Below are 72,089 nucleotides of genomic sequence, written 5' to 3'. Positions count from 1 at the left end.
ATGCATTTAATCCCAAACTTGGACAGTTGGACATGCTAAAACCTTTAGATTTGTTGGTTGGGGACTAAATGCGTTACAAAGTGCAAACCACAGGGACCATCCATGTACTTTTGGAAAGCTAGAGACCAAATCTTAATTTTTAGTAAACCACAAGGACCATCGATGTACTTTACTCTATGTTATATGTTGCGAACTGCGATAACCACATAATGCATTTGTACCTGTTGCTTTGAATGTGATACACGAGACTTTTATGTAACCGCCTTCACACTACCTCTGAATTCTGATTATCTTTTATGCAATACGTACAAGTGCATTATGCGGTTCCCGCAGTCATTAACATATTATTGGTTCTATGGCAATCTGATTCACTAAGGGTACTTTAGACATTTGACCTACTTTAAGTGCTATGACTTATGAGACTATGGTGGCTAACTACTAATTTGTTGAAACTTCTCTTTCACATGTTTAATCATCCGATATCTATTATATTTGTTATTATTATTTTCTAATTTTTTTTTTATTTGTGTGGCAGGCAGCTTCCAAGGTTGTTTAACAGATTTGAAAACGCAGAAGGGTTTTTGTTTTTACAGGATAATACAATATTAAATTATTGGAACCTGGTCCAAGCCGATAAGACTAAGCTTTGGATAACCGACAAGGTTAGACTTTACTTGTACTTTTGACTGTAAGTCAAATGTCTAAAATACCCTTACGTATGTCGAGAAGTACGAATACGTGAGTTTAGCTTATGGTTTTCCGAGTTAGAACATGTTATATAAGTGATCATTTTGTACTCTATTCCCAACGAAGATTTCTTTTTGCATAATGACTAAAACCATTCACTTTTCTCTCCTTCTATACTTATTAACTCTTATAGATTGTCGAGAAATATCGGTTTGAACAATTTACCCCTCATTTTTGGGCCTTCTTACATTCACTTATCCTATACCTTTTTGTGTCTTCTTGCCCTATTTATGGGTAGGGGGTAAACAAGACGAGGCGCTCGTTAGCCACTCGAGTTCAGCTCGCTAAAAGCTTGAATCGAGTTGAGCTTAAACAAGCTCAAGCCTATGTTGGAGCTCATTTAATAAACGAGTTCAAGCATCAGCCTCAGAATATGAGCTTGGACAGGCCCGCGAGCCTAGACGAGCCCATCATTAAAATATTATTTGTTATTTAGTTAAATATAGTTAGATAATAATTTATTATTATATATATTATTATGTTATATATAAAAAGTATACAAATTATATGTATGAACAAAATAATTAATAAAAGTCTTGAGACTATGCTTTATACAATATACATAGACCTTGAAACGGGCCGAGCTTGAACTTAGGTTGTGCTCGGGTCGGGTCGTTTACTCTGTACGGGCAAAGAAAGAAAGTGACTTGACCAATTATGCATGATTATGAACTTAAAATCTTTCTGTGTGCAGGTATCAAGATCTTGGAGTACTGTTCCATACGACGGCAATAAAGATTGGTACGGAAAACAAGCAGAAATGGTCAAAAAAGTCGTAAAGTCAATGCCAGCTCATTTACAGGTCAACTACAAAGATCATACAAATAACCATGATTCATCCCTCACAATCTGCACTTCAGATGTGTTCTATATCCCTCAAAGGCTCGTGGTTGACTTTATCGACTTGGTGAACCTTGTAGAAGATCTCGAAATCCACCAGAAAGTTGCTATTCCCATGTTCTTTTTAGCTATGGATTCCCCTCAGAATTTCGATTCGGTTTTTAGCAAAATGGTTTATAAACGAAAACCTCCTTTGAATATTACCACGAGTTTTTATTCTCCTGAAGTAAGCGCGGTTCACCCGTTGCGTGTTTCGAATGAGCAAGAGTTTATAGAGCTTATTAGAGTAATGGCAGCAGGTGATCCTCTGTTACTGGATTTGGTTTGAAAGGTAGGATTGCCTCAGATGTTGTAATGTTTGCTTCATTTGTTGTACCATTCTTTTTATAGGTGGTTGTGATTCCTTTTTTATAGAATTTTTCTGGGTAAAATCTGTAATCTCTAGTTTATAGTGAAATCCATAAATGGTCCCTTGAATATTGTTAACATTTAGGTTTAGTCCAGTCATTTTAAAGATAGTCACGTTTTAATTTGATCCAAAAAAACCAAAAGACAATGGCAGAGCTAGCCGAAAAGTTTAGGGGTATCCTATTTATTTTTATTAGGGGTATCATTTATATAAAAAGATAAAAAAAAATTACACTACGTAGACAGAGTTGAATGGTACTTTTACACTACGAATACGGAGTTGAGAGGTAGCCCAGGCTACCCTTCCTTATACATTGCCTCCGGCCCTCCGCCACTGAGAAGACACAAAACAGAGCCACTAACACAGGTATCAAGCCAACCTAAATGATTAACCTTTTACAAACCTAGGGTTGGCGAGTCACACGAGTGTAAATTTCTAATACAAAAAGATTAATACGATGCTAACCTGATACAAAATTTACATTTTTTGGTTTAATCTGATTGAGTTCAGTTTAGTTTGAGGTCAAACCTAGAATACATATAGGAAACAGATCTTGTTCAGTTCAATCGAACTTCAGTTTAGTCTGAGGTCAAACCTGAAACTCGTTTAGGAAAACAGATCATGTTCAGTTCGATCTAACAGGTTCACTTGTTGGCGGTTTAACACGATTACTTTTATAAACTTAAAAATAAAATGTTTTTTTCAGAATTTAAGATAGTTGTGTATAATGAATGGTTTTAAACATGATTATTCAACATAAATAATATTCTTGGTTGTAAATTTGTAATGTTAATGAGAAAATTCATGTTAGGGCTGTTTGGCAACATCTGAATGGTTAAGTGCTGAACTAGTAAGAGGTATGAATCATCAAGTGTTGAACCAGTAAGAGGTCTAAACCATTAAGAGACTGTATAATGCTTAACCGTTCAGAGACAAATATCTGACAAATTCAGATTAAATGTCTTAACCATTCAGACTCTGTATAACTCTTAACCATAGAACATTGCTCTGGATTCAGTACTTGACGCTCTGGGAAAAAGAAAAGGTTAACCACAAAAGTAAACCACATTCCAAGATTTAAAGGCTGTCCGTTTACAGAGCTAAGAGAAAATCCTGAAACCTAGCTTAGCAATGAACAATCTTCCTTGCATGACGTACAAGTCATCATAGAACATCGCTCTGGATTCAGTACTTGACGCTCTGGGAAAAAAAGAAGCTAAAATGAAGAACAAATAATATGCTGAAGCTAATCAACTTCCATATCACAAATGGCTTCATTCAGGATTGTCTGAAGCTCTCCTACTCTTTGTCTTGACAATGCAATACAATCCTGCACGAGTAACCGTATCAGAAATACATACTAGAGTTGACTAGTTGAGAAGTCAACAGAGGTGTCACTTTCGACCCGTTTGTATGTAAATCAGGTAATTTGGTTTGTATTTTATTGATAACCGGTCAAAGTAGAATACATAAAGAAACGGGTTCACGTTGTATTCGGATGCCTACAATCTACTAAATTGTTTTATTTAGATAAGTTATATTATTATTTTAATCACAAGGGGCCTTTTGACCCGTTTAGATATAAATGGATCATTTTGGGTTGTTCGTGTCTCAAACATGTCGATTAGAAAAATAGCTAAAACGAAACATGTCAGACGACTGGAAACCGTCCACAGTATCACTAATGCATAAAATCTGTAATCGGAAACTGAAAAAAGTAGAGCCATTTTCGTCCTTGAAGTTTGGTCAATTTTTTTGACTTTCGTCCAAGGGTTTGTTTTTTCGCATCTGAATCCAAAAGTTTTGAAATCTTGCCATTTTCATCCAGCCCGTTAACTCCATCCATTTTTCTTCGTTAAGAATGTATTTTCGTCTTTATTGAATACTTGTACATTATGCTAAATGCTTGTACATAAAGTGAAAACACCAAATCTCCCTTTAAGTTAACAAAAAAGACAAAAAATACCCCTGATTTAACGGAGAAAAATGGATGGAGTTAATGAGCTGGATGAAAATGACAAGATTTTAAACCTTTTGGATCCAGATGCGAAAAAACAAACCTTTGAACGAAAGTCGCAAAACTGGCCAACCCTCCGGGACGAAAATGGCATTTTACTCAAACTGAAATTTGAAAAACCTCAAAAACAATGATTCGAAAACCGAAGGTGTAAACTGACCTGGATTATGGACTCATAGGCAACAGCAGGACCACCTGGTTTGTAAAGAGAGACCAATTGATACGAAGAATCCAATACAATGGTTATTAGTGTTTCCATGATGGATTCTTCCTCAGCTATTGGATCAGCTAGAATATAATTCTTGTGAATTATACAAGTTAACCCGAACGGAATACTCCTTAATTTAAGCTTTCTTTTCTCCTCGTTTACTGGTTTGTTCTTCAATTTCTCTCCCTCGTTTTGTTTTGAAAAAACAACGATTCTTCCTTCTTCGTTCAACGACACCACAGGAATTTGCACTGAGCACATCATTAAATTATATAACTCGGAACTCGGTAAATTGTAGATTAAAAATTAACACTACAAGAGCGTATGCAAACAAATATGTCAAACAACTTACAATGGGAGAAAGCGGCAACAGCGGCAAGTAAGGCAGCATCGAAAAGCGCACCATCAGCATCCAAACAATATATATCCTTGAAAATTAGCCTCATTTAGTAAATTAAGAATGAAAAAAATCATATCTTGCAACTAGGGGTGTGCATGGTTTGGTTCGGTTTTCGGTTTCAACAATGGTTCAGTTCGGTTTTTGGAACAAATTATGCAAGATTCAAAAATATATATAGAGAGAGTCTTAGGATCCTGTAAAAAGGACACTTTTCGAAGACATAAGAATTGACATGTAGGCATCATGTTTTGGACTTGGGCATAATGTTTTGGGTTGTTTGGCAAGAAAAACACCAAACATAACAATTTAAGACACAATGCAATGAATTATAGGCTTAAAACTTAAAACACCATACCAAGAACGTTAAGTAGTGTGTTTTAAGTGTTAAGCAGTGTGTTTTTGTTGTGTTTTAAATTTCATGTCATTTTTTATGCTGAGGGTTGGCTTTATGATTTAAAGCAGTGCGGAGTATTATACGAGGACTAGGCTATTGCTCCCGCAAAATCAGAAGTCCTGGTATAATACCCCAGATATCATCACGCATAAAGACGTAGTATGTCAGAAATAGAAAGTCTTTTAAACAAGATTTCGGGGGTTACCCATATATCCGAGAGATGTTCCCCATGAGATAAGTAGGCTGATATTATGTTTAGCTTTATATCTCAAAAAACAATCTACTGAATGTGTAAAAATCTACTGGCACATCGTCAGTGAGACCGTTTATCACATTTGACATTCCATTTCTTTAGCGTGCTGTGATAGTCCACTGATGTACTATCATTTCCTCTTTTCACAACAAAACTCATTTTGAATTTTTCAATGTTTTTGGTTTTTTCAAATTTTCAAAATTTCTAAATTTTTTACTCCCCTTAAAATCAAAAATATGTTTCAATTTTTTATTTTCAGGGAAAATTTGAAAATAAAAGCAGTAAACTGTACAAATAAAGTGACAAACTGATATGAGTTGCTTCAATTCTCCATTCACTTGTGTTTTAAATTGTTATGTTTGGTGTTTTTCTTGCCAAAACAACCCAAAGCATCATGCCTAAGTCCATAACATGATGCTTACATGTCAATTTCTATGCTTTCTCACTTCTCTCACGAAAAAGGTCCTTTTTATTTAAGAATCTTTCTTATATGTTTACATTTAAGTTAATATATTTAACCTTTTTAAATAATATGTTAACATAAACCTAACCTTTTCTTTTATGATACTTTAAAATTCATTTAATTTTCATGTTAATTTGTTATTTCTTGTAGGGATTAGATAAATCATTTCAAATATAAATAAACATGTTAATGTTTTTATTATAAATAATTAACAATCAAGAATAAGACTAATAATTCCTATATCAATATATAACAAAAATTTTAAATAAATGATAAATCGTAACTGAACCGCAAATTTCGGTTTGTTTTTTTTTTTTCGATCTCTTGTGCGGTTCGGTTAAATCGGTTTTTTCGGTTCTCTGCTCGGAGTTAAAATGGGATAGCATGAGTGAAATGAAATTGTTAAAGAAACGGTACCAGATATGCCATCCAAGCAGCTTTGCCACTGACCAACGACAACTCTTTGAGATCAACCATCCCGGAACTGTAATAAACACATGACATGTAAATCGATAATAATATACGTCTTTAACCTGTAACTGTTTCATCTATTGTGACTTTATGAGTTCGTGAATGTGGAAAATAAGATTAAAGAACACTTACCTTATGATGGTATCGGATAGCTGCTTAGAGACAACGGGTGCAGCCTCAGCAGGCCTGCCGGGCCTAACAATAGGAGAACAAATTGCAGGCATGTGGAAATCTATGGCTGGTATAAAATGATAGAAAATAATCAGATACAAGAGATATGATATGATCAGAAAAAAAAAACAGACATAATGATAAACATAAATTGTACTGCGATCTAACCTATGCAGCCTTCATCTGGTGTTTCCTTTGCGGGCGTCATGACTTCCATTTTAATGGCAGCTAACATCGTCTAGACAAACAACCATGTCAAACGAGGGTTATCTGGATTTGAGTTTTGAAACCAATTATCTTATTATTTCAGTAATCAGTTTGTAAACATTAGATAAACATATTCTGTTTCGGATAATTTACAGGCCACATAGTTGGTTTTAGATAATCAGTTTAATACTGGCTGCAACAAAAACGGTATCCCATGTCATATTATAACCTCCGTATTTCACAAACAAACAAGTGAACAACTGATTATCTTTACTATGGCATCAAACAGCAAAAGCACAAACCATTTTATCACAACTGATAAGCTAATATGTATTATAATTACTCAAACTATCATCAACACTCCCAAAATGCACATCCAAACACCCTCCAAATCAGTAAAGCCTCATCTTTCAAAATTAATTTCTATGTACACAAAAAAAAACCATAAGAAACGGTCATTTAATAAGTAAAAGAAATAGAACTTACAGTGCAGCCTATCTTTGCTAGTGCTGATCCATCTGCAGATGCCACTGCCCCTAATTCACACCAACAAATTCAAAAAATTAGTACATAAAGTATACAACAACAACCATAGGGATAGAGAGACTGCTTCCAGATAGACCCCCAGCTCAAAATAGAGTAAGAGACATAAAGTATAAAAAATCTAAAGTAAAAAATATCCTCAGGAAAGGATAATGGTACACCGCTGGCCGTGACGGATCGTTTAATACACTGGCAAGTATACGAATCTCATATATCCTCTTTTAACATAAACTATACGACTCGTATACAACTATACAAGTCATATATCCTTTTTTTATATGAACTATACCACTCGTATACAAATATACGAGACGTATAGAGATACATCACCCAACAAAACATATATGACTCGTACACACATATACAAGTTTTATATCCTTTTTTTACATGAACTATAGGATTCGTGTACAAAGATAAGAGTCGTATAGAGATAACTCACCCAACAAAACGTATACAACATATATACAGGTCGTATATCCTTTTTTACATGAACCATACGACTCGTACACAAATATACAAGTACAACTCATATAGAGACACCTCACCCAACAAAACATATACAGGAAAAAAAAAATATGAAAATCAGGCATTGTCGACTAACCTAGAGCCAATGAAGTTTCTCTAGCTTTACCAAGTGGTCTGGCATCGGGACGTACGGACTCCAACAAATGACGTTCGTGAAATCGCAAGGGGAACAGTCTTCTGAAAGCATCTACCTCCATCTCTGAAGACAAATCAGCCGCACCGTTTGTAGATTCCACCATTTTTGTTTCTGAAGAATGAACAGATTACGTATGTAAACCCTAGATATCAGATTAGAAGCAGTTTTACAAAATTGAATGCGAAAACGAATGGATTATGTTATGTGAATTTTATAGGTTTAATTACAAGAAAAGAGGTGAAAAAATTAAACCTAGAACGATCAAGATGTGTAAACAGAGGTTGAAGCTCCACCACAGTCGTACGCCGAGAAGAAGAAGAAGAAGATCGAAAAAGTGTGTTTAAAACAGAGGCCCAATTAGTATGTCGGGTCGGGTAAGGGTTAGTAGTGTAGCCATTTGTTTATTATTTTAGTAGGTTGGAAATGGAAACTAAAGTCCTGTTTCTTTACCGTCTCTGTTTATATTTTTTACTGGTTTATCATTTAATAGTCTAGATTGTTTGTTTCACGAGTAGATGTATAAATGGTTCAGACATTTGCCTATGAATGATTTAACATTATACAGAGTCTGAATGGTTAAGAGCTCTAATCTGAATTGGTCAGACATTTGCCTCTGAACGATTAAGCATTATACAGACTCTTAATAGTTCAGATCTTTTACTGGTTCAACACTTAATGGTTCAGACCTCTTACTGGTTCAGCACTTAACTATTCAGATGTTGCCAAACAGTCCCTAAGGCTATAGGGTGACTATCATGACCCTCTACGTTAGTGTCAGACTATCCACATTCACAAACCAACTCAACCCAACCTTTAATAAAAAAAGAACTAATTCCTCTCTCTTCCACATACACAACCCAACCTAACTCAATTTTTAACACACATTCACAACTCAACCCAACCTAAATTTTTATTAAATAAATGTAAATAATAATTGAAACAATTATTTTTAAAAACAAATAAAAGTTACTTATTTGTAATATAAAAAGTAAAAAGTTAAACAATCAATTCATTTACTTGAAAATATTTTTTTTTAAACGAACTCCGTTTTTTAATAAAATTTATATCGTAATGTTCAGAAATTTATTTCAGGAAATACGGTGTATTTAGTTTTGTTATTCAGTTTAAATATTAAAAATTATTTGAGTAATAAAATTATTGGGGGAATTGGTAGTTAGAAAATAAAATACAAAAAGAAAATTAGGTGATGAAACCAATCCAATTTTGACAAGTGGCAAAAGAGTATGTGCAACATCTTGCAACCTTGGGTTGCTTGGGCAACCGGGTTGTGGAGAAAAATAGAATTTTTCTTTTTCTTTAATTTATTTGGGCAACCTATGTTGGGAGAAAGTCACCAACGGTGATAGTCTCATGTCACTCACCTCTAATCCATCATTCAAAACCAATACTCTAATGCTCTGTTCTTGAGTTAACTTAACGAAGGAAAAAAAGAGAGTAAAAATGATAAAGGAAAGGATGAGAAAGGAAAAAAAAAGATGTCTTTCCCCATTTCCTTCCAAATCGAAAGGAAAGAAAAACTAAAGAATTTAGCTTAGTTTTTCTTTCATTTCCTTCCTTAAATGAAACTCGGGAACACGACATGTTTTATTTTCCTTTCTTTTCATTCCTTAAATGAAACTCTCGAACACAAAATATTTTTACTTTCTTTTTGTTTCTTTTTATTTCCTTCCATTAGTAAACTATGAAACACAATGTAAGGTCAAGGTTGGAGAACTCGCCAGTCGCTAGTCGGTCAGTGAGGTAGGGACTACCGACTACTCGGGATTAATTGGATCTGGTTTTTATATGTAATTTTCAATTTTATGTATACATATACACCTTTTTTTAGGTAAAAAATTTAAGTAGCTAGGTTTTAACTTTTACTCAACTCATTTTTTAAGTATACAAGATTAATTGTTGGAATTTACATGAATTGGTTGGAAACTGGCCGGAATTTAGAGATTTTGGCCGGAATATACGTTTTTTTTTTTGCCGGAATCTGGCCGGAATCGTGATTTTTGGCTGGCCGACTAGGTCCGACTAGCAATTAATGGACTGATTAACGAAAAATTACCCAATTACTGGCCGACTAGCGATTAATCGCCGACTAGTCGCGATTTTTACAACACTGCTTAAGGGTGTGGTCATGATTCAAACCACTATCCCCTTATTTATTTTAATTTATCTTTGTCTTAAGAAAAAGGAAATGATTTCTTGAAAATGGAAAGGAGGACAATGGTTGCCATGGTTTACTCCATGCAAACCATGATGGATCATGCAAGGGGGTGATGTAGCCTTCCATTCATGTTCCTACGTGGTGAATCATGTTCCGACTATGACCTCCACACTTTTTAGTTACATAGTTAGTAATGAAGATTTATAAATTAAAAGGGGATATTTTAAGATAAGATATGTTTACAAAATAAGAGATTCAACAGGATTAAGTGAAAATATAAGCAGGAAAATAAATCTTGGGTAAAAAAAAAGGGGTGATGCTAAATGCACCTCCTTGGTTGGAAAGTTAAGCGTATTAACAATAACATGCTTGTGTTTAGAGAAAGTTAAGTGTATTAGGGGAGGAGGGGTGGTTCACTAGTGATAGTTTCTATCATTCCCACTATCCAATCAAATCATGCCATGTCATCACCCAATATTCTATCACTAGTGATAGAAATGTAGTGGGGGTGGTATCACTAATGATGGGATTCCAATGTACAAGTATCAATGCACAATGTACAAGATACACATTCATCACCAAAGTTTTTCAACGCGTTATATATATAACGAGTGATACTCTATCGCTCGTTATGGAATTGGGCGGGGCGGTGTTCAACGAGTGATAGAAATTTATCACGGTAAATAACGATGCCACCCCGTGTACCCTTTAACAATAACATGTGTGTCTTAGTGGTATTAAAGGTGCGCCTGTATGTATATCAAGGTGGAAAAATCCACTCACTTAGGGTTTTCAGGATATGCTTCAGTCTTCACGTATATGTTATGTGAGAATGTTAAACTCATTTGGTTTGGATCCATCTCGGTGGTAGTGTAGCCCCGTTTTATCTCTCCACAAGCCAAAGTAGGAACTATAAGGCCGGTGGGTGTGGCATGGTGCCACCCCGCCACATCACCCTCCATAATGCCTCGGGGCGCCATCCTCCACACCTCTTTTCAACCAATATTTTTTTTTATGGCTTTATACCATACCATGCAAGTTAAAGGGAGGGGCTTTAAAACCCCTCATATGACGTGGCGTCTAGGTGGATCTGACGTGGCGTGATAAAGCCCCTAGGGGCTTTATACCACACCCTCCAGCCTAATTATAGGATAATCGTTATAGGATCCACGGTGTAGAGACCATAATTTACAAGCAGTCTTGGTATAAGTATGGAGACGGGTTAGTTACACATAGTGTCGTAGGGGAGAGATTGAATGATGGATGGTCTCTCAGTATGAGTGAGTTAACGACTTTAAGGTGAGTGAAAATGATATTTGACCATCCCACATAAGTTTGATTGGTGCGGGTTTGAATCCATTGGATAGCGAAATTAATCTTTCTCTTAAAACATCTCACATACTTTCTAATTTTATTACTAAACTACATTTTTACGGTTACCACAGAGATTGAATCCTCACGACTATGAAATGCAAAGGTTTATCTAACATCTTGTTACCACTAGTCTAAACCCTCTATATAGGAGTATGCAAGTTTCTATCATTTAAAAGACTTATTTCACAAATCATTAGTTATATAGTGCTAATAAGAAATAGAAACCAACAAGTTTAAAATAAAACTGGTCTTTATGCACATCACCATTAGACTAATAAGGAGTGAGAGAGAATGAAAAGGGGGGCGTGAAACATCATGTGACAGCCACGTTTGTAAGGGGGCGTGGTAAGATCCTACCGCCCTCACCACAACGCCAGCCATCACGCTGTAGTCGAGGTGGTGTGCGAGCGTGGTTGAGGCCTCCACGCCAAAAACCACGCTCCACTCCGTGTGGTCTAGCAATTAATCGAAGGGTGGCATTAGTCAGTTTGGTTCATATATGGGTCACATCCGACCCCTTCACCGATGTTTCCGTTTTAGTTTAATACAAGTATTAAAATATTACCAATCCTTATATTATAACACATAATTTGTAAAAATGTTATTTCTTTTAAAAAAATCTACTTATAAACTATTAGACGCTAATAGCAAAAGCATTGCTTGGTTTGTGGAATTTTGATAATTTAAAACATGTTTGGTTAACTGAAATTGAAATTACGTTAACAAAATTAGTTTTACATAACCCTCATAAACCTGAGTTATATAATCATATATTAGAAAACATAGGTACGTGAGTAATATTCTGTTCAATTTATTTAAAATTATTTTTTATATTATAATTATTTTTAAGCATATTTTATTTTTCACTTCTTGTAAGAAACAATTTGTATAAAACTTTATGTGTTGCCCTGTATTTATTTTTATCCATGTCCGGATATAAATCTACTCAAACCAAGTTGTGAAATGTACAAGCGATAGAAGTACTGATATGCATGTCATCAAATTTGTCTTTATGGCTTAGATTTTCTATATAAAAGAGATGTTTACCGTTTTCATTATTTAAATAATATAATATAATTTTATAAAATTTCAAATACAACCGTATGCTTGTCATCAAATTTGTCTTTGTTGTTTAGACTTTCTATATATAAAATGAAAATGTTTACTGTTTTCGTTATTTTAATAATATAATATGACGTTTTATAAGATTTCAAATATACCGTTGTAACGTGCTTATTTTTATCTATGATTCAATAAAAGTTTTATTCGAACAGATCATATATAATTGAATTTTGTTTTTAACCATGAAAAACTGAACCAATACCGTCCGAACAACATCCGTACTGGGTTTCTCGATATGACGGTATAAAATTCGTTAAAAACACAGTTGGAGTATTTTTTTATACCATAAGCTATAGCGAGTACCGGTAAGCGAACCAATACCGGCCGAACAACATCGATATCGGTGATCATATTTGTTTTATGGTTATCAATCAACAACGTAAAACAAGTGTCGATATCCTGATATCCTTTTGAGCATATCTATATCGGTTGCTACACCAAGTGCTACTATCATATATCAGAACCGTAATGAACCGAACCAATACCACTAGTTAATTTTCAATTAAGGAAAAATCATTTTGTTAATGATAAGCTAAAAACATCATCTATCATCCAAAACTTGATTAAAGTTATTTTAAGAAAAACAAAAAAATGAAGGAAGACCATTTCCTCCTTTGCAAACCAATCGGTTAATAAAAAAATCAGGTGTCAACAAATGGCAAATGCAGAGAATAATGGAACCAAAAACAGAGGAAATTCAAAACGAAAAGAGAGCAGGACCATTCAATTCCATTCTAAAACTAATTACCCTTCTTCAGATCATCAATTTCTTTCTGCTTTCAATTTCAATTTCAATTTCATTTACATTCTCTTTTCTTTTCAATCCAACAGGTATTTTGCATTTTCATTCCATCATGTGATCGTAACTTGCATTGAGAATCTTTGTAGTAATTATTAGGTTGTTGTTGTTGTTGTTGTTAGTTTATGTTGTTTTATGGGTGTACATACATATATGAAAGGGTTGGACAATATTTTACCTCTATAAATGCACCAACACTAAGTGTTATGAAGGGGCTCCATTGGGGATAGACGTATACACTAAGGCTGTTGGGCATGGTGACGGAGGTGAAGAAGGCGACGGGACGAAGATGGAGGGGGCGGGATGGGGTGCCGGAGAGAGAAGAAGGGGGCCCACCATTTGGATCGTCCTCAACGTCGATATTCCGACGTTGAAGACGGGGACGGAGCTGAGTCGGAGACGGGGTGGACGACACCACCATACCGAGCAGCCTAACGTGTATAAATATATAAAAAAAGTGGACATGTTTATGGTTTTATTTTTGTAATATAATCATAATGACAAATCTTAGACAAGTTTACGAGGATTAACAAAAACTTATGTTTTGAATACTAGATGATGTTACCAACGTTGTAATGTAAAGGTGGATGTGAATATGATTTTTGCTTAGATCTTGGATTTGAAATTTAACATTGATGTACATGTTAAATCGCCTTCATATTCACCACTAAGGCTATGGGGTATGGGATAAATCCCCTAGGCGCTTTATCAGGACACGTCAGCGCCACCTAGGATCCACATCAGCCAAGAGGGCTTTATCACGCCTTCTCTTAACTTGCAGGGTGTGAGATAACGCCCCCTAGTAAAAAAATTAAAAAAAAAATTGTTATTGGATGAAATGATGTGGGCCCCACCTGCCCCCTCCCTTCTTCCTCGTTACCATGGTAAAGCCCGCGCCCTGGTTTAACTAGCAAGGTGTGGGTGGTGGTGCCGAGGGGGGCGGTGATGTGGCATGGTGGCGCCCTCCTGCCTAAAGCAACTAGTTGTTATCTGATTTGTTTAAGTTGTAACAACTATTTTGAAAACGTTCATCCAAACACCCTCTCGCTTTCTTTTACACTTTGCAGTGCAGGGATTACATAGCGGGAAATTTTGGATGTATTTCTTTATCTTAATCTAAAGAAACTAAAAGCCCATATTCAACATCATGGCTACTGCAAAAGCTCTTGAACCTGCATTCCAGGGAGTTGGTTCTAGACCGTATCCTTACATATACATATACATATACATATACATATACATATATTGCTATGTTTGTTCTTAACAATTTTTATAGAGGGCTTGAAATATGGAGAATTGAAAACTTTAAACCCGTCCCTTTGCCAAAATCTGATTATGGTACATTCTACGCTGGGGATTCATATGTTGTCTTGCAGGTGCTGCTTTATGATGTTTCAAACTCTTCTTTTTTGTTGTTTAACATAATAATCTTAATAATATAATTTAATACTTAAAAACGGTTCGAATATTTGCAGACTTCTGCTGGTAGGGGAGGTGCAGGTGTATTCGCGCATGACGTACACTACTGGTTAGGAAAAGATACTAGCCAGGTATGCTAAAAATACAAAATAGTTTTTTGAGTGGTGAAAAATGTTTAATATGTGCATACATTTATGTACCGGTATTAATCAATGATAATTAGGATGAAGCTGGAACAGCGGCAATAAAAGCAGTGGAACTCGATGCGATTCTCGGTGGGCGCGCAGTGCAACATAGAGAAGTCCAGAATTATGAATCTGATAAATTTATATCGTATTTCAAACCGTGTATTGCACCACGAGAAGGTGGCGTTAAATCTGGATTTAAAAAACCCGAAGAAGAAGAGTTTGAAACACGATTATATACATGCCGAGGAAAACGAGTTGTTCATTTGAAACAGGTCCACCGACATGTTTGAATACAATTATTATTTATATATGTTTGCATAAAAGCATTGATTTTTATATTTATATTTTTATTTTTACAAGGTCCCGTTTTCTCGATCTGTGTTGAATCATGACGATGTGTTTGTCTTGGACACTAAAGAGAAGATCTTTCAATTTAACGGAGCAAATTCAAATATTCAAGAAAGGGCTAAGGCTTTGGAGGTTATACAGTTCTTGAAGGATAAATATCATGAGGGGACATGCAATGTTGCAATTGTCGGTACGGCTTTTTGCTACTGATACTGATATATGCGTCGTGGTTTTTATTTCTTTTTCTAGTGTTAATTGTTATTTATATGTTATTTAGACGATGGAAAACTACAAGCCGAGGGAGATTCAGGTGAATTTTGGGTTATTTTTGGCGGGTTTGCTCCTATTGGTAAAAAGGTTCTAAGTGATGATGATGTCATCCCCGAAAGGACGCCTGGCAAACTTTACAGGTATGAATATATTTTTGTTAGTTCAAGATTATATTTATTTTCATGTGTTTGTACACAAAATAATTTGTATATATATTTGCATCTATATTTGCAGCATTGATGGAGGGAAGGTTGGGGATCAAATCGAGGAATATTCAAAATCAACATTCGAAACCGACAAATGCTATCTAATGGATTGTGGTTTCGAGGTGTTTGTTTGGGTTGGTCGAGCAACGCAGGTGGATGATAGAAAAGCTGCCACACAGGCTGCCGAGGTAAAATATAAAAATACCAAAAATAAATTTGTTTTGTACATTTTTCTTTTTTCATCGGTTACTTACTGATCTTCATCATTAACCATTTATAGGAGTTTCTCACCAGTAATAATCGGCCGAAAGCCACCCTTATAACCCGACTAATTCAAGGTTATGAGACTCACGCATTCAAGTCAAACTTTGACTCTTGGCCATCGTCAACCGCACCTTCTGCTGAAAACCGAGGAAAAGTGGCTGAAAATAGAGGAAAAGTTTCAGGTAATATCCAATTTGTTATATTATTAATGTAAAATGTAAAATGGCAAAATACTAAAATATGTTATAATTTATTTAAGCTCTACTGAAGCAACAAGGTGGTGGGCCGAAAGGAAAAGAAAAAAACGCTCCGGTTGTTGAGGAAGTTGTTCCTCCTTTGCTTGATGCAAATGGAAAACTCGAGGTTTAATCTCATATCTATTTCTGTAACCATCGGTTAATTACTTTATTTGTTTATTATTTACATTTATAAATATTTTGGTATTTAGGTATGGTCTATTGACGGCGGTGCTAAAAACCCCGTAGCCAGTGAGGACGTCGGTAAATTCTACAGTGGGGATTGCTACATTGTTCTTTACAGTTACCATTCTCGAGAGAAAAAAGATGATTTTTATCTTTGTTACTGGATTGGAAAGGATAGTACTGAGGTAAAACAATAATAACATAATTTTTTTAATTATTATGTGATCTAAAAAAGATTAAATAATTGCATTTTTAATTTTAATCCATTGGTTTTAACAGGAGGACCAAAATACAGCTGCTAAGTTGACTACATCAATGTTCAATTCGCTCAAGGGGAGGCCAGTTCAGGTACAATATTTTAATTTCTTTATTACATAATCAGCCAGTCAAATATAATTACATAATTTTTATTATATTAATAATGAGTAAAATGACATTTTCGTCCCTGGTTTGGCCAGTTTGGCGACTTTCGTCTAAATGTTTGTTTTTCCGCATCTGGATCCAAAAGGATTGAAATCTTGCCAAGTTCATCCGGCTCGTTAACTCCATCCATTTTTCTCTGTTAAGTCATGGGTATTTCCGTCTTTTTTGTTAACTTAAAGGGCAATTTGGTGTTTTTCACTTTATGTACAAGCATTTAGCATAATGTACAAGTATTCAAAAGACCGAATTGCTCTTTAAGTTAACAAAAAAAGACAAAAATACCCCTGACTTAACGGAGATAAATTGATGGAGTTAATGAGCTGGATTAAAATGGCAAAATTTCAAACCGTTTGGATCCAGATGTGGAAAAACAAACCTTTGGACGAAAGACGCAAAACTGGCCAAACCTTAGGGACGAAAATGCCATTTTACTCTATTAATAAAAGATCTACTTTTGAACAAAATGAATGAAAAGATTTGGCGCAAAATTAAAAACAGACTTTGGTTGATTTTCGATCTGTTGACCCGTTTCCTTTTAAGCTAATATCTTTGTTTGACCTATTTCATCTGTTAGATCAAAACATAACTTGATTTGACCCAGTAAGCGGGTCAACATTTCTAATTCTAACCTTTAATCCTTTTCTATAGGGCCGTATATATCAAGAGAAAGAACCGCCACAATTCATTGCTATTTTTCAACCTATGGTTCTTTTGAAGGTAACCGTTATATAACTTTAAATCGCCATTTTGACTTTCGACCGCTGTTAATAAATTTAAAGTGATGATATGGTTTTTTCTGTAAATAGGGTGGATTAAGCTCCAGTTATAAAAGCTACATTGCGGAAAAAGGATTAACCGACGAAACTTACAGTCCAGATAACCCTTCAATTATTAGGATATCGGGAACTGCAGTGCATAATAATAAAACTGTTCATCTAGATCCGGTAAGTATTGCTTTTTTATTTATCAAATTTTAAATTTAATATTCGATAACACCGTATTATTTATACACTAAGATATAATTATGTGTACACTTATGTATTTTAGGTGCCAGCATCTTTGAATTCGCATGAAGTCTTCGTCGTACATGCCGGGTCCCACCTATACATCTGGCAAGGAACCCAAAGTACTTATGAACAGCAGCAATGGGCAGCTAAAATTGCTGAATTTTTAAAAGTATGCATTTCAATATTTCATAATCTTATTTAGCTTCTGATATTAAAGCTTTAATACATAAGAAGTTTACGGTTAATTTTTTTATGATCATTTTTTATTTATTTCAGCCTGGAGTAACCGCAAAGTATCAGAAAGAGGGAACCGAAAGCGCAACTTTTTGGCTCGGGCTTGGAGGGAAAGAAGATGTTTCCACTAACAAAGTATCATTTGATACTATTCGAGATCCTCATTTGTTTGGATTTTCACTTTCTAAAGGTTAGAATTACTTTTTACATTTTATTATTTGGATTTAACATTTTAATTTTTAACCCTTCTAACTTTTTTTTTTTTTTTGTTATCGTTTGTGCTGGTTTGTGGATTTTCAGGAAAATTTGAGGTGGGTTTGGAGTTGGTAAAATTACAATTGCTTGTTTTTATTAAATTATTTGTGTGACGAATGTCTAAATCATATTTCTTTTTAATTATTAAAGGTCGAAGAAGTTTACAACTTTGATCAAGATGACTTGTTGCCGGAGGATATTTTAATATTAGACACACATGCTGAGGTTTTTGTTTGGATTGGTCAAGCGGTTGACCCGAAGGAGAAGAAAAACGCTCTTGACTATGGGCAGGTATTCATTTAGTGATCGAAATGGGCGGGCTGGCTGGCTAACGTGTCCTTAAATGAGTCAAAATCATCATACATAACATTTTTTGCTTAAGAAATTTACCTTTTTCTTTTACGAAATTGATTACAGAAATACATAGAATGGGCTGAAAATCTGGACGGATTAAACCCGCGTGTGCCGTTATACAGAGTTCCAGAAGGAAATGAACCGAACTTCTTCACAACATATTTCTCTTGGGAACCTTTAAAAACCCAAGTATGTGCAATTGTTACATATTACTATTACTATTACTCATCAACCCGTTTAAAATATTTGGATAATGATATGCTTTTGTTTTATTTCTTTATTTATTTTTCTCAATGCAATTAGATTCATGGAAACTCTTTCCAAAAGAAGATTACTATACTGTTTGGAGCAGGTAGTGCTGAGGTAAATTCCTTCCTAAACTCGTTAACGAAACCGGAATGACACGTGTAAACGTACGGAATGTTTTCGGCCCGGTGGGTTAAACCGGGCCTAGTTAGTTTGGAACCTAGAGATTTGGGAGTGTTTTAAATTTACCCGATTGGACCTCAATCTGTTTGACGTTGACCCAAAAACCAGAATGACACGTGGACTTTTGGTGTTAACACAGGGTGCTGGGAATCAAGGTGGCGGTAACACTCAAAGAGCTGCAGCGATGGCTGCGTTGAACTCAACTTTTGGCTCGTCTGGTGGTGGAGGTGGCGGCGGTAAAGCACCCGGTGCAACAAAAAATGCCGGTTCACAGAGACGTGCCGCAGTCGCTGCATTATCCGGGGTTATTCCTGATGCCAAAATCGATGAACCTGAGTCACCTGGTATTCTTATTGGGCCGAGCCCGGTTGGCCCGGCCCACAAACACTACATAATAACTCCCCTTTTGATTTATATAAATAGTTAATTAATGGATTATGAATAATAGTATATAAATAGTTGCATACTATTTGAACATGCAGAGAAGCCTGAAGAAGCACCTGAAGAACCTATAGAACCATCTGAACCCATTCCCGACGACAACGATTCAGAACCAAAAGTGGCGATTGAGGAGGACGAAAACGGAATTTTGTCAAGTCAATCCACTTTCAGCTATGAACAAGTTAGGGTTAAGTCAGAGAACCCTGCACCTGATATTGATCTTAAGAGGAGAGAGGTTAGTTTTCTAAAAAAATTCTTCAAGTTATATAGTTGTAACGGTCCGGGTCAAAACAAGTAACCAGTTTTCGAAAATTGGTACACTTATCTTTTTGCATTGGTTCACAATGTCAATGTTTATTTTGGTAAAAATGTTGGTCAACATGTCTATTTTGAATAATTAATTGCTTAATTATGTTTTTTTGTTTGTTTTAGGCTTATCTTTCTGTTGAAGAATTTGAGTCTGTGCTTGGGATGACAAGAGAGGAGTTTTATAAGTTGCCAAAATGGAAGCAAGATTTGACCAAGAAAAAGGTTGACCTCTTCTAAAAATCAAACTCCTTAAAGCACACCAAGTAATAAGCATCAAACACTACCATTATCTGCATATTAATAATTATATTGTGGTTTTGACCCAATTAATCTGCCTAATTATATGGGCATATTCTTGATTGTGGTATGGTATGATTATTGTATTTAGTATCTTTTTTTTTTTTTGTTATTTCATGTTGGAGTTAAAAAGTCATTCTTTTGCCTCCTTCAAGATTTCAAGACTTCAAAGAATATAGCAAAATAAAATCTTTTATTTTTTTTGTTATTTTCTGTTGTCTTTTGCATTTAAGAAGGTAGTGCAAGTTGTATTCGAATTCTATTACATAATGGATAAAGATTCATTGTTCTTTATGATATTATGTTATGTGTAGTGGTAATGCCTTTACCCTTAGTCGTTTTGCGCCATGTGGCAGCGCAATCAGCAATGAGGCAGTATGGGGCGTTTTTTTCTAAAATGAGTGTAGTGGGGATGTGGGCATTATGTTAAAAAGGGGCGTAAATAAAATTAAATAAAAAAACATCAAAAATACTTTATTAGACAAACCCATAAAACCTGCATGTGGTTGGCCAAATCCATTCCCTCTCGGCGTTGATTTTACACTCTGTTCCCGAGACTCATTTAACAGGGGGAGGGGAGGGAAAAGAGATGAAAATATGAAAAACCATGTTCCCGAGTTTCATTTAACAGGGGGAGGGGAGGGAAAAGGAAAGAAAATATGACCATATATTCATCCTCCCAAATTGGAGAGATTCTCCCCTCCCCTCACCTCCCCTTGTTAAATGACTCGGGAACATAGTGTTAAAACGCTCCAGCCCTTTTTTTTGTTAAACAACACCCACGGGGGCGGAGAACACGGCGTTGTAGGGCGTTTTTAAACCAAAAAACACCCAAAAAGTTCACCACTACGGGTGGTCTAATAGGAAGTTGGTTTTACAAAGAAAGGTTAAGAAGATATGATAGTCATTTGGTTAGGTTAGAATATTAAATAATTTATGGTTAAAATTAAAAAGGTAGAATTTATCAATTGCAAAAGAGGCACATGAGTTTTTAAGGGTATAATGGTTCATCCAAGACAATAGTTTATCTCTGCTACACTTCTTTTTTTCTTTAAATATTAATAATTCTTTCATACACGGCGTTTTTTTAAACTATACCATAAAAACGAGTGTTTTTTTATCTTTAAAATGAATATACTATTGCTATACTTTTGAAAAAAAAAATCGAAAATCCAAATGCATAAAACACAATGGACGTCTCAACATACTATAACACGTTCAAATTAAAAAATGTAATGGATTAGAAACAAAAAAAAATGTTTTTTTATTGTTTTATAAAACATAATGTGCTAAAAACACAAAATATGTGTTTTTCATTATGTTTTAAAACGCAGTGGACTAAAAACACAAAAAATGTGTTTTTTCATTGTGTTATAAAATACAATAGACTAAAAACACAAAAAAATGTCTTTTGTTTGTGTTATAAAACGCAATGGACTCAAAACAAAGAATGTGTTTTTCATTGTGTTATAAAACGGACTCAAAACACAAAAAATGTGATTTTTCATTGTGTTATAAAATGCAATGAACTAAAACACAAAACATGTGTTTTTTCGTTGTGTTATAAAACGGAATAGACTACAATCACAATAAAATGTGTCTTCATTGTGTTATAAAACGTAATGTAATAAAAACACATAAAATATGTTTTTTTTATTGTATTACAAAAAGCAATGTACTAAAAACACACAAGAAATATGTGTTTCTTCATTGTGTTATAAAACTTAATAAACTAAGGTGCTGTTTGTTTTTTCAGAGGTAAAATGTCTGCAGTCTGCGGACCACATCTGCAGACATCTGTAGCAGAAGAGGTGGACCAAACCTCTGCAGTCTGCAAGAAGAAGACTGTTTGTTTTTTAACTTCTGCAAGAACAATCGATTCACTCAAAACAACAAGAACAATCGATTTTTATAAACAAGACCAATCGATTTGCATACAACAAGAACGATCGATTCACTCAAAACAATATAACAATGAACAAAATCGAATTGGGAGCAATTTCTATAAAAAGAAAAACAAAACAATAACATTAATGTTTTACTGAAATCTTATAACAATTCATTGCTAACAGTTAATAAAATTGATTTAAAAAAAACACTATGACAAAACCTAATTACACAAACATAAAAGTTTTGATCTGACATTCATGTCTACAAATCATATATTATATTATAAGATATTTATAGAAATTGATATTTTGTTAAATCTTGAATTGACGTGATCACGTAAAAATGAAAGAAGTTTGAACAAACGAATTCAAATAACTGTGAATTCGGTGATCAACATTACCTCTCTGTTTAAATCAAATAACTGATTTGATTCCTCTCTTCTCTCTCTCTTTACCGGTGTCATCTTCGGCGATTATGTAACTCATATTCCGGCGAATCTACGGTGGAATCAAGCATTGAACAATCAAAAGTTTCCGATGACTTCGTAAACGTTACGGCGACTGATTTTACCGGTTGATTTCTGATCTGTTTTCCGGCGACGAAGGTGAACCGCAGAAGGTGGTGGTGGAAGGTGGCTGCGGTGGAAGGTGGAGGAGGCGGCGGCGGCGCTAAGGTGAACGGCGGCGGCAACCGGAGTGGTGGAGGAGGGGTGGTGGAGGAGAAGGAGGATGTGTGCTAGGTTTTGTGTTGTGGATCTGTGATTTAGGTAGGTAGAAAGAAAGGGAAGAAGATGTTTGAAGAGGTTACAAGACCCTTTTCCACATCTGCACTAAAAAGAGGTCACACCTTTTTAAATGAAATGTCTTCTGGGAAACAAACAATCTGCAGACTCAAACGTCTGCGCGTGGTCTGCGTGGTGCAGACATAAGAGGAAGAGAAGAGCTTTTCAAGAAAAACAAACACCCCCTAAGGTGCTGTTTGTTTTTTCAGAGGTAAAATGTCTGCAGTCTGCGGACCACATCTGCAGACATCTGTAGCAGAAGAGGTGGACCAAACCTCTGCAGTCTGCAAGAAGAAGACTGTTTGTTTTTTAACTTCTGCAAGAACAATCGATTCACTCAAAACAACAAGAACAATCGATTTTTATAAACAAGACCAATCGATTTGCATACAACAAGAACGATCGATTCACTCAAAACAATATAACAATGAACAAAATCGAATTGGGAGCAATTTCTATAAAAAGAAAAACAAAACAATAACATTAATGTTTTACTGAAATCTTATAACAATTCATTGCTAACAGTTAATAAAATTCTCCTATATATTAAATTTCCAATGTTTTGAACAGTTGATATAAGAAAAATTTATAATAAAATAATATGATTTTTTAATAGTTTTATTATATTCTTTACTTTTTAAATTAGATAAGATTTTGTCAACCGGTACTGGTACTGAAAATATCAGTACGGTTATCGGTACATAAAGGTAAAAACCGACACCAGCCTGGTACAGAAAACACCAAAATTCGGTATCGAATTGATTTTGAAAATCTTTTAGTTTAGGAAATTCGGTACTGCTACCCGGTACCATTTGCTCATCCCTGATCACGGCTGTCGTACGAACAACAACAGTATCGTGCAACTTTTTTTTTTTTTTTTATTTTCTTCAACTTTTAATGATTTCTTTTTTTAGTTTTAGGGGTAGGGATGAGCTCGGCGCCAACCAATTCCAAATCGATAATGGTACCGAAAATACCAATTACGGCACCTGTATATGAAGGTAAAAAAACAGTAGCGAACCGGTACCAGGAATGCCAAACGTCGCACCGAATTGGTACTTAAGATCTTTTGGTTCGGGAAATTCGGTATTGGTACCCAGTATCATTTGCTCATCTCTGACCACAGGTTTCATACGAACAACATTATTACCATACAACTTTTTTGGTTGATTTTGTTTTGGTTATCTTTTAGTGTTTTTTTCTATATTTTCTTTTTATTCTTATCAGCGGTTTCCGTGCGCAACGTACTCATAGTGATTTCAAATCACGTGCAAATACAGACTAAACAATAAAACACGTTCGCCGCAACGCAGCGATAGTAAAAAAACTAGTTGATTTAAAAAAAACACTATGACAAAACCTAATTACACAAACATAAAAGTTTTGATCTGACATTCATGTCTACAAATCATATATTATATTATAAGATATTTATAGAAATTGATATTTTGTTAAATCTTGAATTGACGTGATCACGTAAAAATGAAAGAAGTTTGAACAAACGAATTCAAATAACTGTGAATTCGGTGATCAACATTACCTCTCTGTTTAAATCAAATAACTGATTTGATTCCTCTCTTCTCTCTCTCTTTACCGGTGTCATCTTCGGCGATTATGTAACTCATATTCCGGCGAATCTACGGTGGAATCAAGCATTGAACAATCAAAAGTTTCCGATGACTTCGTAAACGTTACGGCGACTGATTTTACCGGTTGATTTCTGATCTGTTTTCCGGCGACGAAGGTGAACCGCGGAAGGTGGTGGTGGAAGGTGGCTGCGGTGGAAGGTGGAGGAGGCGGCGGCGGCGCTAAGGTGAACGGCGGCGGCAACCGGAGTGGTGGAGGAGGGGTGGTGGAGGAGAAGGAGGATGTGTGCTAGGGTTTGTGTTGTGGATCTGTGATTTAGGTAGGTAGAAAGAAAGGGAAGAAGATGTTTGAAGAGGTTACAAGACCCTTTTCCACATCTGCACTAAAAAGAGGTCAGGCAGACCTTTTTAAATGAAATGTCTTCTGGGAAACAAACAATCTGCAGACTCAAACGTCTGCGCGTGGTCTGCGTGGTGCAGACATAAGAGGAGGAGAAGAGCTTTTCAAGAAAAACAAACACCCCCTAAAACACAATAAAATGTAGGGATGGCAATCAAACCCGAACCCGATGGGTAAACCCGAAACCCGACTCATTTGGGACGGGTTTGGGGTCGGTTAATCGGGTTTGGGAATAGTTTTTATTTTTTTCGTGGGTTTGGGACGGGTTTGGGATTTAGTGATATACCCGTTTACCCGACCCAATTACCCGATAAAGTGTACCCGTTTACCCGATTATATACCCGATATAAGTTCTTTTATATTATTAATATGTATATATATGATACATCCATTTTTTACACATATAGGTATTCTATTCTGTATACATTGTAGTTATTTGATATATATTTTTATAATAACAATACAAAATGTAACCGGTTAGTAGTTACGCGATAGATACCCAATGGGTTTTGAGACGAGTATACCCAACGAGTAATCTTTTTAAATTAACGGGTTTACCCGAAACCCGCGGGTATACCCGATACCCGATGGGTATTTACCCGCTAGAAACCCGACGGGTTTTGGGACGGGTTTGGGACAAGCTTATCTAATCGGGTTTGAGTTTGGGATTACCTAAACCCGTCCCAAACCCGACCCATTGCCATCCCTAATAAAATGTGTGTTTTTTTTCAATGTGTTATAAAACGTAATGAATCAAATAAAATATATTATGTATGTTATATCGAATACTTTAAAGGTAACAAAAAGAAATTTCCGGGTTTATTTTGGATGTGTTTTGGGCCTGCCGCAAGTGTTAGCCCAGCTCCCTATTTATTGGTTTTGTCTCCACGCCAACTGTTTTGCTCTGTCTCTGCGCTGGGCCCCTGCCCCCTTGGGCCTGCTCCAGCTGAAGGCCCAGATTTATGCTGGGTTTTTATGTTGAAGGCCCACCTTTATTGGGTTGTTGTTTTTCTAGTTGTTTTTTAATGTAGTGGGTGTTTTGTTGTAATGTGATTTCTAGTGGAAGATAGCTTTATTTTATCCTACTAGATTATCTATTTTGATAGCTTAGTCGGGTTTTATATAGCTTTGTCGTTTGTGAGGTTCCCAAAACTTGTTTTGGGGTGTCTTTTTTTTGGAGTCTTGGAGGTATGCCCCTCTAAAACCTGTAGCACGCTTCTTTTGGAATATATTTACCGGGCAAATGCTTATTTATTAAAAAAAAATGGGTGAAGTATGTATTTATATCTAAGATATTATATATTTTATATCTAAAAGCAATGCATCAAACAAAAGATACTATGGATCAAAAGACAAAAATCTAATAGATAAAAAGGCAATGGATAAATAATGCATCAATATTATAAAATAATGGATTAATATAAAAAAAGGCAATTGATAAAATAATGGATCAAATTTCATAAAATGTAACCGTTATGACTTAACTTTTTTTATTCAGTATTAAGCAATAGCTTAATTTTTCACAACCTGTTTCTTTTTTTTTTTTTTTTTTTTTTTTTTTTTTTGTGTATGTTGAAATTAATAGGTGACAAAAATGATTGGGTAACAAAGTTGCCCGTGTCCAAATTTCAAATCGCCTTAAAACATCATTTGTGTTTTTATATCTGGAAAGTTTGGTTGGTTTGCAAACATGGAGAGGTGAATTTTTCTTTATAATCAAGTCTTATATAAAGGCAGATACAACATTCCCTATAGCCCTCTCCGAGACCATCCGTAGTGGTGCCATTTTTAGGCGTTTTCTTACAAATAAACGCCCCCAAACACCCTAGATTCCACCCCCATGGGCGTTATTTTGGTGATTTTGGGCTGCAGCGTTTTTAATTCCCCGCCATCGAGCAAAATGGTTTGGCCAATCACCTATTTCCATGCCTTTTTTGTCCAATAACATTTTTATGGTTCTTTTTTATTTAATTCTATTACACCACAATTCCCACATCTCCACTACACCCATTTTAGAAAACGCCCCATAATGCCACATTGCTGACTGGGTTGCCACATGGCGGAAAATGCCCAAAGATAAGGGCATTACCACTACACATGGTCTAACAACAAAACGCAATTCATTCAACGACGTAATCACTTTTTGTGTATTCAAAATTCCACATAGCTCCCGCTAATGGCAAAATACAATTCATTCAACGGCTTCCGTAAAACGCAATCCATTCGTTGATGGCTCCGACCATGGTGCCGGCAGCGATGAACACGACACTGATGCCAATCCATTAGTCTCTTTTGCAGGCGGATGTGTCAAGTTTGAATCGAGATTAAGAGATTTTGGGCAAGGGTTGCATTTGTGATTTGTGGACGGTGACAGAGTGGTGGGGGTGGGATGACGTTTGTGGTAGTGGTGGGCGGTGGTTATGGTGGTGGTGTGAGCATGGTATGGGATGAACCATAAAGATGTGCTTGGTTCCTTTTAGATCTAGGGTTATTTGAGATTAATTTATGGTTGACTAAAATGCTATTATCTTTTTTTTTTTTTTTTTTAATTTGTCACATGTTATAATCTTATTTCTTCCTAGCCTTCTCATTCAAACCAAACTTCCTATTTTATCTTTACCTTATGTTATCTATTACTTATGACTAGTAGCCATCATACAGGTAACCATGTACTCTCCGTAGAATATGGTCCTTATTGTTGGAAGTTTAGTGTGAATGAAAGTCTCAAGTGGGTAATTCACTTTGTCCCACATCGGTGTGGGAGTGAAAAGATAGGCTATATATAAGGAGAAACCTTAATGAAGCCTTTGAAGTCTTATGACATGTTTTACCACAAGTCCTACCCGCGCGCACGCAGGGGGGGTGCAAAAAATGGAACCGGATTTAGTTGAACTCGTGTACGCCCGCACGTCCTGCGGACACGAATGCAGCTCCGAAAACCCGGGCTCGCGGGAGACAGTTTTTGCACTCGAGACTGACTAATTATTTTTATTAATTAGTCTTTAAAACGGTTGGTCTTAATGGGTCTTTAACTGAAATGATTTTCAGTTTTAATGAGAACCATTATACTATTCAGTTTCGAAACCGCTGAGCCATTATGTGAGTTAATTCTCTGCAATGATGAGGCATAAGTTTTGAAACCGACTAGCTTTAATTCTCTGCAATGATGAGGCCAGAATCAGTTATGATCTATGCCTATAAAACCCAATGCAGACCAACACAATTACACACACCGAAATACAATCTCTTCTCTCGATCTCTCTGCAGCATTCTCCGGTTTACTTTTCAGGCAAGTGTTCAAGTCCGGCAGCGCTCGGTGCTGTTTCGAACCGGCGTACCCTGGGAACAGACGGCGAATCTGTTTAAGGGAATTGTGTCAAACACAAGCCCGGTTAAATCGTTTTCTGTTTCTTTTTTTTACTTCTATTTGCAACCTTTTCTAACCGTCGTTCTGATCAGTAGTTCTGTTTCAACTTGCCACTGCTTCAAAACGTCAGTGGTTGATCAGCGGTTAGACTGATCAATGCTTAAACTGATCAGTAGTTAAGTTCATCAGTGGTTAGACAAACTGATCAGTAGTTTATCAAACTAATCAGTGGTTTCTAATCAGTGGTTATTTCAAACAGTGGTTATTTTTATAACAAACTTAAACAGATTTTATTTACTGATTGTTCCTTTTACTTTTCAGAATGGAAACCCCTGTGACCACTGCTGTTTCTACAGTCGTGACTGCTGTCATGACTTCCGCTGTTGCTGTAACAACTGGTCTGGTGACACCACTGCCTAATGCAGTGTCGCATGCTGAGAAACCAGAGAAATTCAGTGGTGTGAATTTCAAACAGTGGCAGCAAAAGATGTTCTTTTATCTGACCACGCTGAATCTGGCAAGGTTCTTGACTGAACCGAAACCCCATGTTGAGGAAGGGGAGATGGATGCTCAATCTGTGAGCGCGATGCATGCTTGGAATCATTCGGATTTCCTGTGCCGCAACTTTATCTTGAATGGTTTGGTGGACACATTGTATAATGTGTATTGCAAAGCCAAGACTGCCAAAGAATTGTGGGAGTCTTTGGATCGCAAATACAAAACAGAAGATGCGGGCACTAAGAAATTCGTGGTGGCTAAGTTCTTGGACTTTAAAATGATAGACTCAAAAACTGTCATGAGCCAAGTCCAAGAATTGCAGGTTATCCTTCATGATATTCATGCGGAAGGAATGATGCCCAGCGAGACATTCCAAGTTGCTGCAATGATCGAAAAACTGCCACCAAGTTGGGTTGATTTCAAGAACTATCTCAAGCATAAGCGAAAGGAGATGACCATTGAAGATCTTGTTGTTCGTCTTCGGATTGAAGAAGATAACAAAGTGGCCCTAAAAAAGGTTGATGGTCCTGAAACTGTGAAGGCCAATCTTGTTGAACATGGGTAATCTTCGAAGGGAAAAAACAGTGGAAAGGGCGGAAAGAAAGATCACAGGAAACGCTCCAACCTTGGTCCTAAGGGGGGAGTTGGAAAAAAGAAGTTCCTTGGAACTTGTTACAATTGTCAAAAGCAAGGCCACAAGGCTAGCGAATGCAAGCTTCCCAAGAAAAAGGAAAATGCTCAACAAGTGAACATGGTAGATGAAGTCGATAAGCTTGTTGCCATGGTCACGGACCTCTCGATCTTGGTCACGGAAGTGAACATAGTTGGGCAAAATAACAAGGATTGGTGGGTCGATACGGGGGCTACTCGACATGTGTGCTTTGACAAAAGCCTTTTCAACACCTTCAAGGAGGTGACTAATGGAGAAAAGGTTTTCATGGGAAATTCTGCCACGGCAGAAATAAAAGGCGAGGGTAACGTGGTTTTGAAGATGACTTCGGGAAAGGAACTCACTTTGTCCAATGTGTTGTATGTTCCCGAAATTCGTAAGAACCTTGTGTCGGGATGGCAGTTGAACAAGTTTGGGTTCAAAATGGTAATTGAGTCAGACAAGGTCGTGTTGACCAAAAATGGTGTTTATGTTGGTAAGGGCTATGCCCTCAATGGAATGTTTAAACTGAATGTAATTGTCGTGAATGCAATGAAAGAAAACGCTACTAGTTCTACTTATTTGATTGAGTCTTCTAATTTATGGCATGGTAGACTAGGTCACGTAAATTATAATTCCATTCGTCGTTTAATCAAACTTGATTGCATACCAACATTCGATATCGACTCAATTAATAAATGTGAAACTTGCGTAGAAGCAAAACAAACGAAATCGTCATTCAAAAAGGTGGAACGATTCACCGAACCCCTCGAGATGATCCACACTGATGTGTGTGATCTAAAAGCAATTCCTACTCGTGGTGGGAACAAGTACTTCATCACGTTCATTGATGATAGTACAAGGTATTGCTATGTGTACTTACTTAAGAGTAAGGACGAGGCTATTGACAAGTTTATCTTGTTTAAAGCCGAAGTTGAGAATCAACTAAATCGGAAAATCAAAATTGTAAGGAGCGACCGAGGAGGTGAATATGTCTCGCCTTTTATTGACGTATGTGCAAAAAGTGGAATCATCCACGAACTCACAGCTCCTTACTCCCCTCAATCAAATGGCATAGCGGAACGGAAAAATCGTACCTTGAAAGAAATGATGAATGCCATGATGATAAGCTCCGGTGTAAACCAAAACATGTGGAGGGAAGCAATCTTATCGGCAAATTATGTGTTGAACATGATACCCAATAAGAAAAAGGATGTAATGCCTTACGAACTATGGACGGGAAAGAAAGCACCATATAAATCCTTGAAAGTGTGGGGGTGTCTAGCTAAGGTGGTGGTCACACCACCTAAGCGGCTACTAATAGGTCCCAAAACGGTGGATTGTGTATTTATAGGATACACCCGTCCTTATGGTCCTTATCGTTTTATTGTGCATGATTCCAAGAACCCTGGAATATGCAAAGGCACCATAATTGAATCTAAGGATGCATCATGGTTTGAACATGTGTTCCCATGCTTAGATAAAAGTGAACCGAGTTCTTCTAGACCGGTTGAGGAAATTGTTCCCGAGGGTGAAGTTGAAAATGATGAACCTCGAGAACAATCTAAGACCGAGGAAGTTGAAATCAGGAAAAGTAAACGACAAAGGACTGAAAAATCCTTTGGACCTGAGTTTCTTACCTATATGGTAGAAGATGAACCTCAAACGTACCAACAAGCGGTACATTCCTCAGAAGGACCTCAGTGGAGGGAAGCAATCAAAAGTGAGATAGACTCTATCTTACAGAACCATACCTGGGAACTAGTGGATCTTCCTCAAGGATGTAAACCACTGGGATATCGATGGATCTTCAAGAAGAAGATGAAACCAGATGGAACCATCGATAAGTACAAAGCAAGGTTGGTGATCAAAGGATATAAACAACGAGAAGGTTTAGATTACTTTGACACATATTCGCCAGTTACACGAATAACATCCATCAGGTTGGTGCTTGCCATTGCCGCCATTAGAAATTTGGAAGTTCACCAAATGGATGTGAAAACAGCTTTCTTGAATGGAATTCTAGAGGAAGAAATCTACATGGAGCAACCCGAAGGCTTCACAGCTATTGGGCAAGAAAAGAAAGTGTGTAAACTTGTGAAATCCTTGTATGGATTGAAACAAGCTCCAAAACAATGGCATCAAAAGTTTGATCATGTCATGCTTGATGCTGGGTTGAAAATCAATGAATGTGACAAGTGTGTGTATGTGAAGGACACATCTGATGGATATGTCATTTTGTGTCTATATGTAGATGATATGCTCATTGCTGGAAGCGATGACAAAATCATAAAATCTACAAAGAACATGCTAAAAGCAAGATTTGACATGAAAGACAGGGGTCTGGCGGATGTGATTTTGGGGGTCAAAATCACGCGAACCCAAAATGGACTTGTTTTAAGTCAATCCCACTATGTGGACAAAATTCTTGAGAAGTTCAATGCAAATGACTCTAATGAAGCTAGAACTCCACTTGACACAAGTCAACATCTAGCCAAGAATAGAGGTGAACCCGTAAACCAGTTGGAATACTCAAGAATTATTGGTAGCTTGATGTATCTTATGAGTTGTACTCGACCAGACATAGCATTTGCTGTGAGCAAGCTAAGTAGATACACAAGCAACCCAAGTTCAATGCATTGGAACTGTATCACTCGGTTGCTTCGTTACTTAAGATACACTCGAGAATATGGGTTGCATTATAACAGATATCCAGCAGTTATAGAAGGACACTGTGATGCAAATTGGATATCTGACACGAATGATTCCAGAGCAACAAGTGGGTATGTATTCACACTTGGAGGTGCAGCGATATCGTGGAAATCATCAAAACAAACGGTTATTGCTAGATCCACGATGGAATCTGAGTTCATCGCTTTAGATAAAGCAGGTGAAGAGGCAGAATGGCTACGTCAATTTGTTGAGGATATACCAAGATGGCCTAAGCCGGCAACGGCCATTTGTATACATTGTGATAGCCAATCGGCACTTGGCAGAGCTCGTAGCACAATGTATAATGGTAGGAACAGACATATCAGACGTAGACATAATACGATACGACAACTAATCTCTACAGGAATTATCACTGTTGACTACGTGAGGTCAAAGGATAATATTGCGGATCCGCTGACAAAAGGCCTAAGTAGAGAGTTAGTACAGAAGTCGTCCATGGGAATGGGACTGAAGCCCTTGGAAAATGAAGTTCATATGATGGAAACCTAACTCAATAGACTGGAGATCCCAAGAATTGAGTTCAATAGGAAAACCTAATTGTATGAATAAGTAAGGTCACTGTGGGGGATAACCCTACGTTTTAATAAGGTAGTTTATTATAAAGATTTATAAACTTCCTAGTCCATTCCTAAAAGTGACAAGTGTGAGGCTAAGCCTATGGCTTTTAATGATTCGACTAAAGTAAACATACATAGTGAATCACCTATGTGAGAGAGAAGTGGGGTCGCTTCGAAGGGTATTGTTGGGGCACAATACCTAATGGCTCTCGCAGAACCAGGCATCATGTTCATGACCATAACGAACATAACTATGAGGACTTGACTTTGTCAGGGAGAGTCTTGTGTGAAGTGCATTGTCGTCCACACAAACGGCAGACGAGTTCAAAGACATCGAGTTCTACTCAGAGCTAGTGGGCTAAGTGCATTTCATGAGCGAAGGTTCAAAGGGTAACACCTACCTATCGTATGCAAAACTCAACTGCTGAAATGTAACAAGGAATTATGTTGTTTCTGAGATCGACCTCCATTCATGTGGGGGATTGTTGGAAGTTTAGTGTGAATGAAAGTCTCAAGTGGGTAATTCACTTTGTCCCACATCGGTGTGGGAGTGAAAAGATAGGCTATATATAAGGAGAAACCTTAATGAAGCCTTTGAAGTCTTATGACATGTTTTACCACAAGTCCTACCCGCGCGCACGCAGGGGGGGGGGGGTGCAAAAAATGGAACCGGATTTAGTTGAACTCGTGTACGCCCGCACGTCCTGCGGACACGAATGCAGCTCCGAAAACCCGGGCTCGCGGGAGACAGTTTTTGCACTCGAGACTGACTAATTATTTTTATTAATTAGTCTTTAAAACGGTTGGTCTTAATGGGTCTTTAACTGAAATGATTTTCAGTTTTAATGAGAACCATTATACTATTCAGTTTCGAAACCGCTGAGCCATTATGTGAGTTAATTCTCTGCAATGATGAGGCATAAGTTTTGAAACCGACTAGCTTTAATTCTCTGCAATGATGAGGCCAGAATCAGTTATGATCTATGCCTATAAAACCCAATGCAGACCAACACAATTACACACACCGAAATACAATCTCTTCTCTCGATCTCTCTGCAGCATTCTCCGGTTTACTTTTCAGGCAAGTGTTCAAGTCCGGCAGCGCTCGGTGCTGTTTCGAACCGGCGTACCCTGGGAACAGACGGCGAATCTGTTTAAGGGAATTGTGTCAAACACAAGCCCGGTTAAATCGTTTTCTGTTTCTTTTTTTTACTTCTATTTGCAACCTTTTCTAACCGTCGTTCTGATCAGTAGTTCTGTTTCAACTTGCCACTGCTTCAAAACGTCAGTGGTTGATCAGCGGTTAGACTGATCAATGCTTAAACTGATCAGTAGTTAAGTTCATCAGTGGTTAGACAAACTGATCAGTAGTTTATCAAACTAATCAGTGGTTTCTAATCAGTGGTTATTTCAAACAGTGGTTATTTTTATAACAAACTTAAACAGATTTTATTTACTGATTGTTCCTTTTACTTTTCAGAATGGAAACCCCTGTGACCACTGCTGTTTCTACAGTCGTGACTGCTGTCATGACTTCCGCTGTTGCTGTAACAACTGGTCTGGTGACACCACTGCCTAATGCAGTGTCGCATGCTGAGAAACCAGAGAAATTCAGTGGTGTGAATTTCAAACAGTGGCAGCAAAAGATGTTCTTTTATCTGACCACGCTGAATCTGGCAAGGTTCTTGACTGAACCGAAACCCCATGTTGAGGAAGGGGAGATGGATGCTCAATCTGTGAGCGCGATGCATGCTTGGAATCATTCGGATTTCCTGTGCCGCAACTTTATCTTGAATGGTTTGGTGGACACATTGTATAATGTGTATTGCAAAGCCAAGACTGCCAAAGAATTGTGGGAGTCTTTGGATCGCAAATACAAAACAGAAGATGCGGGCACTAAGAAATTCGTGGTGGCTAAGTTCTTGGACTTTAAAATGATAGACTCAAAAACTGTCATGAGCCAAGTCCAAGAATTGCAGGTTATCCTTCATGATATTCATGCGGAAGGAATGATGCCCAGCGAGACATTCCAAGTTGCTGCAATGATCGAAAAACTGCCACCAAGTTGGGTTGATTTCAAGAACTATCTCAAGCATAAGCGAAAGGAGATGACCATTGAAGATCTTGTTGTTCGTCTTCGGATTGAAGAAGATAACAAAGTGGCCCTAAAAAAGGTTGATGGTCCTGAAACTGTGAAGGCCAATCTTGTTGAACATGGGTAATCTTCGAAGGGAAAAAACAGTGGAAAGGGCGGAAAGAAAGATCACAGGAAACGCTCCAACCTTGGTCCTAAGGGGGGAGTTGGAAAAAAGAAGTTCCTTGGAACTTGTTACAATTGTCAAAAGCAAGGCCACAAGGCTAGCGAATGCAAGCTTCCCAAGAAAAAGGAAAATGCTCAACAAGTGAACATGGTAGATGAAGTCGATAAGCTTGTTGCCATGGTCACGGACCTCTCGATCTTGGTCACGGAAGTGAACATAGTTGGGCAAAATAACAAGGATTGGTGGGTCGATACGGGGGCTACTCGACATGTGTGCTTTGACAAAAGCCTTTTCAACACCTTCAAGGAGGTGACTAATGGAGAAAAGGTTTTCATGGGAAATTCTGCCACGGCAGAAATAAAAGGCGAGGGTAACGTGGTTTTGAAGATGACTTCGGGAAAGGAACTCACTTTGTCCAATGTGTTGTATGTTCCCGAAATTCGTAAGAACCTTGTGTCGGGATGGCAGTTGAACAAGTTTGGGTTCAAAATGGTAATTGAGTCAGACAAGGTCGTGTTGACCAAAAATGGTGTTTATGTTGGTAAGGGCTATGCCCTCAATGGAATGTTTAAACTGAATGTAATTGTCGTGAATGCAATGAAAGAAAACGCTACTAGTTCTACTTATTTGATTGAGTCTTCTAATTTATGGCATGGTAGACTAGGTCACGTAAATTATAATTCCATTCGTCGTTTAATCAAACTTGATTGCATACCAACATTCGATATCGACTCAATTAATAAATGTGAAACTTGCGTAGAAGCAAAACAAACGAAATCGTCATTCAAAAAGGTGGAACGATTCACCGAACCCCTCGAGATGATCCACACTGATGTGTGTGATCTAAAAGCAATTCCTACTCGTGGTGGGAACAAGTACTTCATCACGTTCATTGATGATAGTACAAGGTATTGCTATGTGTACTTACTTAAGAGTAAGGACGAGGCTATTGACAAGTTTATCTTGTTTAAAGCCGAAGTTGAGAATCAACTAAATCGGAAAATCAAAATTGTAAGGAGCGACCGAGGAGGTGAATATGTCTCGCCTTTTATTGACGTATGTGCAAAAAGTGGAATCATCCACGAACTCACAGCTCCTTACTCCCCTCAATCAAATGGCATAGCGGAACGGAAAAATCGTACCTTGAAAGAAATGATGAATGCCATGATGATAAGCTCCGGTGTAAACCAAAACATGTGGAGGGAAGCAATCTTATCGGCAAATTATGTGTTGAACATGATACCCAATAAGAAAAAGGATGTAATGCCTTACGAACTATGGACGGGAAAGAAAGCACCATATAAATCCTTGAAAGTGTGGGGGTGTCTAGCTAAGGTGGTGGTCACACCACCTAAGCGGCTACTAATAGGTCCCAAAACGGTGGATTGTGTATTTATAGGATACACCCGTCCTTATGGTCCTTATCGTTTTATTGTGCATGATTCCAAGAACCCTGGAATATGCAAAGGCACCATAATTGAATCTAAGGATGCATCATGGTTTGAACATGTGTTCCCATGCTTAGATAAAAGTGAACCGAGTTCTTCTAGACCGGTTGAGGAAATTGTTCCCGAGGGTGAAGTTGAAAATGATGAACCTCGAGAACAATCTAAGACCGAGGAAGTTGAAATCAGGAAAAGTAAACGACAAAGGACTGAAAAATCCTTTGGACCTGAGTTTCTTACCTATATGGTAGAAGATGAACCTCAAACGTACCAACAAGCGGTACATTCCTCAGAAGGACCTCAGTGGAGGGAAGCAATCAAAAGTGAGATAGACTCTATCTTACAGAACCATACCTGGGAACTAGTGGATCTTCCTCAAGGATGTAAACCACTGGGATATCGATGGATCTTCAAGAAGAAGATGAAACCAGATGGAACCATCGATAAGTACAAAGCAAGGTTGGTGATCAAAGGATATAAACAACGAGAAGGTTTAGATTACTTTGACACATATTCGCCAGTTACACGAATAACATCCATCAGGTTGGTGCTTGCCATTGCCGCCATTAGAAATTTGGAAGTTCACCAAATGGATGTGAAAACAGCTTTCTTGAATGGAATTCTAGAGGAAGAAATCTACATGGAGCAACCCGAAGGCTTCACAGCTATTGGGCAAGAAAAGAAAGTGTGTAAACTTGTGAAATCCTTGTATGGATTGAAACAAGCTCCAAAACAATGGCATCAAAAGTTTGATCATGTCATGCTTGATGCTGGGTTGAAAATCAATGAATGTGACAAGTGTGTGTATGTGAAGGACACATCTGATGGATATGTCATTTTGTGTCTATATGTAGATGATATGCTCATTGCTGGAAGCGATGACAAAATCATAAAATCTACAAAGAACATGCTAAAAGCAAGATTTGACATGAAAGACAGGGGTCTGGCGGATGTGATTTTGGGGGTCAAAATCACGCGAACCCAAAATGGACTTGTTTTAAGTCAATCCCACTATGTGGACAAAATTCTTGAGAAGTTCAATGCAAATGACTCTAATGAAGCTAGAACTCCACTTGACACAAGTCAACATCTAGCCAAGAATAGAGGTGAACCCGTAAACCAGTTGGAATACTCAAGAATTATTGGTAGCTTGATGTATCTTATGAGTTGTACTCGACCAGACATAGCATTTGCTGTGAGCAAGCTAAGTAGATACACAAGCAACCCAAGTTCAATGCATTGGAACTGTATCACTCGGTTGCTTCGTTACTTAAGATACACTCGAGAATATGGGTTGCATTATAACAGATATCCAGCAGTTATAGAAGGACACTGTGATGCAAATTGGATATCTGACACGAATGATTCCAGAGCAACAAGTGGGTATGTATTCACACTTGGAGGTGCAGCGATATCGTGGAAATCATCAAAACAAACGGTTATTGCTAGATCCACGATGGAATCTGAGTTCATCGCTTTAGATAAAGCAGGTGAAGAGGCAGAATGGCTACGTCAATTTGTTGAGGATATACCAAGATGGCCTAAGCCGGCAACGGCCATTTGTATACATTGTGATAGCCAATCGGCACTTGGCAGAGCTCGTAGCACAATGTATAATGGTAGGAACAGACATATCAGACGTAGACATAATACGATACGACAACTAATCTCTACAGGAATTATCACTGTTGACTACGTGAGGTCAAAGGATAATATTGCGGATCCGCTGACAAAAGGCCTAAGTAGAGAGTTAGTACAGAAGTCGTCCATGGGAATGGGACTGAAGCCCTTGGAAAATGAAGTTCATATGATGGAAACCTAACTCAATAGACTGGAGATCCCAAGAATTGAGTTCAATAGGAAAACCTAATTGTATGAATAAGTAAGGTCACTGTGGGGGGATAACCCTACGTTTTAATAAGGTAGTTTATTATAAAGATTTATAAACTTCCTAGTCCATTCCTAAAAGTGACAAGTGTGAGGCTAAGCCTATGGCTTTTAATGATTCGACTAAAGTAAACATACATAGTGAATCACCTATGTGAGAGAGAAGTGGGGTCGCTTCGAAGGGTATTGTTGGGGCACAATACCTAATGGCTCTCGCAGAACCAGGCATCATGTTCATGACCATAACGAACATAACTATGAGGACTTGACTTTGTCAGGGAGAGTCTTGTGTGAAGTGCATTGTCGTCCACACAAACGGCAGACGAGTTCAAAGACATCGAGTTCTACTCAGAGCTAGTGGGCTAAGTGCATTTCATGAGCGAAGGTTCAAAGGGTAACACCTACCTATCGTATGCAAAACTCAACTGCTGAAATGTAACAAGGAATTATGTTGTTTCTGAGATCGACCTCCATTCATGTGGGGGATTGTTGGAAGTTTAGTGTGAATGAAAGTCTCAAGTGGGTAATTCACTTTGTCCCACATCGGTGTGGGAGTGAAAAGATAGGCTATATATAAGGAGAAACCTTAATGAAGCCTTTGAAGTCTTATGACATGTTTTACCACAAGTCCTACCCGCGCGCACGCAGGGGGGGGGGGGTGCAAAAAATGGAACCGGATTTAGTTGAACTCGTGTACGCCCGCACGTCCTGCGGACACGAATGCAGCTCCGAAAACCCGGGCTCGCGGGAGACAGTTTTTGCACTCGAGACTGACTAATTATTTTTATTAATTAGTCTTTAAAACGGTTGGTCTTAATGGGTCTTTAACTGAAATGATTTTCAGTTTTAATGAGAACCATTATACTATTCAGTTTCGAAACCGCTGAGCCATTATGTGAGTTAATTCTCTGCAATGATGAGGCATAAGTTTTGAAACCGACTAGCTTTAATTCTCTGCAATGATGAGGCCAGAATCAGTTATGATCTATGCCTATAAAACCCAATGCAGACCAACACAGTTACACACACCGAAATACAATCTCTTCTATCGATCTCTCTGCAACATTCTCCGGTTTACTTTTCAGGCAAGTGTTCAAGTCCGGCAGCGCTCGGTGCTGTTTCGAACCGGCGTACCCTGGGAACAGACGGCGAATCTGTTTAAGGGAATTGTGTCAAACACAAGCCCGGTTAAATCGTTTTCTGTTTCTTTTTTTTACTTCTATTTGCAACCTTTTCTAACCGTCGTTCTGATCACTAGTTCTGTTTCAACTTGCCACTGCTTCAAACCGTCAATGGTTGATCAGCGGTTAGACTGATCAGTGCTTAAACTGATCAATAGTTAAGTTCATCAGTGGTTAGACAAACTGATCAGTAGTTTATCAAACTAATCAGTGGTTTCTAATCAGTGGTTATTTCAAACAGTGGTTATTTTTGTAACACTTATTGCATTGATTAACAAGTAATACAAATTTTTGCATGAGATACAAAGTTGGTTTTGATGAGAAATAAAGTTACATAAATGTATATTTTGAAATCAAGCTTGATATTAGGGATGAGATTGGTATTGGTAGCAAATTGAACTGGTATCGTACCGCATAGTACTAATACTGAAATTTAGCTAAAACCAAAACCGAATAGTGTACCGTATATGTTAGGTCAATACCGGTACGGTAGGGTACCATTAAAAAGTACTAAACCAGCAAAGCATCACATGGTACCGATACTAAAATTGGGCTAAAACCAAATACCATACGTATATGTTTGGTCGGTATCGGTATGATATGGTACAAGTACGGTATCAGTATGAAATGGAACAGAACGTTATTTGGTCCAAAATTTCTCATCCCTACATGATATCAAAACGATCCTAACTACATTTTATTACATTACAATACAGAAATAATATAAATCTTGATCTTCAAGCACTCCTCACTTATTCCCCATACTTCTCAGATTACCTATTACCTGTAAAACAAATAAGACAAACACAAAAAGAAACGACGGCTAGGCAAAAAATTGCTCACCAATCAGTGGAAAGCAAAACATAACGATACTGAGACTGAATTGGACTGACACTGAAACTGTTTTTAATACTAAACAGTAAAAGGCACATCATGATACTGAACTGACACGGGTACTAATACAGATACAAGACTTGAGTTGAACTGACACAAAATACTGAACTCACACAGATACCAAAAAACAATTTCGAACCAAGACTGATACAGAACTAATACGTAACTGATCTGAAAACCAATACGGAACTGATACAGAAACAGAAGTCCAACGGATGCCGGACTGATACCAAACCCAATACAAACTGACCAAGAGACTACTATACCGTTAATAATAATAAACCCGAACAACTACTCTTTTACAAACACTTTATCTTGAACATCATTTAATAATTTCATGATTTTGAAAAAAAAGATTAACTGTCACGTTGATCATGACATCTAAACAAAATTTCCTTTCTAAATAGTTCTATTTTTACACTCCTGTTTGTTACCTAAATATTTTACGGACAAAATCTACCTTGAACCAAACAACACTCCACTGTATTTACCACGACTATAATCTATTTCCAATACTCTAGTAAATCTCTCTTCATATCCGTAAATCTCTACAACATTTTGTCCCTCGAATCCTTTTACTCACAACTTAGGCCAACATACGTATATCTATATATAGTTCTGAATCATGGTTGCAAAAGTTGCTAGGCGCTCCCTAATCGGTTGATCGAGGAGTTGAGAGTACTCGGCCTAGCCACAGAGTACTCGGACATGTTAAATTAAAAAGAAGAGTTAATTGCCAAAATCGTCCCTGAGGTTTGGGCAGGTTTGCCATTTTCATCCAAAATGATACTTTTGTACCAAATTGCCCCCAACGTTTGTAACTTTTTGCCATTTTCATCCAAACCACTAACTTAGTTTATTTTTCTGTTAAGTTGTGGATATTTGGATGAAACTGGCAAATATAAAACCACAAGAACGATTTTGGCAATTTACTCAAACACTTATTTTTTGTATTGGTTCACAATGTCAATGTTTATTTTGGTAAAAATGTTGGTCAACATGTCTATTTTGATGATTTTTTTTTGAATAATTAATTGCTTAATTATGTTTTTTTGTTTGTTTTAGGCTTATCTTTCTGTTGAAGAATTTGAGTCTGTGCTTGGGATGACAAGAGAGGAGTTTTATAAGTTGCCAAAATGGAAGCAAGATTTGACCAAGAAAAAGGTTGACCTCTTCTAAGAATCAAACTCTTTAAAGCACACCAAGTAATAAGCATCAAACACTACCATTATCTGCATATTAATAATTATATTGTGGTTTTGACCCAATTAATCTGCCTAATTATATGGGCATATTCTTGATTGTGGTATGGTATGATTATTGTATTTAGTATCTGTTGTTTTGTTTTTTTTTTGTTTTTGTTTTGTTTTTTTTGTTTTTTTGTTATTTCATGTTGGAGTTAAAGAGTCATTCTTTGCCTCCTTCAAGATTTCAAGACTTCAAGATTATAGCAAAATAAAATCTTTTATTTTTTTGTTATTTTCTGTTGTCTTTTACATTTAAGAAGGTAGTGCAAGTTGTATTCGAATTCTATTACATAATGGATAAAGATTCATTGTTCTTTATGATATTATGTTATGTGGTTAAGGTTAAGAAGATATGATAGTCATTAGGTTAGAATATTAAATAATTTATGGTTAAAATTAAAAAGGTAGAATTTATCAATTGCAAAAGAGGCACATGAGTTTTTAAGGGTATAATGGTTCATCTAAGATAATAGTTTATCTCTTCTTCACTTTTTTTTTTAAATATTAATAATTCTTTCATACACGACTTTTTTTAAACTGCACCATAAAAACTAGTGTTTTTTATCTTTAAAATGAGTATACTATTGCTACACTTTAAAAAGAAAATAAAAAACCCAGATGCGTAAAACACAATGGACGTCACAACATACTATAACACGATCAAATTAAAAAACGTAATGGACTAGAAACAAAAAAAATATGTTTTTATTGTTTTATAAAACACAATGAGCTAAAAAATGTGTTTTTCATTGTGTTATAAAATGCAATAGACTAAAAACACAAAAATGTGTCTTTTTATTGTGTTATAAAGCGCAGTGGACTCAAAACAAAGAATGTGTTTTTTCATTGTGTTATAAAACGAATTCAAAACACAAAAAATGTGTTTTTTTATTGTGTTATAAAATGCAATGAACTAAAAACACAAAACATGTGTTTTTTCATTGTGTTATAAAACAAAATAGATTACAAACACAATAAAATGTGTTTTCATTGTGTTATAAAACGTAATGAACTAAAAACACATAAAAATATGTTTTTTTATTGTAATACAAAATGCAATATACTAAAAACACACAAAAAATATGTGTTTCTTCATTGTGTTATAAAACTTAATAAACTAAAACACAATAAAATGTGTGTTTTTTTTTTTCAGTGTGTTATAAAACGTAATGAATCAAATAAAATATATTATGTATGTTATATCGAATACTTTACATGTAACAAAAAGAAATTTGGTGGTCTCTCCGGTTTTGTGGGGTGGGCGTCCGGGGTTGTGTATTGGTCCTTCCGGGTTTATTTTGGATGTGTTTTGGGCCTGCCGCAAGTGTTAGCCCAGCTCCCTATTTATTGGTTTTTTCTCCAGGCCAACTATTTTGCTCTGTCTCTGCGCTGGGCCCCCGCCCCCTTGGGCCTGCTCCAGCTGAAGGCCCAGATTTATGCTGGGTTTTTTTTTATGTTGAAGGCCCACCTTTACTGGGTTGTTTTTCTAGTTGATTTTTTTTTGTTTTTTAACTAGTAGATGCCCCGCCCGCGTTGCGAGACAATGGCCGAATAATTCTCAATCAATTAAAAAAGACTATTATAATTTTGCTATGAAAAAAACGATGATAAGACCGTAATTTTGGGCTCAGGGCAAAACTGTAAATTTTCAGGACTAATGAGCCAGTGTTAGGCAGCTAGAGTTATGCGCCGCCCGCGTTGCGGGGCGCTAAACCGAGTATTTCTTAGGTTAATAACATGTACGCCTTTATGTCGGTTAGTTATACATGCTACCTATAACACGATATCAAAAAGATACATCAAGTTAACCAATTAAAGAAAAACAGTACCATAGTTATGATAAAAAAATAACTAAAACGATGACAAGCGTGTAATTTAGAGTTGGGCGCAAAACAATAATTTGTCAGGACCAATTAGCGAGTGCTAGACAGCTGTTTGGCATGAATAAAAACAAAATTAAGTCTACAAAGTAAAATAAAACACTACCATGGTTTTGCCAAAGAAAAAAAACGATGGCAAGATTGCAATTTTTAGCGGTGGTAAAATCGTAATTTTAAAATGGAGGTAAAATAATATTTTGAACTGAGGGCAAAACCATTTTTTTTATTTTGAAATGGGGGCAAAATCGTAATATTTTAGCTGCGGGCAAAATCGTAATTTTTAGCTGGGGGCAAAATCGTAGTTTTAAACTGGGAACCAAATCGTAATTTGGCAGGACTCTAGCTGAGGGCAAAACCATAATTTTATTTTTAACTGAGGGCAAAATTGTAATTTTACACCTGGGATAAAATTGTAATTTGGCATCACCTGTAAATAACTAATATATGAAAAAAGAAAAAAAAACAAAAGTCAAAAGTCGCCGCCAAAAGTGGCCAACCACTTAACAAAACTGTTCCCCCATGACGCCATCAACTTGTAAATGTATATGTTGAAAATGTAGTGCGTGTTTTGTTGTAACGTGATTTCTAGTGGAAGATAGCTTTATTTTTGTCACACCCCAACCGATGGCGGAAACACCGGGGCGCGACACTGAGCGAAACAGATTGTCCAGAAGTTTCCATAACAACTATATTTACCAAATATTTAAAGCAACATGTCCCACACCATGTCATATAAGATAATACAATTATTACAGAAAAGATCTAGGCAAATTGTTCTGTTCCGACAACTCAGATTCTTATTAGAGACAATTGTTTATTGTTGACCTAGGTTTTTCCTAGCCTCGATTTCACACCGTGCAAATAAGCATCCAAGCAACTTAAACACCTGTCACATACGTTAAAGTAAAAGTCAATACACATAGTGTAAAGGCGAGCATACAAGTTTGATAATAGCATATAGAGTTCGAAAGCGTTACGCATAACCAGCACGTACACAGAGTGAAATGAGGCATGTTAGTTATCGACATGAACCTATCGATACCAATGATTGCGGGTTGACTGCCCAAGGCAGTTCGTGATACATACTCACCACTGTGAGCCATGCAGGTAATTGTCCTTAACAACCCCCGAGTGAACGGGTGCTGAGTCCAAACTAATAGTACTACCGTTGCTAAGGCAGGTAGACAACATTCCATGTGTAAACATAACAAACAAGCATTCATTTAGTCACGTATACATGCGATAGCGGTTAGCGTTTAAAGTATTGCGTAGTGTGTTCGATGTGATTTTGTATAAGTAACGTGTGTAACACCCAAAAGTGTGTAAAGCAAAAAGGGATCGAGTATACTTACAGCGATGGATGGATTGAAGGGAGCGCTAGAGAGTAGGGTTAGCCTGAACATATTGATAACATAACGATGAGCGACACGTAAAACGATGCAAAGTACAAGTGGGTCGGACAACAGTTCGATCGGATGGTAATCCAATCGGACAGCCCGTCGTGCGAATGGTAGTCCGTTCGGACAGTCGTCCGGTCGGTTGGCTGTTCGAGTGGATTGTTTCTTCCTTTTGGGAAAGATGTGTTTGTGTATGATGGCTTGACTTTTGAAGTTTTTGTTGTAGCATTTTGAAAACATAGAAGTATCTCTACCCTTTCAGGTCGGTCGATCGGACACCCGATTGGTTGGACACTTCAACGAGAACAAGTTCACAGCAGGTTGTCACTCGTTCAAACGATTGTCCGTTCGGGTGGCATCCTTTGTGCATTGAACATGTTGAAAATCGTTTAAATGTCTCATGATTCGAATGACAGTTCGATCAGATGGTAGTCCGATCGGACAACAATTCGTTCAACACTCAGACTTCAAAATATTGGTAAAAGTGATTAAGTGTGGGACCCATGGTGCAAGTCGTCCGGATTGCCCAGTCGTTCGGATTGGCTGTCCGTTCGGACAGCAGTCCGATCGGGCGGCACCCCGTTCTGGTCGTCCTGTTCGTCTTACACTTGGTTATTTTGATTGTTTGTCGTTTTATCGAGACGTTTTGATAACGTGTTAAGCAACAAAAACTTTATCAATATTTGGTACCCCTGATCGGACAGGAATCACCCAAATCCGGTCAGTTAACGGTTCGAGACGGTGTTCCACGTTTAACCCAAAATCGGTAGTCTCGTGGATAGAATCCAGATCTCGTACCAACACAACCACCAGAATGAGTAGTAAGTCGGCACAAGCTCCGATTATATCGGTTTTGAATATATTGAGTGTAAAAGAGTTGAAAGAAAGTTGGAAAACTATCTTTCAATCCTTTTCATTGTGAATATGTTTAGATCTATAAAAGATCTTTGTTTGTTTATGTGGAAATCGGTTAGATCCAAGTTATTCTTGGTGGATTGAGGTCAAAACATGAAGTTCTTCAAGAACACATGATGACGTCATCCTAGAACACCTTGAATCTTAATGATTTCATGGTTAAAAGTTAAGATTCAAAAGATAGGAAGGTGTATGAGTGCGTGTAGATTAAGGAAGTATAAGATTTAGGACAAGATCTTACCGGAATTGCGAGGAATCGGAGAAAAGCAAGGTGAAAGTGCTGGTCGGACGTTAGTTGCCAAAAGTGGAAAGTATGAAACTGACAAGGGGTATTTATAGGGTTACCCAAAGAGTAAAGGGCTGGTCGATCGGTTAGGCAGCTCGATCGGACAGCCTGTTCGATCGGATGGTAGTCCGATCGAACAGCTGGTCGATCGGCTGGTCGCCTGATCGATCAGTCACTTGATTCGAGTGTTCGTTGCGACGAGTTTTGCCGTTTCGATTTCGATTGCGAGCATTGCGATGCGTTAGAATTTTCTAGTCAAATTACTTTTAATCCCAACTACTCATATCTTGCACTATCTCTTCTTCACCAATTATCGTACCATTTCGATTGCGATTGAGTTCGATTGCGTTTCGATTGATTACCACACATAACATAAATTAAACATGCACAAGTAACACATAGAGGCACACACACGTATAACAATATCCAAAATGCGTAATTCGAGTTGCGAGTGCGATTGCGATGGCGATAACATATGCGATAAATAACGATTACCATGCGATTATTAATAGATACTCCACATAATACAACTAAAGCGAAAATAAAATAGACTAATCTACGAGTCAAAGAAGTCAAACTAGGAATTATGCAAGGAGAGACAGATCGCAATTAGCAATCTTTTCTTCCTTTGACTTCAATCTTGACTTTGATTTTGACTTTCGAAACACGGGGTGTTACAGCCTCCCCTAGTTGAGGGAATTTCGTCCCGAAATTAGGCCGAAGCCGTAACAAACAACTGCGGGTACTTCGCCCTCATGTCGCTTTCGAGTTCCCAAGTGAACTCTGCGCCTCGTTTTCCTTCCCATCGGACCTTCACAATAGGAATGCGCGAGCGTCTGAGCTGCTTGGTTTGGCGATCCATGATTTCGACAGGCTTCCCCACGAAGTGTAGTTTTCGTTTATTTGGAGGTCATCGAGAGGTACAATTAAATCATGCTCAGCCAGGCATTTTCGGAGGTTTGACACATGGAAAGTCGGGTGGACATTACTAAGTTCCTCCGATAGTTCGAGTCTGTAGGCGACTTTTCCGATCCTTTCCAGAATCTTAAAAGGTCCAACATATCGAGGCTCTAGTTTCCCTTTCTTACCGAATCTGACCACACCCTTCCAAGGTGATACATGTAGGAGTACGTAGTCGCCAACGTTAAATTCAAGGGGCTTGCGTCGTCTATCAGCGTAACTTTTCTGTCGACTTCGAGCTTTCAACAAGTTGTCTCGAATCTGGAGGACATTGTCAGTCGTTTCTTGCAATAGCTCAGGACCGGTTAATTGCGAGTGACCGATCTCGTGCCATACAATAGGCGATCGACATCTTCTTCCATATAAAGCCTCGAATGGTGCCATTTGAATGCTGGAATGATAACTGTTGTTATACGAGAATTTGACTTACGGCAGGTAAGTGTCCTAATTACCACCGAAATCTATGACACACGAACGGAGCATGTCTTCAAGGGTACGAATCTTTCTTTCCGTCTGACCGTCGGTTTGAGGATGGAATGCGGTACTCAGATTAAGCGTAGTACCGAGAGCTGCTTGAAACGTTTCCTACAGTCGCAAGGTAAACCGAGCGTCACGGTCAGAGATGATGTCGCGAGGCGTCCCATGATTACAAATGATCTCATTGGTGTAGATTCGGGCTAATCGTTCTACCTTGTAGTCTTCTCGTATTGGTAGGAAGTGGGCTGATTTGGTCAAACGGTCAACAACAACCCAGATGCTATCGTGACCTGATGTGTGTGGAAGCTTTGTTATGAAGTCCATAGCTATACTCTCCCATTTCCACATAGGGATTGGGGGTTGTTCGAGTAAGCCAGAGGGTCTTTGGTGTTCAGCCTTGACCTTCGAGCATGTCAGGCACTTTCCAACGTTGAGAGCGATATCCCTTTTCATGCCCGACCACCAGTACTTGTAGCGAAGATCCTGGTACATTTTATCGGCACCGGGATGAATAGAATACCGAGATTTGTGGGCTTCGTCCATCAATATCTGTCGCAAATTGGTCCGTTTAGGGATCCAAATTCGGTCCAGAAAGTGAAATATCCCATTCGACTTATTCACAAGCTAAGCTCCATCGTGATAGATTCTTTCCTTCTTCAGGGTGTGTTCATTAAAACTGGCATGCTGCGCTTCGCGGATGAGGGTTTCGAGATCGTATTGGGCTTGGGTATTAAGAATGCTGAGCAAATAACTCCGTCTGCTGAGAGCGTCGGCAACGACATTTGCTTTGCCTTGGTGATAACGAATCTCACAGTCGTAATCATTGAGAAGTTCCACCCATCAGCGTTGACGCATATTAAGTTCTTTCTGATCAAAGATGTGTTGTAGGCTCCTATGATCCGGTGAAGATCGTACACTTGGTACCATATAGGTAGTGTCGCCAAATCTTTAACGCAAAAACAACCGCGCCTAGCTCGAGACTCATGGGTTGTATAGTTCTTCTCATGGATTTTGAGCTGACGAGATGCGTAAGCTATAACCTTGTCTCGCTGCATAAGAACACAACCAAGACCAAGGTTGGAAGCATCACAATAGACAATGAAATCGTCTTTTCCGTCGGGCAATGTGAGAACCGGAGCATTGCAAAGCATGTGCTTGAGGGTTTGAAAGGCAGACTCTTGTTCAGTTCCCCAAACAAAAGGCTTGTCTTTATGCGTGAGAGCGGTAAGCAGCACAGCGATCTTCGAGAATCCCTCGATAAATCGTCGATAATAGCCCGCTAGTCCGAGAAAAGAACGGACTTTAGACGGGTTCTTAGGTGTAATCCAGCTCTTAACTGCTTCAATCTTCGCGGGATCGACATGAATACCTTGACTATTGACAATGTGACCCAGAAACTGAACCTCCTCCAGCCAGATTTCGCAATTGGAGAACTTGGCATAGAGTCGATTCCCCTGGAGTAGCTCGAGAACCAAACGTAGATGTTGCGCGTGTTCGGCCTTCGACTTGGAATAGATCAAGACATCGTCGATGAACACGATGACGAAACGGTCGAGATAAGGTTTACACACGCGATTCATCAGATCCATGAAAACTGCGGGTGTGTTGGTTAAACCAAAAGGCATAACAACGAACTTATAGTGGCCGTAACGAGTGCGAAAAGCAGTTTTGTGTATATCCTCCTCTTGTATGCGTAGCTGGTGGTAGCCTGAGTGTAGATCGATCTTTGAGAAACATGTAGTACCTTGTAGCTGGTCAAACAAATCATCAATGCGAGGTAGGGGATAACGGTTCTCGATGGTTAACTTATTCAATTTCCGGATAGTCGATGCACATCCTGAACGACCCATCCTTCTTTTTGACGAAAAGGACTGGCGCGCCCCAAGGAGAGGTGCTCGGGCGAATGAAGCCTTTCTCAAGTAATTCCTAAAGCTGACTTCAGAGTTCACGCATTTTGGACGGTGCGAGTCGGTAAGGAGCTTTGGCAACAGGGTTGGCTCCAGGAATGAGGTCGATACGAAAGTCGATATCACGACTTGACGGAAGTCCAGGAAGATCATCAGGGAACACCTGAGGAAATTCGCAGACCACAGGAACGTCTTTCACTTTTGTCTTTCCTTTCTTTTCCTTCTCCGCTACTACAATGTTAGCCAAGAAAGCTCTGTATTCCTTGCGGAGATACTTGCTAGCTTGGACACACGACATGAGTTTGAGACCTTTCGAAGCAGTTTCGCCATAGACGCACAATAAATCACCATTCACGAGCGAGAATCGAATCATCTTATCCACGCACACAACTTCAGCATGGTTTTCGCGAAGAAAGTCCATGCCTACTATGATGTCAAAACTTCCGAGTTGCATTGGAATAAGGTCGATTGGGAAGATATGATTGTTGAGCTCAAGAGTACAATCACGAAGAACAAAATTAACAGCGACAGTTCTTCCGGTGGCGACTTCTACATCGAACGTTGGGGGGAGATGGGAGCGCTTACGACTAAGGAGCTTCTCGAATTCAAACGACACAAAGCAGTTATCGGCTCCAGTATCAAACAAACATGAAGCATAAATACCATTCACAAGGAACGTACCATTGACCACATTGTTGTCAGCCTGGGCTTGGTGCATATTGAGGTTGAAAGTTCTAGCACGTGCGGCTTGTTGCTACTGATGAGGCTGTTGCTGCTGATGTGGCTGCTGCTGCTGGGGCTCTTGTTTCACAACCCTGTTCGGGCACATGTTCGCAAAGTGGTTGGGATCACCACATGCGAAGCAGACTCGGGCGTTGATCGCGGGTGCCTGAGCCGCTTGTTGGCCTTGTGGGGCTGGGAGCAGAGCTTGATGAGCAGTGGCTTGAGATGGGGCTTGACGAGGACCAATACGGCAGTTAGCAGTGAAGTGGCCGTACATATTGCAGTGAGCGCAGAAGCGACAGGCAAGACCCACCGGGTGATGATAAGTGCATGTTGGGCAAGCAGGGTGGGACCTGTGTATGCACGCTTTGCAGGCGGTGCATAGGTAACTGGTGTTGGACGGTGCTGAGACTGCTGCTGAGCTGGTACGGCTTGAAGTGGAGCAGTAGTGGTGGTGGCAGCACAGTTCTTGTTGCTGGAACTGCTGTTGTTGTTCTTCTTCTTGCGGCATGAGTACTTTGACCATTGAGCGGTGGCGGTTTCGGAGGCTGGTGCGGCGGTGACTTGGTGCAGGCTCTTCGAAGTTTTATCCCAAAAACCAGCTTTTACCCGCTTATCGTTGATTTCGGTGGCAAGTAAGTAAGTTTCTTCGATCGTCGCTGTCTTTGCGGCATGCACAAAATCCGCAACACAGTCGGGTAGAGCTCGGATGTACTTCTTAATTGCCATGTCGGGCGTCTTCACTTGATCGGGACAGATGATGCTGAGCTGCTTAAAGCGAGCAGCCAGGGCAGCGTTGTCACCTTCCTTCTGCTTAATGTTCCAGAATTCGTCCACCAGCTTTTGGCGTTCATGGGGAGGGCAGAATTCGTCCACCATGATGGCTTTCAACTCTTCCCATGTCATCTCATTAGCTGCATCATTTCCGCGTTTGTTTCGTTCGGCCGTCCACCAGTCTAATGCGTGGGACTGGAAGACGCCGGTAGCGTTTAGAGTGCGGAAATTTTCCGGACATCCACTCTGGCGCAGAGTGACTTCGATGGAATCGAACCATTGAAACATAGCCGTTGGGCCATCTTCTCTAGTGAATTCCTTTGGACCGCAAGCCTTGAACTGCTTAAAGCTGAAAGCAGTCTTGGTAGCAACTTTAGGAGCTTCGGTTCTGGACTCCTCAGACGATTTGCTAACATTCTCGTAAATTTCACTCACGTTCTGAGGCACAAACTTGGCCACTTGTTTAGCGAGGATGGCAGCAAGGCGTTTGTCCCTCTGTTCTTGGCGAGTGAGTCGTGGGTGACGAGGTCCAGATGATGGTCCAGTCGACATTGTCTGCAATAGACATCGTCATAGGTCTCAGACACGTCATAATCGAATCTCACCTCACCTCACACGTCTAATACTTACTAAAGCTCAGGAACACAGTGAAACATGTATCACATAAACACAGTGAAACATGTATCACATAAACACATAGGCACATAAGCACATATTCATGTAGAGACACATAAGCACATAAACACATAAGCACGTAGGGCACAGAAGCACAAAAGCACATACTCATGTAATCGCAAGATGCAGTCAGAATACAAAAACCTATCATTCAAAGTCCACGTTCATTCGAATATAGCGATCACGTTTAGCATAGCGATTAGTATAGTATAAGCGTATCTTAGGGTCGTCCATAATTTAGAGATTTGTCAGCGTTTTGAGATAGAAGTGCAGTGCGAGTTGTGCGTGTCGATCGGAGTGAAAACAAAAATCGAATAATTCTCCAAAATTTAAACACATAAACAGATAAATACACATAAATACATAAAATTGACGAATCATCAGAGTCAGCAATTGCGGGCTCAGAATCGAAACACATAAAAATCGAGAAATAGATTGTCTGCGGCTATTAGTCATTGACTATCCAAAGTGATTTAACTATTCTCAAGGACTTGTTGTGCACATTTTGACTTTCAGGACCGTGCTTTTGCCTTGACTCTTGGGCGTTCGGCACGCATCCCTTTAGTCATACCATGACTTCAGGTCGTTGGAGTCCGTCGAGACTTTGGTAAGAGTTTTGGAAAACCAAGTAAAAGTCGGAACAAGTCGTCAACGTTAGGGTTTCACCCCTAGCTTAACAACTTCGTTCCTGTTTTGATAAAATAGAGACGAAAATCCGCGCTAAAGTATGGATTTCACTCCTGGTCCAACGCGAATTCTCGCGTTTTATAGATAAATACAGATCAAACAAGAAATTTAATCGAGAGTTTGCGGTTTCCACACCTAATCTCGACTTAATCGCTTATTCACAATTTGAAAATTCGAGTGTAGTGATTGTGTAACGTAGGCAAGAATAGCGAGAAATAGCAAGTAAGCTCCTACATAATCCCTACTGGATATGTACGAGTCGGTCTGTTGGTTCCTAACTATAGACTAGGTCTCTAAGACATCGACCCGGACTAGGTCGAGTCTTGCCTAATTCCCTATTGTTATGGCTCTGATACCAATCTGTCACACCCCAACCGATGGCGGAAAAATCGGGGCGCGGCACTGAGCGAAACAGATTGTCCAGAAGTTTCCATAACAACTATATTTACCAAATATTTAAAGCAACATGTCCCATACCATGTCATATAAGATAATACAATTATTACAGAAAAGATCTAGGCAAATTGTTCTGTTCCGACAACTCAGATTCTTATTACTGACAATTGTTTATTGTTGACCTAGGTCTTTCCTAGCCTCGATTTCACACCGTGCAAATAAGCATCCTAGCAACTTAAACACCTGTCACATACGTTAAAGAAAAAGTCAATACAATAGTGTAAAGGCGAGCATACAAGTTTGATAATAGCATATAGAGTTCGAAAGCGTTACGCATAACCAGCACGTACACAGAGTGAAATGAGGCATGTTAGTTATCGACATGAACCTATCGATACCAATGATTGTGGGTTAACTGCTCAAGGCAGTTCGCGATACATACTCACCACTGTGAGCCATGTAGGTAATTGTCCTTAACAACCCTTGAGTAAACGGGTGCTGAGTCCAAACTAATAGTTGTTGATGTCAAAAACTGTGTAACTGACGCTATCCAAAGACCGAAAGACTGCAAGATGTTTGAAGACAAAGTTACCTATGAAGCTGTTGTCAAGGGGGAGTTTGTTGGTGCATGTTTTTGTGACAACAACTTAATAGTTTGTTTATTTAGTCTTTGGATATTTTGTATTTGGATATTTTGTATTGGGCTTAGCATTATTGGTTAGGGAGTTATTTAGTGTTATGGGCTTGGAGAATGGCCTGGCCCAGACCAAAGCCCAGTATGCAAACCTTGTCCTATATAAACAAGGCTTTGCATTAGGGTTTAGGTTAGACATCTAAGACATTTGGAGACATTTAGAGAAATCTACAGAGAGTGGCTGAGAGATTTCAAGTGAGTCTTGAATTGATTGTAAACATCGTGTTGGATAATCAATAGAAGACCAGATTGAAAGTGTATCGTGTTCTTGATTCTGTTTCTACTCGTTTTCTGTGAAATCTGATCTAGGGGATTCCGCACTCTAGGTTAGATCGACGATTTTGTTACGATCCGTACGGTTACGGGGACCTACAATTGGTATCAGAGCGTTAGGCTCTTGTTTGGCTTGGTTCAGAATCGTTTCTGCAGAAATCTGGGTTTTTGGACGCATTTTTGAGGCTGTTCTTGAGTTCTACTGCTGATTTCGGATAGAATACAAGGATTTCGGATACAAATCTTGCATTTCGGATCCATTTCGGATTGAAACCAAGAATTTCGCATCAGTTTCGGACAAGAAATCAGTCATTTCAGATAAACAACATCAATTTCGGATAAAACAACATCAATTTCGGATCCATTCCTGATCAAACAGTTGCATTTTGGATTGAGGGATTGCATTTCGGATCAGAATTCAACCATTTCGGATCAAACTGTTGAATTTCGGACTTGTTAACTGGCATTTCGGATCAAACAGTAGGATTTCGGACCATTTCTGACTAAAAGGGGTTCATTTCGGATCAAAGGTGTTTGATTTCGGATCTGATAGTATCTATTTCGGACCAGACTAGTTTATTTCGGACTAGGAGGTGTTCATTTTGGATAATCATTGCCATTTCGGACAAATTTCGGACAATTTCAGAAGGGGTGGAATTTTTCTTGGCTTGTGTAAGAAAAATTTCACTGTTTCGTGTTTAGGAAATTATCCGTAACTCATCTTAGTAAACCGTTTGCACCGTTGGAATCCTTGGATTTTTAGGACAAAAAAAAAAAAACTCTAGAAAAACCCAAATAGGTTTTTGACATTATATATCATTGGAATCGTAATTTCGAGACGAGTCTAACGGTATAATTTGGTAAAAACAGTTTTCGGAAAATATTTTGTACGATTTTATCAGTTCGCTTACGGTAAAAGCTTGAAAAGGACCAGTAGAGAAGTTAGATTTGGATTTTGACACAGGTTACCAAAATCCATTTAAACTTTACGCTGCGTGATGGCTAAGATGGAAAATGGCAGTGAAGTTGTTAAGAACTGGCCAAAGCTTAAAAACATCAAAGAATATGCTCACTGGAAGGAGAAGTTTGAGGCATTTGTGAAAAGTGAAGATACGAGAATGTGGAGCTGTATGATAGATGGATATGTTGCTCGTACACGTCATGTTGAAGGAAGGGTTAAAGTTATTCCTTATGACAAGATGGATGAATCTGAGAAACTTGTGTTTGATGCTGAAAAGCGAGCTTTAGCAGTAACAAAGATGTCCTTGCCTGAGGGTGTTAAACATACTTTCAAGACTTATGGGACTTCTAAAGAGTTGTGGGAAGCTTTGGAAAAACGTTATCAGTTTCCTTCAAGATTGAATACATGTGAGCAAACATTGGTAGCTGAGCTTGCAGCTGTGAAGATTGGAGAGGAAGCTGCTGAGGAAGAGGAGAAGAAGGAAGCAGATGAGGAGAATGCTGAAAAGAAGGGTGCAGAAGTTTCAAAGGGCTTGAAGGATGTGAATGGACTTACATCAGAGGTGAAAATATCATCCGAATGTGTAAGTCATACATGTCTTAATTGCACTGAACTACAGGGTAAAGTTAACAAACTATCGGAGCAAAACAAAATTCTGTTAGCTGATTTGGAAAACCGAAAAGAGTTAAATGTTCTTTTGATTAAAAGAGAGTCGAACTGTTTAGATAAACTCAAATCAAATGAACAGGAAATTAGCAGTCTAACAAGCAAAGTCAATGAACTGTTACATGTCATTGATTTGGCTCGTGAAACTGTGAAAGAAAAGACTAACGAGCTTTCAGAAAAGTGCACATAATTGGCTGATGCACAAGCCAAAATTGTAGAACTTCAGGGGAAGTTACACAATTTTGAAAATTCTTCGTTAGTCAGGACTCATATTCAAAAGGGTTTAAAAAGGAGTAATGATAAAACAGGGGTGGGGTATACTAAAGCCTCATCTTCTAAACATCAAGACTACTCGTTTTTACCAACTGAAAATGAGCTAACTGATTTTGTAACCACTGCACAAGTAGTAGTGGATCCGATAGCTGTGGACTTGCCAAATAGTCCAGTTTCTTTGAAAGAATCTGTAGGGTCTAACAGTACACCTCATAAAGTGGATGAGGATACTGAAGACAAAAAGGCCAACACATTTAAAAAGGGATCAAACAAAAAGAAAACTTATAAGAAGAGATCCTGTTTTAAATGTCACAACAAAGGGCATGTGGTGAGTTGTTGTCCTTTGAAGAAAGGTAAACAAAAAGTTGATGAGGTTGAGGATGGGAATCAGGTTGGGTCAAGCAATAGTGTAAAAACAAGTTGTCAGACAAAGAAACCTGAATTTCAATCAAAACCCTCAACTTCAAAAAGATTTGATAGACCAAGACGTATCTCTCCACAATTTAGTTATCATAATGGTAAATCAAATCGGTTTCAAAGTCAAAGTAGAAATTTTGGATCTCAAAATCGGTACCAAACATCTGGTAATCAAAATTTTCAAAGAAGAAATGGACATAGGGGTTTTCGTAACTCAAATGTTCAACAACATCCAAAATTTTTCCAGAAATCATGGTATGATAATGGTAGAAGAAGGTATCAAGATAATAATTTCCAAAGGTCAGAAAGTACGAGAAGTTATTGGAGCTCTCGCAATCAAAGACCTAATGGAAATTATCAATCTTGTTCAACAATGTGTAAGCAATCCAAGACTCCAGTGAGGAGTGATGGATATTGGATGGATGTTCCTGTAATGGATGAATATGGAAAACCCAAGACTATCAGGGCTTGGGTTCTAAATTCTAACTGAGTTGTTAAGTGAATGCAGGATGACCAAGAAGGACTGTTGATGTGTTCAACAGTGGTTACTCCTGTAAAGCATCTGAGGTGAATAGTCGGTTAACATGGGTAACGAACTATTTACTTTTGTGATTGTTTTGACTATTCTAGACTTTAACCGTGAGAAACTTTTGTCAGATTTAAAGTGGGAGTTTGTTTGTGTTTAAATTTGTGTTTTTGAAACTTACTCCAGAAAAACAAAAATTTAGGGGGAGAAATTCCTCTAAGCCAAAAAAGTTTAGATAGTGCGTGTGTTTAGGGGGAGTAAGTTATAAAATTTGGAAAATACAAAAACATTGAAAATTCAAAAACATAAAAAAATAGAAAATCAAAAATGAGTTTTCACTGTGTGAAAAAGAAGAAATGATAGTTCATCAGCAAGTTAGACTGTCACTCTCAAACTGAATTAAATTGCTTAAGTGTGATAGCAGCTTCATCATATGATGTACCAGTAGGCAAAAGCATGAAATAATCAACTTACCAATGTGATATAAACCTAAATACACTGAGTATGAGTGGGGAACACATCAGTGGTGTATGGTTTAATGTCCTTAAATCTTGCGTTGATAGATTGCCAAAATCTGAAGTTTTGGGTCTTTATACTGTTATTTCATCCGGGGATATCAGGGGTGTCCTTCTGCTGCATCCAGATACATGCTGACCTAGACACACCCAGGATATCTTAAAAGAGCTAAAAATGCCAAAACCTCGAAAATGAAGACGCTCTCCTAGAGAGTTATTCAAAAAGTGCAAAATGCATAAATCGTACCAAAAAAATGGTATCTGTCTTAGCCCTCGTTAGATATTTTGGTCTCTTTGCTGTACGGAAGTACTGACCTGATCACCAATTATCTATACGTTGAAATATAAAACGGATGAATTCAGTATACTCACCTACTACGATGAATCTTTGTGCATACCTTGATCGCGGGGGTATATCCTGAAGTGGGACACACTATATATATCAGATATAATATTACCTTAACGTATCATACGGTAATGGTACTTGAAATGTTCATGCATTTTGTTTAAGTGGACAAGTATACTGGTAATCGTCTTGAACTACTTTTCACGAAAATAAATTAAAAGAATTAACAAATGGTGTGAAACAGTTTGATTTTGCTGATATGATCTTCTTACCGGTGATTCTCACAAAAATAGAGTGTTTATTTCTTTTTGTAGATAGTTTACTACTTTCTTAAAAATCAAAAATACCAAAAAGATTTCTTTTTAAAAGATCTCCCATTTTGAACTGACAGGTAGTTGTTTTTGCAATCTAAGATAAAATATTGGTTTATCTTTAAATGTGAAAAAGACTAATGGTTTTTCGAGATACTTGCTTGTGTTACTAAACAGATTGATACAGTTATCAAAATGAAGTGCAGAATACAAGTAAAGTGCAGATTGAGAGTGTAGTGAAGAATGTGTGAAGATGCATAGTAGGATCCTTCTACTACATTGCAGAAAGAGAGAGATTTAGAAGAATTGAAGTTTACTTGCTTAACCAAAGATTGCTAGTTCGCTGATCTACAACGAATGAAAGTTTTGGAGATTGGAAGCATCAGCTAAGGGGGAGTTTGTTGATGTCAGAAACTGTGTAGCTGACGCTATCCAAAGACCGAAAGACTGCAAGATGTTTGAAGACAAAGTTACCTATGAAGCTGTTGTCAAGGGGGAGTTTGTTGGTGCATGTTTTTGTGACAACAACTTAATAGTTTGTTTATTTAGTCTTTGGATATTTTGTATTGGGCTTAGCATTATTGGTTAGGGAGTTATTTAGTGTTATGGGCTTGGAGAATGGCCTGGCCCAGACCAAAGCCCAGTATGCAAACCTTGTCCTATATGAACAAGGCTTTGCATTAGGGTTTAGGTTAGACATCTAAGACATTTGGAGACATTTAGAGAAATCTACAGAGAGTGGCTGAGAGATTTCTAGTGAGTCTTGAATTGATTGTAAACATCGTGTTGGATAATCAATAGAAGACCAGATTGAAAGTGTATCGTGTTCTTGATTCTGTTTCTACTCGTTTTCTGTGAAATCTCATCTAGGGGATTCCGCACTCTAGGTTAGATCGACGATTCTGTTACGATCCGTACGGTTACGGGGACCTACAATTGGTACCAAAATTCCTCTAAGCCAAAAAGAGTTTAGATAGTGCGTGTGTTTAGGGGGAGTAAGTTATAAAATTTGAAAAATACAAAATCATTGAAAAATCAAAAACATAAAAAAATAGAAAATCAAAAATGAGTTTTCACTGTGTGAAAAAGAAGAAATGATAGTTCATCAGCAAGTTAGACTGTCACACTCAAACTGAATTAAATTGCTTAAGTGTGATAGCAGCTTCATCATATGATGTACCAGTAGGCAAAAGCATGAAATAATCAACTTACCAATGTGATATAAACCTAAATACACTGAGTATGAGTGGGGAACACATCAGTGGTGTATGGTTTAATGTCCTTAAATCTTGCGTTGATAGATTGCCAAAATCTGAAGTTTTGGGTCTTTATACTGTTATTTCATCCGTGGATATCAGAGGTGTCCTTCTGCTGCATCCAGATACATGCTGACCTAGACACACCCAGGATATCTTAAAAGAGCTAAAAATGCCAAAACCTTGAAAATGAAGACGCTCTCCTAGAGAGTTATTCAAAAAGTGCAAAATGCATAAATCGTACCAAAAAAATGGTATCTGTCTTAGCCCTCGTTAGATATTTTGGTCTCTTTGCTGTACGGAAGTACTGACCTGATCACCAATTATCTATACGTTGAAATATAAAACGGATGAATTCAGTATACTCACCTACTACGATGAATCTTTGTGCATACCTTGATCGCGGGGGTATATCCTGAAGTGGGACACACTATATATATCAGATATAATATTATCTTAACGTATCATACGGTAATGGTACTTGAAATGTTCATGCATTTTGTTTAAGTGGACAAGTATACTGGTAATCGTCTTGAACTGCTTTTCACGAAAATAAATTAAAAGAATTAACAAATGGTGTGAAACAGTTTGATTTTGCTGATATGATCTTCTTACCAGTGATTCTCACAAAAATAGAGTGTTTATTTCTTTTTGTAGATAGTTTACTACTTTCTTAAAAATAAAAAATACCAAAAAGATTTCTTTTTAAAAGATCTCCCATTTGGAACTGACAGGTAGTTGTTTTTGCAATCTAAGATAAAATATTGGTTTATCTTTAAATGTGAAAAAGGCTAATGGTTTTTTGAGATACTTGCTTGTGTTACTAAACAGATTGATGCAGTTATCAAAATGAAGTGCATAATACAAGTAAAGTGCAGATTGAGAGTGTAGTGAAGAATGTGTGAAGATGCATAGTAGGATCCTTCTACTACATTGCAGAAAGAGAGAGATTTAGAAGAATTGAAGTTTACCTGCTTAACCAAAGATTGCTAGTTCGCTGATCTACAACGAATGAAAGTTTTGGAGATTGGAAGCATCAGCTAAGGGGGAGTTTGTTGATGTCAGAAACTGTGTAGCTGACGTTATCCAAAGACCGAAAGACTGCAAGATGTTTGAAGACAAAGTTACCTATGAAGCTGTTGTCAAGGGGGAGTTTGTTGGTGCATGTTTTTGTGACAACAGCTTAATAGTTTGTTTATTTAGTCTTTGGATATTTTATATTGGGCTTAGCATTATTGGTTAGGGAGTTATTTAGTGTTATGGGCTTGGAGAATGGCCTGGCCCAGACCAAAGCCCAGTATGCAAACCCTGTCCTATATAAACAAGGCTTTGCATTAGAGTTTAGGTTAGACATCTAAGACATTTGGAGACATTTAGAGAAATCTACAGAGAGTGGCTGAGAGATTTCTAGTGAGTCTTGAATTGATTGTAAACATCGTGTTGGATAATCAATAAAAGACCGGATTGAAAGTGTATCGTGTTCTTGATTCTGTTTCTACTCGTTTTCTGTGAAATCTGATCTAGGGATCCGCACTCTAGGTTAGATCGACGATTCTGTTACCATCCATACGGTTACGGGGACCTACAATAGTACTATCGTTTCTAAGGCAGGTAGACAATATTCCATGTGTAAACATAACAAACAAGCATTCATTTAGTCACGTATACATGCGATAGCGGTTAGCGTTTAAAGTATTGCGTAGTGTGTTCGATGTGATTTTGTATAAGTAACGTATGTAACACCCAAAAGTGCGTAAAGCAAAAAGGGATCGAGTATACTTACAACGATGGATGGATTGAAGGGAGCGCTAGAGAGTAAGGTTAGCCTGAACAGGTTGATAGCATAACGATGAGCGACACGTAAAACGATGAAAGGTACAAGTGGGTCGGACAACAGTTCGATCGGATGGTAATCCGATCGGACAGCCAGTCGTGCGAATGGTAGTCCGTTCGGACAGTCGTCCGGTCGGATGTCTGTTCGAGTGGATTGTTTCTTCCTTTTGGGAAAGATGTGTTTGTGTATGATGGCTTGACTTTTGTAGTTTTTGTTGTAGCATTTTGAAAACATAGAAGTATCTCTACCCCTTTCAGGTTGGCCGATTGGACGGTCGTTCATTCGGACGACAACCCGATTGGTTGGACACTTCAACGAGAACAAGTTCACAGCAGGTTGTCACTCGTTCGAACAGTTGTCCGTTCGGGTGGCATCCTTTGTGCATCGAACATGTTGAAAATCGTTTAAGTGTGGAAGTTTAAATGTCTCATGATTCGACTGGCAGTTCGATCGGATGGTAGTCCGATCGGACAATAATTCGTTCAACACTCAGACTTCAAAATATTGGTAAAAGTGATTAAGTGTGGGACCCATGTTGCAAGTCGTCCAGATTGCCCAGTCGTTCGGATTGGCTGTCCGTTCGGACAGCAGTCCGATCGGACGGCACCCCGTTCTGGTTGTCCTGTTCGTCTTACACTTGGTTGTTTTGATTGTTTGTCGTTTTATCGAGAGGTTTTGATAACGTGTTAAGCAACAGAAACTTTGTCAATACTTGGTACCCCTAATCGGACAGGAATCATCCAAATCCGGTCAGTTAACGGTTCAAGACGGTGTTCCACGTTTAACCTGAAATCGGTAGTCTCGTGGATAGAATCCAGATCTCATACCAACACAACCACCAGAATGAGTAGTAAGTCGGCACAAGCTCTGATTCTATCGGTTTTGAATGTATTGAGTGTAAAAGAGTTGAAAGAAAGTTGGAAACCATCTTTCAATCCTTTTCATTGTGAATATGTTTAGATCTATGAAAGATCTTTGTTTGTTTATGTGGAAATCGGTTAGATCCAAGTTATTCTTGGTGGATTGAGGTCAAAACATGAAGTTCTTCAAGAACACATGATGACGCCATCCTAGAACACCTTGAATCTTGATGATTTAACGGTTAAAAGTTAAGATTCAAAAGATAGAAAGGTGTAGGAGTGCGTGTAGATTAAGGAAGTACAAGATTTAGGACAAGATCTTACCGGAATTGCGAGGAATCGGAGAAAAGCAAGGTGAAAGCGTTGGTCGGACATCAGTTGCCAAAAGTGGAAAGTATGAAAGTGACAAGGGGTATTTATAGGATTACCCAAAGAGGAAAGGGCTGTTCGATCGGTTAGGCAGCTCGATCGGACAGCCTGTCCGATCGGACGGCAGTCCGATCGAACGGCTGGTCGATCGACTGATCGATCAGTCGCTTGATTCGAGTGTTCGTTGCGATGAGTTTTGCCGTTTCGATTTCGATTGCGAGCATTGCGATGCGTTAGGGTTTCCTAGTCAAATTACTTTTAATCCCAAATATTCATATCTTGCACTATCTCTTCTTCACCAATTATCATACCGTTTCGATTGCGATTGAGTTCGATTGTGTTTCGATTGATTACCGCACATAACATAAATTAAACATGCACAAGTAACACATAGAGACACACACACGTATAACAATATCCAAAATGTGTAATTCGAGTTGCGAGTGCGATTGCGATAGCGATAACATATGCGATAAATAGCGATTACCATGCGATTATTAATTGTTGGGATTGAACCCTACCAGAGGAACAGATAAAGAAAAGCCAAAACCGGATCACATCAGTGGACTCACAATAAGCAGCTGTTTACTATAAGCTTTCTCCTTGACTGTGACTCCAACATCTGATATGCTCCAAAGTACTGCCTCTATCAACATCTGCTGACGAACAACTGCTGATCAACACAAAGACTGATGAAGACTAAAAGCCCTGCTGTTTAATCTGCTGCCTTGAGTCAAGCACTGCTGATCATGACAAGTACTACTGGGTTCACAGCAGTAGAATGATGCAGCAGCAGTTTTATGTTTATTTTATGTAATGTAATGCAATATCAGTAGTTAGCAAGGCAGTAGTTGTATAGATCAGTAGATAGAGTTTGTTAGGTTGTTAGATGTTACTTTCATGGTGACGTCAGCTGAGATGCCTCAGTGGTTTGGATTGTCTATAAATGTAACAGTACTCTGTACTGTTACACTTGATCGTCTTGAGTGAGTTCTTCTCCTCAATTCAATCCTTTCATCTTGTGCAACCAACCTTGGAGCATTAGGCTGAGGGGGAGCTTAGTTATGTAAGCATGCTTGTAATCTTTTGATTTTCATTGTAATCATTCAACTTAATGAGAAAGCATGTGTTTATCAAACTATTCTCTTCTTTGATTATGCTTATAAAGTTTGTATTCATTTCCGCTGCACTTTACACTGTTTTATATCCATTGGTTTGTCAAAATCTTACAAACAAGCATAATCATGACAGCCTCCGATCCTAACAATTGGTATCAGAGCTTGGACAGTCAAATTCGATCTAACCGTCAATTTGACATAACAGTTCAGCTCAAAATTCATTGACACTAAGGTTGTTTGTATTTAGTTGGAAAACAGAGCAATGAGAAATCATGTTCAAAATGATGAATCGGACACTCTGTATAACAACCAAGATGTAATAAAGTTCACAAATCTCAAACAACTAGTGATATCATGCACAAATCACACATAGTCCCCAGATCTGGAAAATTATCTTGTAACTATGATATGTTTATCTTCATTCAAAATTGATTTCAACTGTTGTTATGAATTTGTGATGATTTCATCATGTTTTATGCTAAAGTATGAACCTCAGATTAACAAAACCTATGTTCATAATAAACATTAGTGTTTTGCTAACTTAGAAAGAGGGAAATAAAACTTTAGTCATGAAATCTTATGTGTTAAAAGGCAGGTTGAGAATCCTCAAAAGGACCAAATCAACTCTGTTAAAACACATGAAGAAAATCTGGGGTCAAAACTGTCCAAATCATATGTAATGTAAGAACTGGTAATAAAACATGTACAAATGTAGCCAGATCTCTCAAAACATTGCTGAAAATAATTTTGGATTGAAGATCCTTTCATAAAAACCTCCTAGTAAGTAATTTATTACTTATGAATGGGAAGGGTAAAAAGGGAAGAAGAAAATGAACAAAACTCAAAAGTGTGCTTATCTCAAAGCTTTTGAAGCCAAAAGAAAAAAAGAGTATAAGCATAAAACACTTATGAGGTCAAAGTTGGGTAAACAGTGGTCATCATGCAACTGTGTGCTTTCATCAAATACAGGAATCGTTAGGGTAACAATGGCATCTCCAGTGATTGACCTTAAAAGAAGTATTTACAATCAATTGTCAAGAAAATGACCCTAAACAACGGTCAAAATAACTTGAGAATGATATGATCATGTTGTTACTTGAAAAGCTGTCAGATCCTTTTGATGATTATTTACAAAACATCCTTTAACTATTTCTTAAGGTGTTTTTCTCAAATAAAACCGGATATATTACTTCATTTTTTTTGAATAATATATTTTGGACTTTTACTCATTTTTGATAGTAAAAGTTTTCTCACCGGTCAGGATATAATTTCCTTATTTTTGTGTGAAATTACTTTTCCTAAAACTGATCAAAAGGAAATGGTACACATGTCAAGGTCATGTCAAGCTCAAGTTAGTTTATCACAGATCAAAAATTGGTTGCAAATGGATTTTGAACTACTGAGATACTCATGTTCTAGTTCGAATAATTAGACATAAAATGAGTAGCCTTAGTAGAAAAGTCTTCATCTCTGGGATGCTAAACCACTGTCAGAGATACTGAACATGTGGCAAAACCTTGAATAAAGATTTCTGAGATAACTGCTGGCAATTTAAACTTGATAATTTACATCTAAAATGTATTTTGTTGAGTTTGAAACTAAACAGATGTTGGACATGATATTGTGTTTACACAAGACAAAATCAATACCCACATCTGATCAAGCAGATGCTAAAATTATTTGTCAAAAGTTAAAACATTGCTGCACTAACAGTTGTTGTACTAATGGTCTTCATTTTTCTACCACTATTCTTCCTTAGCTGCTGTCGTGCCTTAACATCTGCTCCCTAATATCTGTCTACTGCTGAAAGTCAACCCCTGTTCTCATTTTCCTTTGATAAGCACTGATGTTCAAAATCAATGCTGTATCCACTGATGGTAAAAATCACCCACTGCTTCATTTATTACCGTTGTAACCACTGATATCTGCTTCATCAGTGGCCCTCAAAACAACTGTCCTCCATTATTTACTCTTCCATCAGGGGTTGGCACGTGGTCAGTTTTTAGCTGTCAGATCATTATAACCGCTGCCATGTCAGTATTTCCTTTTTCCCTAAATAAAACCCTGATTAAACCCAAACAGGGTTTCACTGTCGAATTGAATTCCAAACATTCTCTTCACAAAGCAGTTTCCCTCTCATAACTCCAAAACATTCTTCGATCTTTCTCATCAAAAATGACGAAACCAAAATCGAAGTCAAAATCAAAACCATCTTCTTCCTCCACCCCAACAGGCGCCACTCAAATGGCCGCTGAAACCACAGAGATTCGTTACAAATCTCCTCACAACTATGTGGGCATACTCACAAAACCCATAACCAACAACTCCTTCGACTCCATCATCGACATCTTATCTGCATCAAAGTACAAAACTTTGATAACAGCAGACGCTCCCATTTATCTTCAAACCCAGAGAGAGTTCTGGAAAAATGCCACCCTTGAAAAACAAGGGGACATCATCACAGCCATCAACTCCTCGATACAGGGTAAGAATGTTCAAATCACTCCATAATCCATTTCAAAAGTCTTTAAACTGATGATTTGAAAGGTAAAACTTCATTTTCTAAAGACGAGTTGAAAAAGAATTTCATAAACAGGGGTTATGCAGAGCAACCGAAAAGGGATACCTTACAAAAAGGCTATTTTCCTTCTGCACCCAGATTTTTATTTCACACACTTTAATGTGTGTTTCTAATAAAACAACGTCTTTTAATGAAATACCAACAAAAATTCAATGCCTGGGGTATGCAATTTTAAACAATGAAAACTTTAATTACTCCCAGGAAATATTTGATGATTTGGTAAAAAACGTTGATAATAAGGCATTTCTGCTCTTTCCAAGATTTTTAAGCTACTACTTTGAACAAAAATTTGTAGAGAAAGATGCAGATTTGCCCAAACAAGGTGCTTCTTTTAAAATAAACTGTTTAACACCTGAAACATTCTCTAGAATGTTGGCACCAATAAAAACAAAAGTAGAGGTGCCTGAGCAGAATTTAGCAGATGAAACTGCTCCTCAGGTATCTGCTGCTGAGCCCACTGCTCCAGGTGAACAAAGCAGCACACCCACTGTTTTGAAACCCACACCTGCCACCACAAAAAGAACCAAAAAGAAAACATCCAGAAAGCCCACCAAACCCAAACCAAAGGCACCTCTGGAAGATGAGATCCCAGAGTCAGTGCCAGTGACAGCACAAAAGTCACCAATAACCACTGCTGCTACTTCCTCACAGCAGATGGAAGAAAGATATCAACCCTTGCCTCAAACTCCTCCTGCATCCTCACAAAAGGATCAAGTTGTAAGCACAGGGACCCCACAATATGAAGCTCTGGACCCACTCGGATCCATCTTCCACAGTCCTGATCCCAAGGACATGTCTCTTTCAACCCCTTTACCCTCACCCCACATAATACCACCATCCACTATACCCTTGTTGCATGCAGCTAATGTTACTCAGACACAAACCAGTTCCTCTCAAACACCTATCACTGAGAGTATACTTCAACAGGTGACTGGGTCTGATGTTGACATTTCTGTTATCCCAGCAACAACTGAGGAGGTTACACTGCAGGAATTACAAGTAATTCATGTCAGTAGTTCAAGTGGAGCAGCCACTACAAATGTTGAACCCACTGGTTTACATTTGGACAGTGGTTACATACATAAGACTCCCTTGAAGGCAATTTCTTCAATAGTACCACTGAGAACCACCAGTGAGATTGTTTTAACTACTGGCAACATCAAAAGGTTATCAGTGCTGAAGAAAGAAGTCCCCAGTACCAAGAACAAGGGGCATCAATAGCTGATTTTTGGGACTCTATTCCTAAGTCAGACATTGGTAAAACCACTGCTGGTGGGGATTCAGATGATCCTGTTAATTCAGGTGATGATTCAAAATATCCGGAATTGACGGGCAGGGTCGAAAACCTTGAAACCTCAGTTGCTGAAATAAAAGATATGGTGCAGCAGCTGTTAAAAGCTCAGAAAGCCCAATCCACTGCTCCTCCTGCTCAAGCATCTGCTCAACAGGAACCTGCTGCAAATGAGTTATGGAACTTATTCCAACCACTGCTGGAAAGACAAAAGCAGATGGCAGATCAGCAGCATGCTATACATGTTCAAAAGCTGACAAATATGGTGGAATCAAGATTCAAGGATACTCAGGCAAATATTAAAGCTATAAAGGCTCACATTCAAAGTGCCTCTGGAAAGGTTCCATCCACTGTTCTCTTCATGAATGAACCCTTCTCAGATAATGCCAAAAAGGGGGAGAAGATCAAATGGAAGAAAAAGGAATTGATGATGGTATATATGTTGAGCCAGAAAATAGCCAAACTAAAACTGCAGTATCAACACACACCACATTACCACACACCACCACAACTACTGCTCCACCACCATCTGTGTCTACAACACCAAAACCATTATCACCATCAAAATCTGCCACCCCATCATCACCTCCTGCCAAAAAGCAGAAGACAACAGATGTTACAACATCTGTTGTAATGGCAACAGTGGTCGAAACACCAGTTGTTTCAACTGCTGTTAGTCAACCACTCATCACCATTCAAACCTCTGCCATCACAACCCCTGCTCAAAAGCAGAAGACATCTGCTGATACATCAGTAGTTGTAATGATAACAGCAGTTGAGACACCAGTTGTTTCAACCACTGTTAGTCAACCATCCACCACTGCTCTCACCTTTCCTACATCACAACCAAAGCTCTTCAACAGAAAAAGAAAGCCAATCTCTGCCGATGAGGGCATACATGATCCTAATGCTGCGCAATATCCACTAGAACTTGAAGCTATCAAAAATGAGATGAGGCAATTCTATACAGAAGAAGATCCTTCAAAAAGAAGATTCTCCTCACTCATAGGCTACATGCCACCAGAGGATATGGATGATTACCTCAAGATCAAGGCAAGGCAAGCTAAACTAAGAGCTAAAGTTGTCACACCCCCAAAAATCCACACGCGGAGTACCACCGCTTGGAGGCGTGACATGACCAGGATCAAACCACCAATCATATTAAACATCATAAGTAATAAATGTTTAGCGGAAGCATAAATGTAAACCCAATGTAAGTAATAAGTTCAAATGTTTAAATGTTTTAGCATGGCATCCACGATCCATGTCCCACAACAACTGCGCCTCCCGTGCAAACTCTGTGTATACCTAAGGTCCTGCAAGGCATGTAACAGAGAGTCAACAACTAGTTGAGCGAGTTCACAGTGGTTTGTTCAGTTTTAGTAATCGTATTGTAAATAGTATGTTCGTTTAGTAATCCATGTATCGTATGCATTTGTATCGCGGCCCCCTAGGCATGTGTGTGAAGATTAGTGGGAGTTTCCCAAGTATTCTAGACTAGGTATATTTGTATCGCAGCCCAGCCGGCATGTGTGTGAAGTTTAGCGTATGGTTCGCAGCCATTCTAGGCATGTGTGCGAAGATTAGTTCTATTATCGCAGCCATTCCCGGCGTGTGTGCGAAGAGAAGTATTTGTATCACTAGTCTAGCAGTATCTATCAATATCCCTTCCTCTCCCGAGGCCCATAGTACGTAATTCCGAAAATAACTTAAGCACAAGAAATCTTCTAAAACCCATTCCCGACCCTGGGAACCCATGCCTTGGTAAGGGTGTGAACTCACCTTGGTTTTGCTCGGCAGATACACAGAAAAGTAAATCAAGCTATATGGTAGTCAACCACGTCCTACCATGGTTACCATACAAGTTAGGTTCGTATTCAAGTAGTGCACGTATGTTCTACACGTATTGTACACAAGTAACGATCATAACATACACGTATAATCATGGCAGTTCAACAACAATGCTAGTTCAACAGTATAGTCACGTAAATAAGGTCCAAGTATGCGGCCCAAATGGTTGGGCTCGTAACAGTGTGCAAAGTTCAAAACAGTGTGCACGTGTTCGTGGTCTCGAGTTGAGACATAGAGATCTCGAGTCGAGACAGTGCGGTCTCGAGTTGTAGTCCTGGAGTTCTCAAGTCGCAACAAAGGAGGTCTCGGGTCATCACGTACTAGTCGAGACTACACGGTCTCGAGTCGCAACCGGACCCGCAACCGTGGTCTCGAGTTGTGCTGTTTGTGTCGGTGATGTGGTCTCGAGTCGAGACTATGAGTTCTCGACTCGCAACCCGTGTCGAGACTATGCATGTGTAACAGATTTCCTTAATTGCAGCTCATGATTTCCGTAACAATTGCTAACAGTTTTGGCAGTTTCATAATCAGATCAAATCACAATTATTCAACATTCAAGTACGTTCATATCACCGCAATCATCATCAATCCAAGAACAGTCAATCAATATCATGAGGGACATACAATCGGATCATATGATTAACGAGTTTAAAGACGATCATGCACCCCTAAGTCATATGTACAACAACCAATCAATACCACAGACCATATGTTCGAGATTTATCAATCCAGTACAAGAAATTGGTTCTAAATCATCATGCAACACCCGAATCAAAGCTACTTGTATGTCATCTAAACACATGAACCGAATACATAATATCATCAATAAACATCACTAGCATGAAACCCTAGTTCGTAACATGACATCAAACATAGCAAGCAATCAAGAATTAACACTAACCAGCAAACCGAGAAGCCTAGATTGCTCGAGATGGTTGGTTTCGGGTGAGGGCTGCCGTCCGGTTCCAAGGGAAGACGAGAGAGAGAGAGAGAGAGAGCTCCTAGGGTTTGGTGTGTGTAAAGTGTTTTGCAACACTGAGAAACTACATCCCCTAAGGGTTCATGTATGCTTACAAGGAGTAAGTGGGCCGAACCCATTCACGGGTTGCCCTTGGTTTCGAATCAAGCATAGTGGGCCGAATGGGTTTGTGTAATCGGGTTAATGTTCAAACATTCACAAAACATAGCATTTACTTACTCAACAAAATTCACGTAATCACATAGAGTTCATACAGGTTAACACGTAATACAAGAGACGGTTCTAAAATACGAGTTGTCACATTATCACCAACTTGAAAGAAATTTCGTCCCGAAATTTGGTACGTACTCACTGAGGAAGCTAGGTAAGTTGTATCGTTTACTGGTTTTCCTAGGGTGTCGCATCCTCCCCCCGTTGATCTGGAATTTCGTCCTGAAATTCCATGGTAGCTTCAGCCTCACTAGTGGTTGTACTATTCGCGAACAATTGGGGGTACTTTTCTTTTATTTGATCTTCTCGTTCCCAGGTGAACTCTGGGCCACGACGGGAGTTCCAACGAACTCGCACAAGAGGGATTCTCGTGTTCTTGAGGACCTTAACATCCCGGTCCGTGATTTCAACTGGTTCCTCGATGAAATGTAACTGTTCGTCGATAGTGAGTTCCTTCAGATGAACTATGAGGGTCTCATCTGACAGACACTTCTTCAGATTCGACACGCGGAAAACGTTGTGAACTGCACCGAGTTCTGCTGGTAGGTTCAGTTTGTAGGCCACCTTGCCTATTCTTTCTATGATCTCGAATGGTCCGACATACCGTGGATTAAGTTTTCCTCGTTTCCCAAAACGAACTACACCCTTCCATGGTGAGACTTTGAGTAGCACTCGATCCCCAACTTGGAACTCGAGTGGTTTCCTGCGCTTATCAGCGTAACTTTTCTGACGGTCACGAGCCGCCACCATGCGTTGCCGTATCTGTGCAATCCGTTCAGTGGCATCAACTACCATTTCTGGACCTATGATCTGACTATCCCCCACCTCTGCCCAACAGAGAGGTGGCCGGCATTTACGTCCGTACAATGCCTCGAATGGAGCGGTTTGGATGCTGGTATGGTAACTGTTATTGTACGAAAACTCCACTAAAGGGAGATGCTTTTCCCAGCTGTTGCCGAAATCAATCACACATGCCCGAAGCATGTCTTCTAGGGTTTGAATCGTGCGCTCAGACTGCCCATCCGTCTGAGGGTGATATGCTGTGCTCATGTCTAATCGAGAGCCAAAAGATTTGTGCATTGCTTGCCAGAGTTCTGAAGTAAATCGTGCATCGCGATCCGAAATAATAAAGGTTGGCACCCCGTGCCTTGAGACAACTTCCTTGAGGTATACGTCTGCTAGAGTGGAGAACTTGTCCGTTTCCTTAATAGCCAGGAAGTGTGCAGACTTGGTGAGTCGATCCACGATCACCTAAATAGTATCGTTTCCACGCTGGGATCTAGGCAGGCCAGTAACAAAATCCATGGAAATTTCTTCCCATTTCCATTGTGGTATCTTGGGTTGCTGCAGTAGGCCTGATGGTTTCTGATATTCCGACTTGACTCTCGCACAAGTCAAGCACTTGCTAACGTAGGTTGCTATGTGGGCCTTCATGCTAGGCCACCAATATGTAGTCCTGATGTCGTGGTACATTTTATCTGAACCAGGATGTACCGAGTAGCGAGACTTATGAGCTTCGTCCATTACCAGCTCGCGTAAGTTTCCATAATGTGGGACCCAAATACGCCCCGTTACATAATAGGCACCGTCTTCCTTCTGTTCTAATCGTTGCCTTGAGCCACGTAAGGCTTCAGCCTTTACGTTTTCTGGTTTCAATGCTTCTACCTGAGCATCTCGTATCTGTGCAGAAAGACCAGACTGAATAGTAAGCTGTAGTGCTCGCACGCGTCTAGGTAGAGTGTCTTTTCGACTGAGAGCGTCAGCCACAACGTTGGCTTTGCCTGGATGGTACTTGATGGCACATTCGTAATCGTTCAGTAGTTCAACCCATCGACGTTGACGCATGTTCAATTCCTTCTGCTTGAAGATATGCTCGAGACTCCTGTGATCGGTGTAGATAGTGCACTTGGTACCGTGCAGGTAGTGTCGCCATATCTTGAGCGCGAAAACAACGGCTCCCAGCTCTAAATCGTGCGTCGTGTAGTTCCGTTCGTGAACCTTGAGTTGGTGCGAAGCGTAAGCAATAACTTTATCCAGTTGCATCAATACACAACCAAGCCCCTGTATCGATGCGTCACAATAGACCACAAAATCGTCCGTGCCCTCTGGCAATGAGAGGATAGGTGCACTGCAAAGTCTATACTTTAAGTGCTGAAAAGCGATTTCCTGAGTATTACCCCAACG

At 38.5% G+C, this 72,089-nt stretch overlaps 3 protein-coding genes and 1 long non-coding RNA gene across 6 annotated transcripts in view; 2 read left to right on the top strand and 2 right to left on the bottom strand.

Moving 5' to 3' along the window:
* LOC110866888 (probable glycosyltransferase STELLO1) overlaps positions 1-2,075 on the top strand; it is a 4,277-nt gene extending 2,202 nt beyond the window's left edge. Inside the window, exons 2-3 of the mRNA XM_022116035.2 lie at positions 536-662; positions 1,442-2,075. Coding sequence (XP_021971727.1) covers positions 536-662; positions 1,442-1,915 — 601 coding nt within the window. The 3' untranslated portion in view covers positions 1,916-2,075. The remainder of the gene's footprint in view (positions 1-535; positions 663-1,441) is intronic.
* An 833-nt stretch (positions 2,076-2,908) lies between these two features.
* LOC110866895 (exosome complex component RRP43) lies at positions 2,909-8,192 on the bottom strand. 2 transcript variants are annotated; one of them, XM_022116039.2, is made up of 9 exons: positions 8,037-8,192; positions 7,725-7,895; positions 7,067-7,116; positions 6,542-6,611; positions 6,335-6,440; positions 6,149-6,215; positions 4,574-4,649; positions 4,174-4,472; positions 2,909-3,326 (listed from the first exon to the last, which is right to left on the bottom strand). In XM_022116039.2, the coding sequence occupies exons 2-9, from the start codon at positions 7,885-7,887 to the stop codon at positions 3,243-3,245; spliced, it is 915 nt and encodes a 304-aa protein (XP_021971731.1). In that variant the 5' UTR covers positions 7,888-7,895; positions 8,037-8,192; the 3' UTR covers positions 2,909-3,242. The 2 variants fall into 2 exon arrangements, with proteins under 2 accessions (XP_021971731.1, XP_021971737.1); XM_022116045.2 differs by having other exon boundaries at positions 7,725-7,926; positions 8,037-8,180.
* A 4,922-nt stretch (positions 8,193-13,114) lies between these two features.
* Positions 13,115-20,214, top strand: LOC110866906 (villin-2). Of its 2 annotated transcripts, XM_022116061.2 has the most exons (23): positions 13,115-13,287; positions 14,323-14,455; positions 14,532-14,631; positions 14,731-14,805; positions 14,898-15,134; positions 15,223-15,400; positions 15,488-15,620; positions 15,715-15,874; positions 15,967-16,132; positions 16,210-16,313; positions 16,399-16,557; positions 16,652-16,720; positions 17,444-17,512; positions 17,602-17,739; positions 17,843-17,971; positions 18,079-18,226; positions 18,337-18,347; positions 18,442-18,582; positions 18,709-18,834; positions 18,949-19,008; positions 19,214-19,418; positions 19,557-19,750; positions 19,948-20,214. In XM_022116061.2, exons 2-23 carry the CDS (start codon positions 14,403-14,405, stop codon positions 20,059-20,061), a joined length of 2,769 nt encoding a protein of 922 aa, XP_021971753.1. In that variant the 5' UTR covers positions 13,115-13,287; positions 14,323-14,402; the 3' UTR covers positions 20,062-20,214. The 2 variants fall into 2 exon arrangements, with proteins under 2 accessions (XP_021971753.1, XP_035832596.1); XM_035976703.1 differs by lacking the exon at positions 13,115-13,287 and having other exon boundaries at positions 13,301-14,455.
* On the bottom strand, positions 15,844-22,959 carry LOC118481290. The gene is made up of 2 exons (XR_004865248.1): positions 22,412-22,959; positions 15,844-16,108 (listed from the first exon to the last, which is right to left on the bottom strand). It is a non-coding gene; the product is annotated as an uncharacterized LOC118481290 (long non-coding RNA).
* Positions 22,960-72,089: the final 49,130 nt, after the last annotated feature.

The sequence above is a fragment of the Helianthus annuus genome, chromosome 1 (genome assembly GCF_002127325.2).
Source record: "Helianthus annuus cultivar XRQ/B chromosome 1, HanXRQr2.0-SUNRISE, whole genome shotgun sequence".
Lineage (NCBI taxonomy): Eukaryota > Viridiplantae > Streptophyta > Magnoliopsida > Asterales > Asteraceae > Helianthus > Helianthus annuus.
The sequence above is the reverse complement of the archived record's forward strand: the minus strand, read 5'-3'. Positions and strand labels throughout refer to the sequence as shown.

Bases quoted from the DNA above. Each gene is read 5' to 3' on its own strand.
- LOC110866895 (XM_022116039.2), bottom strand. From the start codon at position 7,887: ATGGTGGAATCTACAAACGGTGCGGCTGATTTGTCTTCAGAGATGGAG. The intron at 7,117-7,724 runs GTTAGTCGACAA...GGTGTGAATTAG, and splicing joins AGAAACTTCATTGGCTCTAG to GGGCAGTGGCATCTGCAGAT. The intron at 4,650-6,148 runs GTACCGTTTCTT...CTAATTTTCAAG, and splicing joins CTGCTTGGATGGCATATCTG to GATATATATTGTTTGGATGC.
- LOC110866906 (XM_022116061.2), top strand. From the start codon at position 14,403: ATGGCTACTGCAAAAGCTCTTGAACCTGCATTCCAGGGAGTTGGTTCT. The intron at 15,135-15,222 runs GTCCACCGACAT...TATTTTTACAAG, and splicing joins GAGTTGTTCATTTGAAACAG to GTCCCGTTTTCTCGATCTGT. The intron at 15,875-15,966 runs GTAAAATATAAA...AACCATTTATAG, and splicing joins CTGCCACACAGGCTGCCGAG to GAGTTTCTCACCAGTAATAA.